Source organism: Sander lucioperca, chromosome 20 (genome assembly GCF_008315115.2).
Source record: "Sander lucioperca isolate FBNREF2018 chromosome 20, SLUC_FBN_1.2, whole genome shotgun sequence".
Taxonomy (NCBI): Eukaryota; Metazoa; Chordata; class Actinopteri; order Perciformes; family Percidae; genus Sander; species Sander lucioperca.
The window spans coordinates 4,351,894-4,423,982 of record NC_050192.1 but is presented as its reverse complement, the minus strand read 5'-3'; the positions used below and the strand labels follow the sequence as shown (position 1 = coordinate 4,423,982).

Here is a 72,089-nt window from a genome sequence, read left to right as displayed (position 1 = left end):
CAAACGGGTCTACCTTTTCTGAGGTGAGGAATGGAGTGCTCCAGGAACTCTATCCTCCTCTAGGCGCTCAAATAAAACTTTGCAACTTCTTCTGCTATGTTGTCTGGAGAAAAAAAAAATAGCAACTCACTCGTAGAAAAAAACAGCTACACGGAGTTAATTTATTAAAGAAAAAATGGCGTCGGAGGTGAAATTAATCGGGAACGAACTTTTGGAAGTTGACATATGCGACGGCGGCGTGTGTTCCGAGGACGAGAGCGGCGTTTTTGTCAACTCTGCCGCTCCCCTCCAGGATGATTTCTCCGGCTTTGAGCAGTGGACGAGCCCCGCCGAGTCATCTAATGACACATCATCACCTCCGGAACAGCAGGTCCCCACCAGCGAGAACGGAGCTCCGCCCGGCACTCACTGGGGCAACACGGCCGGTGACAGTGACTCTGAGTCCCAGGGAGATGGACTCAAATCTCTGAGGTCTTCCATAGTGGACTGTTTGCTGGTGGAGCTTTATGAGACGTACAGTGGAGGCAGCAGGAGGAATGTGGACAGCTGGGACAGCTCCACGGAGGCATCCGGATCGGATGCTTTTTTGGGCCGCAGTAACTCCGGGTCCAGCTTCCTCCAGGAGCTCCAGGAGAAGCACACCAGGAGGCACCAGATGAACTACCTGGCCCAGAAAGGTGAGGGGTGTGGGCATGGGTGTTTGTGTTCAGGGGCGTTGACAGGTCCTGTTGCTCCTTTGGCATACTGACAGCATCTGGCTAAGTCAAGTCAGTTTTATGTTTACATGGGTTAATGCTTTAATGTTCAAAAAGCATTATTTTTCTCATACTGTCGGTTTGAATATACCTGGATTCACTAGGGGTGTGCAAAAAAATCTATTCACATTTGAATCGCGATTCAAACTCTACCGATTCAAAATGGATTCATAGAATTCCAAAAATTGATTAAAATTGTATGAACTGTGAATCGTTTTTTTTTTGTTTTTTTATAGAGAATCGTTTTTTAATCGAAAATCGATTTTCAACCGAATCTTGAGCCTGAAAATCGATATTGAATTGAACATTTTCTGAATAGTGCACCCTCAGTATTCACCCTCTGTCTGTAAAGTTCTGTCTCTTTAAACCCACCTACCCAAAAAGCCCAGTCTGCTCTGATTAGTCCGCGTCTCCGGGTCATCTGTGCTCGTCATTGCAGCCGGGGAATGACTGCACTTACATATACAGTAGCATACTGTAGTTATAACATCACAACGGCTCATTTTAAGGCACAGTTTCTGAATATGGGCTTTGTGCATTTCTCTGTGGATTACAAGTTTTGATACTTTCACAGTATTTACATAGCAACTTGGCCTGCTTTATAATCGACAAGTCTTGGAAATCTCACTTTTATGTAAATATGGGACCTTTATATCATAAAAGTTGCTTTAAAGGGCTTTACAATCTGTACAACATACAAACACCCTCTGGCCTTAGACCCTCAGATCAGTAGAAAACAACTATTATATATAATTAAAAACAATTAAAATGAACAAGTGCATTTCATAAATGTAGCAGATTTTTACCAATCTTTTTAGGGCTGACATCTGGATATGATATTAGTGGACAATATATCAGCCAGCTAATGGGTATATGGCAATAATGGTATGTTATTTTTGATATTTAAAATATGCCTGTGAGCTTTATATTGGTCTAAAACATGAGGCATTCTTTAAAAAATATATTTGAATAATTTAATCTGAAACAGTGGCAATAGATATGATTACTTTTTTTAAATCAAGAATTTGTAAAAATGATATAGAGTAGGATAGACCTCTCATCTAGTTATGAGTATGAGATGAGCATCCACTATCCACTGACACTTATACAACTTCTGTAATACAATCCCCAGCACAGGGTATGTTTTTGCTACTAGTTCATTATATTGATTGAGCTTGATACAATGGGGCTTTGTAGATGATTTTGTTTGCCATCAATATTGGTAGCGGCTGAAGTTATCAAATGTCGGATCTCGCAACAAATGTTCATCATACAGATGGAATTGCTGTGGTGCTAAAAAGGGAGTCAGTGGCCAGCCATGACTCAATAGATGTAATGTCTAGCAGAAACACTGAATTTTATCATGACATCGACAAAGAAACTGTATTTAATGTGCATTGGTCACTTCATCCGCTTAATTAGGTCAATTTAGGGGCTGTTGCATCCCTAGAAAACATAATCAATGAATTGACAATAGCCCCGTGGTAGCCATGACTAGACGTAGCCTAATAAATGATCCATTCATTTCATTTACCACTACATATCAGCTAGTTGTAAATCAGAGACATTTTTTTTCTTTGCCTACAAGTCATCTTTGAGACAGACAGCAAACAGTAGGAGAGAAATGTAATACCATGAGACTCCAATGCACCATAGTTCATTTTGTTTATTCAATGAGATGAGTCTGTATTGAATGGTAAATATCTCTTTGTAAGTAGGCATGGGCCGGTATGAGATTCTGACGGTGCGATAACCTTCAGCAAAAATGTCACGGTTTCACGGTATTGCGGTATTACAATTACAGCTTTTAAAATGTTTTATTTTTTAAATGTCTGGGTAAAAAAAACAAAAACGTTTCATTGAACACAATGTATTTTATTTTTTAAACACACTGCACACTGGCAGAGAGAGGGATTACTAAACTGCATTTTCTGTCCTTGAAGACTCATCTAAAACAGCTCATACCTTAGGAGCGGTATGACAGAAAATGTTAGTGGTTTTAAGACTGTGACTTTTCACCTTGAAACCGGTAACCGGCCCATGCCTATTTGTAAGTTATTGGTTTAGTAAGATATGTAGCTGGGAAGTCTACAAGCGTTCACTGTTATCAGATATCAGGAGAAGCCAAACTGGCTGAAGAACAGACAACTGTTTAGTTTCACATGACTGACAGGTGTCCTCACAGTATATGCAGACCTTCACATACACAAACACAAACACTGAGACAGCTCATTTAGTACTCCTCAATGTGTAGATACGGTGTTGCCTCGGATCCATGTAAGGCATGTGGCTGTTGAGTGCCACGCTGTCATTGCTTCCTCCGTTAAAGTGGAATCCTACAGTAAACACAGCCAGGCCTGTGAGCTCAGTGTTTGCCCACCACACTCGTGAGGCTCGGTCAAGTTAAACAATGGCGAGGGCTGACACTCAGGAAGAGGAAACGCTCTGATAAAGCCTCAAAGAACAGCTAAAGCATGTGTGCATACGTCTTCTAATGTTCAGTCAGGGATTAAGCGCTCATTGTGAAGTTTAGGTCCCCTTTGGTAAACATGTAAATGTGGTGGATGGTCAGCAGTGTGGTATAATAAGTAAGGAAGCTTCTTAGTGCTCTTCCTAAGTGTCCTTGATTGAGACCTGCCGCTGCAGGTGATCATGACCTTTGACCTCCTAGTAGAGGAGTGGTAACATGAAAAGTCAACCTCCAAGCAAGGTGGAAATGAGGTTGAAAAGATTTTCATTACTGATATTGATATAGACAACTAGGACTATTTTTTATTATTGATTATGTCATTATTTTTGTCTTTTAAAGTATGAGAAATTTTGATGGATGCCCATGCAATGTGATTGCTTTTTTTTAATCTATGTAACAGTGATTTAAAGGTATTTAACCTGAAGGAGTGTCTGCTCACCTGGAAATGTGACAGATGGGTCGGAGGAAAGCGTAACTTGAATAAAACTCCTTCACACTGTCTTGATTACTGCTGGAATATTTATTAATTTACAACATTTTGGGTCTGTTCGATGTTCATTTTCCCAATTTAATTTAAAGATATAATAATGTAAAATGAAGCAATAAAAACGCACTTTTTCGAAGCTGTGATGAGCAAATACGTGGTATTTTCACTTGTTATAAAAGATTAACTAACTATAAAATCCATTGATTTCTGTGAGAGCAACAATATTGGGTCAAAATACAGAGTATAACTTTTGATTAAGATGTTTTTTATTATTATATATTTCCCATTATTAGTTAGTGTTTGAGCTGAGCTCAAAATGTAACCATCATTTGAACACAATTCACAACAGTAAGCCTATTTATTTTACAAGAAGTATGAAAAAAACAGTGATGATCTTTGTGCCTCAGATCTGTGTCACCTTCAGTTTAAAATCTGATTTTCTTCAGCCTAAACCATTTTGTTTCTCCATAAATGGGAGGAGAGTGTGTGTGTGTGTGTGTGTGTGTGTGTGTGTGTGTTTATGTGGGGCAGTGTTCTGGTTTTCATTCATCTTCGCCTGCAGCTGGGAAAACAGACAAATGGCTGTGATATTCTGATCTATAGTGGCGTGCAGAGACATAACATGCTATTTCAAACTATATTAAGTATCTTTATTTAGAATACATCATATTTTAGACAGACCTCAATAAATACATGTCTGTGCTGTGAGTCTGAAACAAAATAATATTTGATCAAGGAATCTAAATTCTGAGGAGATTTTTTTCACAATACTTTTGCACTCTTCCTGGGATAATATGGGAATCACAAATATTGTTTTGAATTGTACCTTTTTATAGAGATTAAAGTTGGCTCTCATATTTACATATCACATGGCACATGTGTAATCAGTTGCATGCGTTTGTGTATTTTTTATTTTAATATTCACTGGAAAAAAATAATCCTGTGAGCCCAAAAATGTGTGATGCGTTTATGTGCTGGTGAGAAAGTCCGACATCCTTTCTTTCTTTTTTTTAGCTTATTCATGTGGAATTTCTGAGGTGGAAAAGAGTGTTTATATCAGTTTTACAACATGTTTTAGACACTTATATTTCTGTGTTTGTATCTTTTTTAGCCCCGGAGGAGCTGCAGTCAATCATCCAGGAGGTCAAATATCGTACAGGCCTGCAGTCGGCCAAGCTGCTTCGCCAGCTGAAGAGACGGGACCGACTTTGCCACAAACTGCAGAAGAACTACGACATTATCACAGCTTGTCTTCAAGCTGTCTCACAAAAACGACGTAAGAATATACAGTTATTCTTGCTTTAAAAAAAAAAAAGTTGTTACAGGACCCGTGGTAACTTTCAGCAGGAGGTATTCTTAAGGCCCTGACACACCAACACGATTATGGGTATGAAGGCGGGCAGTCGGACTCAATGGCCAATCTGATTGGTGGAGGGCTAACCCGGAAATGACGAGTGGGATGAGCGTGACTAACGCCTCTCAAAATCTGACAAAAATCTTTCAAACTGACCTTTGTCGATCTGAAATGAAGACAGATTCAGCAACTGCACGGCCTATTTCTCGCTTAAAATGTTTTCAGAAACACGTTTCGGTGAACTATCTTCGTAAAATACGAGATCGTATACCGAATGAGCCGCTATTATGCCCGTTTGTAAAATCCGGGAGCAGCCAGACCCACGTGACGCGTTCGTCCAATTAGCTGCCAGTTTTCATTTTTTGGGCGACAATACAGATTAGCGCCGCCTGCTGTTATGGAGACGTATTACGTCTCGCGCACGCGCAGAACGTACACTCAAGTCGGCGTCGCTTCCGAGGCACTTTTTTGACCATCTCGGGGAGGCAGTCAGTCCGACTGCCTTTTCTGCCGAAGGTCGGCCGTCGGGTTGGTGTGTCAGAGCCTTTAGACACTCACGAGTGCTCTTGGAGGCCTGGAATTGTAGTCAAATTGATTGAAAGTGATTTATGAGCATCTAAAAGGCTTGAACTGCAGAGTCTATACTTGCATATCAGCCCATACTTTAATCAAGTAAGTTAACAACATATCAGTGCCTGAACATAGACATTTTATTACTCAGAAATATATTTGTCGTCGTAGGTTTTCCTCTTTTTCTATAACTAGTTTTGGTTGTCTGTGAAAAAACAACAACAGCAACTACACTTTACAAGACCTATTCATATTGTTTGTGGAAGCAAAATAATTTCATAAACAAAAAGTTAGTTTGGCCTAATCAAATTTTGTTCCCCTGAAATCCAAGTTTGAAGTCCAGTGCTGTGTAATACCATAAGGTAATTTAGAAAAGAATTGGAGACTAGATTCCTTTTTACGTCTTGGATTTTTATGCTTTCATGTGTTTCTACAAATCTTTGATAAGATCTACTAACCATAACAGGCTAAAAAAATCCAGAGTAAACAAATTTGGAAATAACTTTTAAAGTACAAAAGGCTGAATGCATTTGCAAGATAGAGTTACAGGTTTGCACACTATGTACAGTAAGACCCTATCCTAGCTGTCATATCACGTGCAGTATGAAAATAACTCACATTTACATAATCGCCTGTGACATACAGTAGACTCAAAGCACATGATGACTATGGGGGAATAATATGTTCATTTTCATATCTCCCGACGCTTCTACTCCAAAACAGCCTGTAAAATGATTTCATTTGACTGTTACATAAGAGATGTTGGAAACATGGTTTACAAAGGTAATATTTACAAGGAAGAGATTATGGATTAAGCCTCATTCTGTGAATGATTTACACACGATTAAATATCCAGACTAGACTTATTGGGAATTTGGAAGAATAACAATAGCGCTAAGTCCAGGATGTCAACATATTTGAGAATGATTTCATTTTACTGAAAACATTTACAGTAACTTGTCATCAAACACTTTCTTAGGAGTTGAAGAGCCGACATCTCTTCCCAAAATGTCGCCTTATAATCAGCCTTTTATTCTCATAATGAAAGTACAGAAAGGATTCTCTCTACAGGTGCTTGGAGTTTTTCAGTTTTTGTGGTTGATTGTTCTTAAACTCATTCCAGATATGAAGAAAAAAGAGCAGGGATTAAAAGGAGTTAAACATCATTGAAGGGATTTAGGTCTAATGTGGTTATTTTGCTTTGATTGTTAACTGTTATGTTTTGTTAACATGCAGAATGATGGCTCACAAGGAGGCAGAGTATATGATAATACATGGGTTTTTATTGTAATGAGGCATTTATACATGTGAGTTTATAGCCAGGTTATGCCAATATTTCCAGGATAGCCAGTAGAGCCAACATGGCTGCAGAGGCTACACTGCCTGTCACTGTTATTTTTGCATGTTGTAACAGCCTCCACCTGGCAAATGACATAGAAAATGCCAAGCTATAAACTCCAATCATTGAGATTATGATTAGCCAAGCAGCTGCCTGTATCAACATTTTATTACTTTCTAGTGCTGAATGACGTCGCCATTTTCACCTCATGATTATTACTTCACAAAATTGTTGCAATTTGTGATGTAATTGTCCCTAATTGGCTAGAGATTTGTTGACAAGTTGACAAGCCATCTGTTAAAGGTGCAGCAGGTAAGCCTTATAAAACTAACTTTTTGTCATATTTGCTGAAACTGACCCTATGTTCCAGTAGAACTACATGAAGCAGGTAACTTAAAAACAAATCTGGCTCCTCTGGCACCACCTACAGCCTGTAGTGTGATTTGCAAAAATCCACCGCTCCCTGATCAGATGCACCAATCAGGGCCAGCGGGGGTGTCTAACTGTGTGTCAATCACTGCTCATGCACACACATTCATTCTCCCTTGTGGGGGGAGGGGCTTAGGAGACTGTTTTGGCCTTTAGCAGAAAGGGGGGGAGGGACTGAGAACTTGTCGATGTTCACATTTTTTGGCTAAGTCCTGGATCTTCACAATCCTACAGCACCTTTAAATTCCCTCTGGAAAAGTACTTGACATTTGACAATGGCATGAATCAAAGTGGTTTTTCAGAATATATGTCAGAGCTTTGTGTGCAGGGAACATTAATACAAATTAGTTGCACTTATTTAATTCATGTTACATGTTTATATAAAATATATTGCCTATTGGAGTTTTAACAGTTCAATAAAACACAGGTCAGTATTTTTTTCACTTCAAGTACTGTTTGTTGTTTCTTGACAGGGGCATTAAATGATATCTATTATTGACCTCTATCGGAGTTGCAAAGGGACTCTGCATTTTACAGTAGCCTAAAGATGGAATAAGTATTTCTATATTGTCCCGATGGAAAACAAATGAGTTATTAGAGCAGTCATCCAGTTGAAACATCTACACACAAGATAATTTATTATGATGGTTATGGATTATCATCATCAAGGCTGTTTGCAGATATTGATTCTAAACGTCATTCAGACATCCACTCTTCCATTCAGGAAGCACTTACTGCACCTGTATGACTGAATCATAATGTCATGCATCATCGATTTAGTTTGCAAACATTATTTCTTTGCTCTCTCTTTTTAGTGAAGTGGTTACTAGGCAGAATCAGTGTTTCCTAAAGTTTCGGGTTTGTATAGTTTGCTGACTTGTGTCGGATAGCTTATAGATAAAGTATGGTGCGATGTTTTTGGGGTAACATTTCTTGTCTGAATCCCAGGCTGAGTTCTCTATCTAAAAACCGAGTTATTAGAATTAACCACCCTTAGGTGCATCACCTTGGCTGTGACTTTTCTGTAAATTATTCATACCCATGATTCATATTCTTTAACTAGTCCACGTCGCAGCTCTCTCTACTATTACTGTTTGGACGTTTCAATCATTTGTATGCCAGTGGATAAAACTCACCCAGTCAGTCATTTGGCTGTGACTCTACTTCATTTAAAAGAATAACCACATTTTGCAGATTTTATGCAGCCAGACTGTAGAGCTTTTATTTCGAGTAGATTCTTGTTTAAATAGAATAGAATATCTTCATTGTCATTGTAACAGATACAACGAAATTAAGTGCAGTCCTTGTCAAGTGCCAAACATCTATGAGGTAAAATATGCCTAAATAAATACATGAATAAAGAATGCTACTACTGCATACATATTAATGCTAAAAACACATAGGAGACACACCCATACAGGCATCCACGTTTTAAAATAAAATAAAAAATATCCCTGAATCCATTTAATCAGATTTTTCAGTTTTTCGATTAAGGAAACAAAAGCCCACCCCTGCTCTGTCTCATTTTTTCCTCCACCATTACCTCATCCCTCTCTATCTCCTCCCCACGCGTCTCTCCATCCCACCGCATCCCTCCATCCTCGCCCCTCCTCCCCGTGACGCCAAACCGGAGGAGGATGCGGAGGTGTGCAGTATCAGCAGCACTACCGAGCACAAGCAGCACAAACCGATACTTCCCCTTGAAATGATGGGCTATTTTTTTGACATTTCTAAGTCATATTTTATTTAGATATTTGAGTCGCTTGAACGAGGCTTTCTGGACGTTGCTGTGTCACTGAATGATGCGTGTAATGTCCGGGGTTTCTTCGGGCATAAGTCAGAAACAAGCTACCGCCTGAAAAATATTTAAAACACGGTGATCAGTTTAATCGATCGATTTTAAACGTCTTGGAGGAGGGCGTTTAGAGGGACAACTGTGTCTCTGGCTATCGGGATGAACTCTCCGTCGCCGAAGGAAGACGTAAAAAGGAAGGATTAATAAACCGGGACAAACCGATGATTGATTCCCGATGAGGCAGGGGCGACTCCCCGCCGCCGGCAGGAGGCCGAGGGCGGGCGCGAAGCTGCGGCAGCAGGGATCCGGAGGGGTCGGGAACATCATCAGCAACGTCCTGAAGAAACGGAACGGGATATCCAGGAGCGCGCCCCGGCTGCTCTGCACCTTAGAGCCAGGTGACACATCAATAGGTCTATGGGGAAAAGGCACTGCGTTGTTCAATGGCTTTTAACAATCAGGAAACTGAAGTGCCACACCGGAAATAATGCCAAGATATATTATTCAGGTCAATATGGTAAATTATATGTAAGCCCATGGTTTTTTATAGTGGCACAGTTTTGCCTACTGTGCTCCTACAAGTTGTTTCCTTTATACTCTCATTTCCCTTGTATTTACTGCTTTAACAGACCTGCTCTTATTTACAACAGGTTGCATCTTTAATGCTGCAATTTATGTGCCTAAAATTGGCAAGTTATTGTCATATTTGAGCAAATTATAATGCTTAAAAGTTATTATATTACATTATCAAAATGATGGCTGATATATGAAACCATAATGTATCTGTCATAATCCTAACACCAATAACATTTTAAAGAAGTTATGGCCTGATATACGTTGATAGATATTATATATCTATCAATATACTGTATATATATCTATACTGTATACTATATCCCCAGAAAGTGCATAATCGGCTGTTGAAATTTTCCGCTGGTAAATTACTTTCTTTTGCTATATATTACAAATAGTTTCATGAATGCATGCTATTGGCTTAAACCAATGATCCAAGTTTCCCAAAAGACCCAAAGGGTGTCACATGAGCTCATTGTAAACAATCTGACTGAGTAACTAATCTGAGCTCCAGTGTGTTCCAAATCAAATCATGAGAGCATACAAGGCAGTGAGGCTTGGTTTTTATACATCTGATAATGCATCACATTGGCCGCATAACTGAGGAGATATCAGTTTTCATGCATTCATTTCCTTCTTCTTATTTGTGGATGGACACTGCTGATGCACCAGACATCCAGATGTATCTATGCAGTGGAGTGTACAGTTTGACAAGTCATTTAAATACATAGATTTCTCATATGGAAATCCCAGATTTTAGAGACCCATCAGGCAGACACCCAGCGCTGTTTGTTAGTCTGGTGCTGAACTAATCGAGCACTGTTGATATATAGTTGCGGCAGTTGTGATTGACGTGTGTTTTGATTTATTTTGGTGAGAACTATAACACCCTTTATTTTTTTGTATTTATGCAAAGAACATACATACAATATATTTTTGGATACATGACAGCCATACATCTAGAATTCATAAATAAAGAAAAGAACACTGGGAATGGAGGGCACGTTGCATATAATGTTTTGTCAGGGGTGTGATTCTTCCGGATAAATCCGGAAATCCGGCTTTTCCGACCTGAAAATGAAGCTCTTGTAAATCATATGTCGTATCCGGCCCATGTCCCGGATGTGAAAGCCCCCTTACTGGACTACGGAATATAATAATATTCCATTATATTTTGTATTTTTAATTGTTACCTGCCACCAGAATTTTGTGATTTCCTTGCAATAAATATTGACTTTTTTACCATAAATTGGTGCCTAAAATGTATCAGAATGCAGGAATTGAAGTCTTTTACCCTCAAAACCCCAGACCACCTCCCCCCCTGCTTTGTGTGTTCCTGCAAAGACAAATTCGGAGCAAGGAAAAACCCTGAAGTATAATCACAGACAGCCATAAAAACATTTAAATTGCAGAGTTAGAGTTAAAACGGATGAAAAGATGGAGAACCAGACAGACAATATGTACAGTGTCAACAGAGAGAAACATGGACAATCGAACAGACAGTGACAACAAAGACCAACATACTGTAGAGAATGACAGTAACAGCATACAAACGGCATAAATAAAAAATTGTTATAAACGTGTGCTCTTTAAAAAGTAGGAAGCATTGTTTGCCAGTTACATTAAATGTTTAAAAATCTGTTACATAAGGTACTGCTTATATTATTTCACCATCTGTACACAAATGTAATTAGTGAATGCACATGTCCGTGGGTGGGGCTGCATGGGCGTGGTAATGTCGGCTGGTGTGGCTACAGTGCCAGGGCTGAATTTTTGTCCGTGGGTGTGTGTATGGGTGTGTGTCGTGTGAAGTGAGGATGGTGGACCCAAATGCAGAGAGCAGGCAAAGACCTGCAAAACGACCCCAGAATAAAAAAAAAAAAAAAAAATAATCAACCCCGGAGGGGCGAAAGAAAGTCTGGGGGAGGCAGAAAGCCACTGGGGAACCTGGGGACAGAAAGTCACTGGGGCAAAACGCCCTGGGTCTCAGGGAACAGAGAATCACTGGGGCACAGCGCCCTGGGGCACAGGGAACAGAAAGTCACTGGGGCACAGAGAGAGCTCGGCAACAGGGGCAGAGAGGCCTCGGCAACAGGGGGCAGAGAGGCCTCGGCAACAGGGGGCAGGGAGCAGAAACGAAGGCAGAAACCTTCAGGCGGTCTGCGACGAAGGCAGAACCCTTCTGGCCACCGGCGACGGAGGCAGAAGCCCTCTGGCGGCCGGCGAAGGCAGAACCCTTCTGGCCACCGGCGACGAAGGCAGAATCTCTCTGGTGGCCGTACTGGATGTCGAGGGCACCGAGATGACTGGCGGCGAAGGCGAATCCCCTCTGAAGGCCGGCGGCGAAGGCGAATCCCCTCTGAAGGCCGGCGGCGAAGGCGAATCCCCTCTGAAGGCCGGCGGCGAAGGTGAATCCCCTCTGAAGGCCGGCGGCGGAGGCGAATCCCTTCTGAAGGCCCGCGACGGAGGCGAATCCCTTCTGAAGGCCCGCGACGGAGGCGAATCCCTTCTGGAGGCCAGCGGTGGAGGCGAATCCCTTCTGGGGGCCAGCGGCGGAGGCGAATCCCTTCTGACGGCCAGCGTCGAAGGCGAAACCCCTCCGGATGACAGGCAGACCGAGCAGGAGAAGGGACAGCTGGGCAGAAGACTGGCGACCGGTCAGCTGGGTTGGGGTCCGCCAAACAGGCAACAGGAACTGAGGTCGACAGGGATGCCGACAGGGCACGAGAGGCAGGAGTGGGGTTGACCGAAAACCAGGGCAAAGTCACTAGGGAGGTCTCTGGGGCTCCGGAGACCAACAAAGCCTCAGGGGCAGTCACTGGGGAGGTCTCTGGGACGCCGGAGACCGGCAAAGCCTCAGGGGCAGTCTCTGGGGCGCCGGAGACCGGCAAGGCCTCTGGCTTGCCCGTAGACGTAGACTCTGGGAGGTCTGTCGACGTAGACTCTGGGAGGTCTGTCGACGTAGACTCTGGGAGGTCTGTCGACGTAGACTCTGGACGACTGCACGTCAGCGGCGGTTCTGGGCGGCTGCACGTCAGCGGAGGTTCTAGAAGGCTGCACGTCAGCGGAGGTTCTAGAAGGCTGCACGTCAGCGGAGGTTCTGAGAGGCTGCACGTCAGCGGAGATTCTGAGAGGCTGCACGTCAGCGGAGATTCTGGAAGGCTGCACGTCAGCGGAGGTTCTAGAAGGCTGCACGTCAGCGGAGATTCTGGGAGGCTGCACGTCAGCGGAGATTCTGGGAGGCTGCACGTCAGCGGAGATTCTGGAAGGCTGCACGTCAGCGGAGATTCTGGGAGGCTGCACGTCAGCGGAGATTCAGGGAGGCTGCACGTCAGCGGAGATTCAGGGAGGCTGCACGTCAGCGGAGATTCTGGGAGGCTGAACGTCAGCGGAGATTCTGGAAGGCTGCTAACCAGCAGGGGATCTATGAGGCTGCTAGCCAGCCGGGAATTAGGGATGCTGCGAACCAGCTGGGGATCTAAGAGGCTGCTAGCCAGCCGGAGTTCAGAGATGCTGCTAGCCAGCCGAAGCTCAGGGCGGCTGCTAGCCAGCCGGGACTCAGGGAAGCTGCTAGCCAGCCGGGAATCAGGGGTGCTGCTAACCAGCTGGGGATCAAAAAGGCTGCTAGCCAGTCGGGGTTCAGGGAAGCTGCTAGCCAGCCGGGGATCAAGGGAGCTGCTAGCCAGCCGGGGATCAGGGATGCTGCTAGTCAGCCGGGAATCAGGGATGCTGCTAGTCAGCCAGGGATCAAGGATAACGGACCGCCTAGGGACACTAGGAAACTCGGGAACTCTAGGAAACTCGGGGACACTAGGAAACTCGGGGACACTAGGAAACTCGGGGACACTAGGAAACTCTAGGAAACTCTCGGGAACGCTAGGAAGCTCGGGGACACTAGGAGGCTCGGGGAAGCTGGGCAGTGCTGGGACACTGGGCAGCTTGGGGACACTAGGAGGCTCGGGGACGCTGGGCAGTGCTGGGACACTGGGCAGCTTGGGGACACTAGGAAACTCGGGGACACTAGGAAGTGCTGGGACACTGGGCAGCTTGGGGACACTAGGAAGCTCGGGGACACTAGGAAGTGCTGGGACACTAGGAAGTGCTGGGACACTAGGCAACTCTAGGAAACTCTCGGGAACGCTAGGAAGCTCGGGGACACTAGGAGGCTCGGGGAAGCTGGGCAGTGCTGGGACACTGGGCAGCTTGGGGACACTAGGAAACTCGGGGACGCTGGGCAGTGCTGGGACAATAGGAAGGCTGCTAGCAAGCCTGGAGTCAGGGGGGTTACTAGGTGGCCTGGATTCAGGGGGGTTGCTAGCTAGCTGGGGCTCAGAGAGGTTGCTAGCTAGCCTGGATTCAGGGGGGCTGCTAGCTAGCTTGGGATCTGGGAGAGTGCTAGCTAGCCTGGACTCAGGGAGGTTGCTAACTAGCCTGGGCTCAGGAATGCTGCTAGCTAGCCTGGACTCAGGTGAGTAGCCAGCTAGCTGGGGCTCAGGGAGCTTGCTAACTAGCCGGGGCTCGGGAAGGCTGTTAGCTAGCCTGGATTCAGGGGGTTTGCTAGCTAGCCTGGATTCAGGGGGGCTGCTAGCTAGCTTGGGATCTGGGAGAGTGCTAGCTAGCCTGGACTCAGGGAGGTTGCTAACTAGCCTGGGCTCAGGAATGCTGCTAGCTAGCTGGGGCTCAAGGGGGCTGCTAGCCAGCCGGGGCTCAAGAAGGCTGCTAGCTAGCCTGGATACAGAGGGGCTGCTAACTAGCCTGGGCTCAGGAAGGCTGCTAGCTAGCTTGAGCTCAGAGAGGCTGTTAGCTAGCCGGGGGTCAAGAAAGCTGCTAGCTAGCCTGGACTCAGGGGAGTAGCCAGCTAGCTGGGGCTCAGGGAGCTTGCTAACTAGCCGGGGCTCGGGAAGGCTGTTAGCTAGCCTGGATTCAGGGGGTTTGCTAGCTAGCCTGGATTTAGGGAGGTTGCTAGCTAACCGAGGCTCGGGGAGGTTGCTAGCTAGCCCGGATTCAAGGGGGTTGCTAGCTAGCGGGGAAGTTGAGAGGCTGCTAGCTAGCCGGGAATCAGGAAGACTGCTAGCTAGCCTGGATTCTGGGGAAATGCTAGCTAGCATGGGCTCAAGGGGATCGCTAGCTAGTAGGGGCTCAGGGGGATCGCTAGCTAGCCTGGATTCAAGAGGGCTGCTAGCTAGCCGGGGCTCGGGAAGGCTACTAGCTAGCTCGGATTCAGGTGGGCTGCTAACTAGCTCGGGGTCAGGAGAGCTGCACGCCAGCTCGGAGTCAGGGGAGCTGCACGCCAGCTCGGAGTCAGGGGAGCTGCACGCCAGCTCGGAGTCAGGGGAGCTGCACGCCAGCTCGGAGTCAGGGGAGCTGCACGCCAGCTCGGAGTCAGGAGAGCTGCACGTCAGCCCGGGAACAGGAGAGCTGTCCGTCAGCTCGGGAACAGAAGGGGATGAGGACTCTGGGGTGAAGAGCGGGGCATTGCGACGGGAGCCATGTCTTCCTCTTCCCCGTCTGCGACCTCCGCGGGTCCCAGAGAAAACAGCCAGGCGGGTACCCTCATAGCTGCACGCCAGCTCGGGGTCATTGGTCTGCTCAGGAGAACTCACTGACCAAGTAGCAGGCTGGGTACCAACTGGCAGCTGGGGTAGCTGACTGCTAGCAGGCTTGGGAGATGATGGCCTGGTAGCATGTTGGGGTGTTGGCTCCCGGCTAGGAGTTTCCAAGAAGTCCTGAAGCCACTCCGGCAGGAAGCTCCTAAGCCAGGGTTGAGAGGAAACTCTCCAGCGAGCAGAGCGAAGAACTGCCTCCTTAGCCTCCCAACCTTGGGCAATTCTCCACTCCCCAACAGCACAGATAAGCCTGCAGGTGAGGTCACAAAGTTCGTCCTCGAATGACTCTGCTGGGTCCATGATGGTCAGATCATTCTGTCGTGTGAAGTGAGGATGGTGGACCCAAATGCAGAGAGCAGGCAAAGGAGTATTGAGCTCGAGGATTTATTAAACACAAAAAACAGGGAGCAAACCAAAGGCGGTCCAAAAATGGAGCAGGCAGAAACAACAGAACAGGCTACGACGTGCTGACAGGAACAAAACCAGACACAAACACTAACATACATACAAACTGACGGCACCAGGACACAAAATGATCTGACAAAAGACAAGGGGAAGACAAAGACTAAATACACAGGGTAACGAGGAAACAAGAGGCAGGTGACACAAGGGCTGGGAAACAGGTGGAAAACATCAGGTAATCACACAGGCGGGAAAACACAAAGTAAAGCTAAACAAGACAAGACAGAACAGATTATCAAAGTAAAACAGGAAACAAGCAAAATACAGAACAGACACGGACTACAAAAATAAAATACACACCACCCATAACAGTGTGTGTGTGTGGTAGTAAAGAGATAGAATGGGAGAAGGAAGTTTGTGTGAGGTGGACCTGGTCACCACAGACCCAAATCTTCTCAGCTGTTGCTACTGTCATATGCTGCACTGTCTCTTCATGTGGCACTATTATTTATATTATAACAAGGTAATGCAATGTGTAATCAAGTGATGACTGATTAACAGTAATGTAAATGCTAAATGCCCTAATACCTGTTGATACTACAATAATGCAAAGTATAGGCTCTTAACCTTGCAGTTTTGCACATATCATGTAAGACTCAATTTCTCCATTTCTTTGCACAAAACTCTCCAGAAAGTGCCATTTAATGATTTATTTTTCAAAAACGTTGTATGCAAGTAATATTAATGATTACTTTCATTGATTTTGGGGTGTTTCATTCAATTTTATAGCATTTGAAAAAAAAATTGGGTTCTGTCGCAGCGCCATGGGTGCGGCGTATATTTTCCTGCTTTTTTGTCCTTTGCCAATCACACCTATGTTTGTGACAATGACAACACAGCAAAAAGTCCATCTATGTCCCAGATATTTTTGTAGTTATGTGTGCATTATTTACTTAGTTACAGCCCAATGTGCACAGTATAGAGGTTATCCTTTATTTTAGCCGTAGTTTGTAACAGTGTTCTCGCTTGTTTCTGTCATCAAAGACTGAACATCTTGAGTGAAGAGTTTTCAGTCCCCTCTCTTCTTTTTCTCCCTTTCTTCTTACCTTCTGTCCTTGTTTCCTTGTTTCCCTCTGCCCTTCCTCCCTCGCATCCTTCTCCCCCTATCATTCTTTCTCCTCATCCCTTTTCCCTTTTTCCTTTTCTTTATACTCCTTCCTCCTCTCTTTCCCAGTAGTCTCTATACATCCTCTAGCTTGTGTAATTTCAATTAACTTCACCTCTGGAGAGATTAATAATAATAATAATAATAATAATAATACATTTTATTTATATAGCGCTTTACATGGTACTCAAAGACACTTTACAGTAAAACCAGCACATATAGCACATTAAAAACAGATCAGCAATAAAACCAACACATAAAACAAGCATATTAAAACAATAAAACCAGTAACTATCAGGTGAGAAATGTAAGACTATTGTATGTGGAAAGAGCTAATCTGAAGAGGTGTGTTTTGATTAGTGTATTGAATGTGTCCTGGTCAGTACAGTCACAGATGTGTATGGGTAGGGGGTTCAGAGGGAGGGGGCTGCAATGGTGAAAGCTCTGTCACCCCAGGTACGGTGCTTTAAACTATCACACATTATGCTGGACGGCAGCCTCCGGACGTCACTAATGGATCCAGCCTTAGCTAAATACACGTTTTTGTATCAGCTGCTTTGGTCTAATCTGTGACAGGGGAGTAGTAGGAGGGCTTTCCGTGTTAATCCTCTCCCAAAGCTCTGAGAGGAAACCGCAGAATAAGGCGACGTTCATGGCGCAGGGAATAAAGACAGAGGCGGACCAAGCAGGTTAAACACCCGTTTTGTCTTTTCGCGAGGGACTTTTATTGTAGTGGACATTAAATTGTTCGTAGGCTACTTGTTGTGCGATCGGCTGCCGTTTGACAGACAGACCAATCCTCCGGAGGCTCTTCATGGAGAGGGAAAGAGGAGAGAGAGAGAAATGGCCGCTGTTGGCCCAGAGCCGAAACATGTCAGGACCTTCCGTCTTAACTTCAGATCAAAGTCTCATTTCCGTTTGGTCTTCGGGGGGGGGGTTAGCCTACTACCCTCAAAATGTGTGTGTGTGTGTGTGTGTGTGTGTGTGTGTGTGTGTGTGTGTGTGTGTGTGTGTGGGTGGGTGGGTGGGTGCGTGCGCGCGCGCGCGCGCAAAGAGATTTTTAATCGATTTTCCAGTGAAGCGAGAGATTTAAACGCGGATTCAGCACCACGCGGAAATGGACAGCGACGACTCCGTGAAGTGTCTCACCAAACTCTGTTCATAAATCTAATGTTTTAATACAAAAACTATAGCCTTAAATCTATTGTTTTGTCTGATAACATCGTGGTTAAAGAGCTTCCGCTGGTTGGATCTTTTTTTTTTTTTTTTTTTTTTTTTATTTTGATTATGTGATAAACAGTTATGTCTGTTTACCGACATCAACTGTATATGTGTGAAAAAGGTGCTATCTGTGGTTACAGAAGCTGATACTTTGGCAGCGGATGGCTTCCTCGCCTTCTGAAACATGCAGACGCACAATTAAACACACAGACTGAGCTCAGACCAGTATGCCAGGCTGATATTTTAATTCCTATTAAAAGTCACATCTGGTCTGGTCAGTGTCATCCCTGTCTGATATGATGGCTATAATACCCTGTGTCTGTTCTGCAGGCTACAGAGGTGGAAGAAGTACTCCGATAATGAATTAATGTAAAATGAGCAATATTACAGTGTAAACATATTCTGTCGTGCATTCAAAGTCTTACTTAAGTAAAAGTACAAAGGTATTAATACAGAATGAATTTAATTTTGGTTTGAGACATAGGCCTATATTAAAAATGAACTTGGTGTCATACATTTCATTCTGTTATATTTAAAGATATTCTTTTGGGCATTTTAGGCCTTTAATTGACAGGACAGCTGAAGACATGAAAGGGGAGAGAGAGGGGGGGAATGACATGCAGCAAAGGGCCGCAGGTCGGAGTTGAACCCAGGCCCGCTGCGTCGAGGAGTAAGCCTCTGTATATGGGCGCCTGCTCTACCAACTGAGCTAACCGGGCGCCCTCCTTCTGTTATATTTAGTCTGCCTCATCATTCTGGTCAACCAAAAGCTGCTTGATGCCATTTGGTGTACAGACTGAGTCTGATTATCTCCTTAATATTCCCCTCTTCCACATTGAGATGCTTAGTATACATAGTGAATACTGTAGAATAACGTTAGGATCTTGTACAATGCTAGCTAACCCAGATCTGGCTCCAGACTAGTCTGACCCGGTGTCTCTTGTTTGTTTGTAGGAGTTGACACGAGGCTGAAGTTTACCATCGAACCATCGCTGGGAAAGAATGGATTCCAGCAGGTCGAAACATATGCTACAACCCCTCGGTTCAGTTTAGGATTCAACATGCTCCAATTTGTCTCTTACTGTTTTGTTATTGCTTTAAGCTGTTGATCTAATGTTGTGTGTTTATATGTGTTTTAGTGTGAGAATGAATGTGGTAATTGTTAAACACTGAAGATCTATTTTCCTCTTAACAACAGTAAATAATATAGTATTATACATTAATAATTAATATCACAGTGGCCTGAGTGCCATGCGCTGGTTAATAATACGGGTACATAAAACTATGTATATTTTCTTCCCCACAGTGGTACGACGCCCTTAAAGCGGTGGCTAGGCTCCCTACTGGGATACCAAAGGAATGGAGGAAGAGGGTATGTCACTTAAACTAAGTATAACATATGGCATTGTTGGCACTCTTTTTCCCAGTGGTGGCAATGCAGTGATTTGCTGTACTCGCTGAGCTATACATGGAATAAAATGTAAGTAGTATTTTGAAATAGTAAAACTAGCAGCCCTATTGCAGCCTTGTAATTGTTGCATGTTCAGTAAATGTCTGCATAAACTCTGAGCAACAACCCTTGTTCTGTTTGGGGCAGAAATATCTCCCATATCAAAAGACATTTTGATTAACTAAGACCTTATGTAGTTCTCTTCTTTGTTTGTGTCTGTTTTGAACCCAGAGGTTTTTTATTTTTCATTAAAGAAAGTGATGAGTCATGCTATTACAAGAAAAGTGTGTGTTTCTTTATTACTGCCAACCTCCAAGCAGTGTTACAGTCTTGAGAAAGGCCACATTGTCTACAGGAACAATATGCAGAGGCGCTTTGTCTACAATGCTCCATCCATCTCACATCATAATAACTTCATCTCTTGGGAGAAGAGAACAGGGAAATGGAAGTGATTACTTTCATCTTGTCAGGGGAGATGAACAATGAAATCTTGTCTTCTTTCCTGAACTTGCAAAACAAAATGAATCACTGTCAACAAGGGGCCTTTTACACAAGTGCTGGAGGAATATTGTGGAAGGTAAACTAGGAAAGTTTCAATATTTCTTTATATGACTCAGTAGGGACAGTGAATGGAAACCTGTCCTGATATATATAGGTGTAGTTCATCTGTTGATATTATTCTAGAAGTAATGTGGTTCTTTGTGTATCTGCGGCTGTTGTCTTTCTGCAGGTTTGGCTAACGTTAGCAGACCAGTACCTCCACAGTATCTCCATTGACTGGGAGAAGACGCTTCGTTTCGCATTTAACGAGCGGAGCAACCCTGACGATGACTCCCTCGGCATCCAAATCGTCAAGGTAACCAGATTGTATTGTTGTGTTGGGGGGGTTGGGGGTGAGATGAATGTGTATGTGTAGTGTGTGTGTATGCACGCACGGGGCTAGTGAGCATTTGAGTGTTAAAAGTGTGTGCCTTGAGTTAGCAGCACAGTGTTGACGCGTCAGCCTGTTCCCATAGCATGCAGATTGAGATGTAGAGATTGTTCAGGGTCACCAAAACATATTAATACTTTAGTACAATATTGGTACCGCAGCCTGTTTAGAATGATATTGGTCATTGGTGTGTATCGTACCCCGTTTTTTTGAAGATGTTTGTATTCAATCAAAATAGCCATTTTCCATATAGAAATACACATGAGAAAGACAAACAAAGAGACAAACAAAGAGCCCCTAAATTATTTCATATGTTGCTGGTTTCCTCCTCACACTATACAAGATCTTTTCAGGTGTATTGTACCTAGTTTTTAATGCATATGTACTAATGAACAATCTGCATTCATTATTGAAGACAGTAAGATTTGTATAAAAGCTCCAGAAAAGGCATTAAATTGACCTTGAGTTAAGATTATTTGGTCACACTTTTTGGTTTTAGTTTTTCCGAGGTAGCGAACACTGACCATCTAAAATTCAATTTTAATAGCCTTATATGATTCTGAAATATTGGGCAAAAAGTTCTGGCTACTATGTGCCATTGAGGTCCAGGAAAAAGAGGCTTTCATTTCAACTCAAGACAAACAAGCTATTTTACAAAGCAGTCTGAACTAGTGATGGGACGTTTGACACCGAGGCACCGAAGCTTGCATCACTCCCGCAAAGCACACTGGTTCGAAACAGTGTTGGAGCTTGTATCGAATTGAAATAAGCACGTGACTGATGACGTCTGAAGCTTCGAACGTCACTGAAACTCCGGAAGGGTTTGCTGGATTCATGTTACGCTGCGTGCTTACCAACGGCCCGTTAGAATTCACTAGAACATCACAGGAGTTATGAGTGTGGCTTGCAATTTATTCGATTAGCCTATTAATGGAAATTAGCCTTCTTACATACACCTGTCTGTAATTCTATGTAGCGGTAGAAGGTGGCATTGTTGCTGCAGTTTATTGAATCCATATTTAGCCTAATTAAACATACTTACATTCAAATCCTGATCACAGTAGTTTATATTATTATATTATGTTATATTCAAACATAGGCTTTATATTTTTAATTCCGTCATGTCATGTTCATGTCATTTAATTCAAGTTCAGTCATGTCATGCCATATGCATGTGTCCATTCTGTCTCTCCTATGTTCATGTTGTAACCTTCGTTTGGCTGTGTCGAGTTCATAGCCGCTGTCATTTCTGCTGACCACCAGATGTCACTGTGTTGTCTTCGACGCTTTGATGCTTCGGATCATTTTGATATACAATCAGGGAGAAGCTTCAGAGGCTTCACAAGGCTTCGTTCGCCCATCACTAGTCTGAACCTGTTGAACTATGCTAAACTATTTTGTTGACTATTATTGCCACTGTTCATCGCACCCCCAACCGGCCCCGTCAGACACCGCCTACCAAGAGCCCGGGTCTGTCCGAGGTTTCTTCCTGAGAGGGAGTTTTTCCTCGCCACTGTCGCTCTGAATGCTTGCTCTTGGGGGAATTACTGGAATTGTTGGGTCTTTGTAAATTATAGAGTGTGGTCTAGACCTACTCTATCTGTAAAGTGTCTTGAGATAACTCTTGTTATGAATTGATACTATAAATAAATTGAAGTGAATTTTGTTGACGAGTGATCTTCAGGAAGTGCACAGTAATGACTGCTTTCATCAATGATAGACACACAATATATTTTCCGATCAGTAGCCCTACTTGATGTTCTACTACTGAGTGTATATGAGCACATCCTACTAATAAGAGGAAGAGCAATGTCCGGTAGAGGAAGTTTACCAATGAATGTGCGTCAGAGAACGGGATGACTGCATCATGGAAACACCGCAGCTCTATTTCTCAGTGACTCAGAGATTCAACAGAGTAATGGCTGTTTCCATCAACAGGGCAAAGTTCGATCATCTTCTTCCCTGTGTTTGTCTTCTCGTTACCGTCTCTGTCCTAAATGCATAAAAGGATCATTCACTCATCCAGTTAATGCGCGGACTTATAATGAAATAATCCATACTGTACATCCTTCTTATGTCCAGGACCTGCACAGGACGGGCTGTAGTTCGTACTGTGGCCAGGAGGGGGAGCAGGACAGGGTGGTGCTGAAGAGGGTGCTGCTGGCGTACGCCCGCTGGAATAAAAGTGTGGGCTACTGCCAAGGATTCAACGTACTGGCTGCACTCATACTGGAAGTTACAGAGGGCCATGAGAGCGATGCACTAAAGGTACACACACACATGCACATGCACACACACGCACACGCACAGTAACAGTATTAACATGCTAAGACTGAGTGAAATGAATCAAGTCAAGTTACTTTATTTGTCCCCCAATGGGGCAATTTGTTGTGCAGCAGATAGTATAGTACAAATCACACACAATCACACACACACTACAGAGATTGCCTACCTTGCAGGCATATTTAAAAACAATAAAAAACAGTAAACAATCAACAAATAGGAAGTCAATAAGTTATGTATCTATGTTTCTTTATAGCATTAAGAAGTAGAATGGCTGCAGGTACAAAAGAGTGTTTATATCTGTTGGTTCTTAATTTGGGGAGTTTAAAGCGTGATCCAGAAGGCAACATCTGAAATTCAGCCTGTAAGGGATGAGAACTATCTGACAGGATAGATTCAACCCTTCTTAGCATCTGCTTCTGATAAAGTTCCCCCAGGCCTTTCTGCTTAGAACCCTGTGATGCAGCTGCTCACCTTAGACTGCAGACTTATGCTCAAAATGTAAGGTATGCTGTATGAAAAAGGGGGTGTCTTTATGTCATTTTGATATAAAGCACTAGAAGTCAATGGAATAAAACGGTTTCTTCCTAGTGGAGTTTCTACGTTGCTTTCTGCCCCCTTTGAATAATGATTTACTGTGTTTTTCCGCTCCTCTATATTCAGGTGATGATCTATCTGATTGACAAAGTGCTGCCTGAGAGTTATTTCGCCAACAACCTGCGAGCGTTGTCAGGTAAACACAATGACACACATACACGCTGATTCATTAATATTCATAAAACCGAAGACAATCCTGAAAAAGATGAAACAAAACAGACAGCACATACTATAACAACTTCAGCCCAGAATGAAACTACAAGTTCCATCATTTTGTATAAACAAAGTACAGAATTTGTTGTCTATTTTCAGTAAAAAATATGTCGTCTCTACATTGCAGATACATTAGAGACAGATCATTGTATTAGAATCCCTCTGATCTAGAGCTGAAAAGATTAATCAACTAATAGAAAATGAATCTGCAACAATTCTGATGATCAGTAACTGTTGAAGTCATTTTTAATCAGGAATGCAACACCATTTGCTCATTCAAGCTTCTCGTATGTGACTATTTGTTGGATTTCTAAATTTAATTGAATGCATTTGGGTTTTGGAGGGTTGGTTGGACAAAACAAGTAATTCAGTGATGTCAACTTGGGCTCTGGGAAGTTGTGATGGACGTTTTTCCCTATTTTCTGACATTTTGTAGACCAAAATATTAATCAAATAATCAAGAAAATAAGCTGGAGATTAATCAATGGATAAAATAATTGTTTTAGTTTAGGCAATAGTAGTTGTGATGTGGAAGGTATTGGTATCCGATGATGAAAAAGCTCATTCATCAAAGCAAACCATCGGACATTTACAGCGTCAATTACAATGACATGAAGAGACATCTACAGTACTTAGCGATTTGACACTGTCAGGTTATCGTCATGTTGAATCTTATACCAATGTAGTGTTTTAATGTGTAATCTGTCTCCTGTCAGTGGACATGGCGGTATTCAGAGACCTGCTGCGTCTGAAGCTGCCTAGACTGTCCCAGCATCTCTCCCACCTTCAGAAAGCTGCCAACAGAGAGGCTGGAGGTACAAATCTGTGTGTTTGTGTGTCAGTGTTTACAGAAATGCTGCTACCTGGTATATACAGTGGTGCTCATACATTTATTAACCCATGCTAAAGTTGAATAAAAAGAGGAATAAAAAAAAATAAATAATTGGAAATTGATCTTAATGCCTTAATTAAAAAAATTAAAATAGCCCCACATCATCACATAGCCTTCACCATACCTAGAGATTGGCATGGGGTACTTTCCATAAAATCATCTCTCAATGCAAATCAAATCAGCTATTAGGCTAACTGAAATAAAAACATGCCAATCTCTAGGTATGGTGAAGGGTATGTGATGATGTGGGGCTATTTTAATTCTAAAGGCCAAGGGAACTTTCTCAGGATGCATAGTATCCTGGATCCATGAAATAACTGGCCTTTAAAAATAAAAATCTGCCTGCCTCTATGGGAATTTAACATAGGGGTGTACTCACTTATGCCCCCTGTATTTTAAGGAAGAACATTTATTTATTTACGATACATTATTTATTAACAAAGAAAATTGGTGTCTTTCATTTTTCAAAAAAAAAATGTAATTAAAGCATTAAGATCAGTTTCCAAAAGATGATTTTTTTATTCCTCTTTTTAGTCAACTTCAGCATGGGTTCATACATTTATGAGCACCACTGTAAATCAGTGCCAACAGCATGCAAAGCTACCTGATTCTGCTTTAACTGTTAAATGATGCCGGAGAAAACAGCATCGTCTGTAAATCATTTACTTTTTATGCAAAGAGGCAACTGTTGTGTGTTCATGTCTCTGTGAATAAGTGTGTGTGTGTGTGTGTGTGTGTGTGTGTGTGTGTGTGTGTGCGTGTGCGTGTGCGCGCGCGTGTGTGTGTGTGTATAACTCCCCTACTATCCCAAATAACACACTGTTTTCTCTCAGGCAGCTACGAGCCTCCGTTGACCAACGTGTTCACTATGCAGTGGTTCCTCACCATGTTCGCCACCTGCCTGCCGGCGCCCACCGTGCTGAAGATCTGGGACTCGGTTTTCTTTGAGGGTTCAGAGGTGCTGTTTCGGGTCGCCCTCGCCATCTGGGAGAGACTGGGAGAGTGAGTGGACCATTACAAAAATAAGGATTTGACTTGTTCATCGTTAAAGCTATAGTGCGTAGTTTCTAAGTAAGCGTAAGTATTGACAACAACACTGTCGGCACGTCCACATGATACAAGCCATCCGTGACCGCGCACAGCCCCCACCCCTCCTCCACGCAGTTGCCAGTAGCCAAGGAGGACATGGAGGATTAAAAAAATATGATGAACTCTTCAGAAGAGGTCATTATCTTCACTCGAGTTTCTGCGCGCGAAAGTCCCCGGACAACACAATCTTCTGAACATAGCCACACTGAGAAATCCAGAGAGAGTTGTGTGGAGCTGATGGTCTTAATTAGCTTTGTAGCAACTCATTTGGCAACGGCTTGAATGTAACGTTCATTAATATTAAAAAGTTACGCACTAAAGCTTTAAATATTTGCCATTCAGTCTTGTTCTAGTCAGATTTTGAACCACGGAGCACTTAAAAATCCCACTGAAACCCAGAGTAATGCTAAACCTATAATGCTATCAACTATAATTACATTTAATAGCAATTATTACTAAACTGAAAACACTACTCCTTTAACTGATGATAATACTAAAGCAGTACATGCTAGAATGTACAGTAGAACTCGAAAATGTCTTCTTCTTCATCATCTTGAGCATCTAACAGCGTGTTCGTCTTCCTTCCTGTCGTCTCTGTCCAGGAGGATCGAGTACTGTCACACAGCAGACGAGTTTTACAGCACCATGGGCTGTCTCACTCAGGAGATGCTGGAGAACAACCTCATCGATCCTCCTGAACTCATGCAGGTACGGGTTAAATAAAACCGCTCACACCTCTTTAACCTCTTGAGTGATTTTTTTAAATTGATGTATGCGTTGTTAACCTTTTTTTTCAGGAGGTTTACTCCATGGCAGTTTTTCCTTTCCCTCAACTGGCTGAGCTGAGAGAGAAATACACCTACAACATCACTCCGTTCCCTACGTCAGTCAAATCCAGTGCAAGGTTTGTTCTGCACTCAGAAAGTATAATAAATAAACACTGGTGCTTTTCATTGGATTTCAACAACAGCTTACTGCCCTTAAAGGAACCCTGTGGAGTTTTTGACCACTAGTGGCACTTTGAAACAATGTTTCTTTTATACTGTGTATCACAGGCGCCAATACCGTGGGTGCTCCGAGCTCGAGCACCCACGGAAAATACTGAGCACCCACGTGTGCCAGACTGCCAGTAGGCTACATTCATTTAAAATTAAACATTGCAGTTGGTGCTAAGTGGAGCGTCTGTCATAGTGTAATTGGTTATGTCGCTGTCAGTCCCCTGCTCCATATCCTATCCACCAATCACAGCGTCAAACGCTTTAGTGACCCCCCTCAATCCTCCCACTATACAGTGAGTGCATGTGCATTAGCTAATCAGAGTGAGACTAAAATGGACAGATTTGTTATTAAAAAAGCAAAACCTAATGATGCAAGTGCATCGACGACATCCACCACCAGTGCAGAGAGTTCCTAGCCTGACAAGCCAGACCCACATCCATATGTTGGGTCTGGGAACTCACCATCGGCAGGGCTCAATGAGAGGGGCGGGATAAACGGTTGTCTTTCAAATTCCCTCTGCACTCATAGCCAAACAGAGCAACGCTAGTTGATAGATTAAACTTTTGCCGTATCCGGTCGGCAAAACTCCGAACACATCTTCCTCTTTTAAGAATGACTTCAGTGCCGTTCTTTGTTCTTTTCTCAAAGAAAAGCTTAACTCCAACTTCCAGAGTCGCAGCCAAAGCAGATTCGAAAGACCGCTGTTCCCAGCAGCAGCAGCCATCTTCTTTGTTTTCAAATAGCAGGGAATTCACACGGAACCGTTGCAACTCTGCCGTCATTATGTTAAGCCCGCTCACCGACTCTATACACGATGTGATTGGCCTCGGAAGCCAACGGAGAGTTGCTAGACTGACCCTGGCTGCAAATTACATTTGCTGCCGCTAGGGTGTGTCTAGATTTCTAGGCTAGAGAGTTCCACCAGTGCCCTGTCAGAAGCATTGATTCTTTATTTCCCACGAACCTATTCGCGGTTACGTGTCAGTTAAATTTTTCATCTCCAATCCTATCTATATTTGTGAGAAGTGGCGCTGTCCTGAGTTGAAAGATAGCCTACTTTACAGCTTTATTATTGAGTTAATAGGCATGTGTGTTCGTGTCGCTGTCCATTTCCCATGGTTCTGAAATACAAACATTTTTTGACTACTTTCTTTTTTAAAGGGTGTGCGCCCATGAGCACCCACGGAGGTAAACATAAATCGGCGCCTATGCTGTGTATCATGTTCTATTAGAAAGAGGCGGGTGACATGTTGCATGTTCCTGCTGAATGTAGGAGGTAATGCAAATGTATAGTGCATGCAAATCACTGCGGCGATGACAGTTAAGTTCAGGCACCAAAACGACTAGTTAAGTTTAGGAAAAAGATTGTGGTTTGGATTAAAACATTCCAGAGTAACGAACAAGCATTTCCTGGGCTGGGCGAAAGTATTTTGTTTTCGCCACGAAGTGAACTCCGCGCTCCGGCTTGAAAGCGCCACGTTTGATGTTGGCACCATGTTGTGCTATTTCATTTTGAGATTATTTAATTGAATTTCAATCCCCCCCCCCCCCCTCTGCTTTTTTCACAAATCCCACCCTGTGTATGTGCAAGATGGTGGTGATGGGAACATGTGGCAGTGATGATGACTTTAGTATCTTGTTGTAGTGGCGGTCTGGGCAGCTGGGAGAGCGATGACGATGCCGACATGGATGATGAAGACTCTGTGGTGACGGCACTCGGTTGCCTGGGTCCCCTGGGGGGCTTACTGGCCCCCGAGCTGCAGAGGTACCAGAAACATCTCAAAGGTCAGTGCAGCCACATGCATTACTACGCAGGATTTCAATGGCAGCCAGTGGAGAGTATACAGAGACAGCAGCCAAGTGGCTCAAGACAAACCGCTGCCCCAAATCCTCATGTTCTGCCCTCAATTTGACTCCAAGTACAAACTGTCTCTGATCTGTTTCCTCCAGACAAATCCCCACTTCCTCCTCCTTCAGCAGCTCTTCTAAAGATGGAAAAAAAGGCAAACAGCCTGAGGGAATTAGTTAAAAGAAATTGGTTAAGATCTGACGCAGTAGTTGTCGCTCTCCAGAGAGGTTTAAAAAAGACTTCAGATAGAAATCAGTGTTCCATTTCAGATCCCCTTACAACCGAGTTGACCTGGTTCAAAATGGAAACATGGCTTATTCTTACGAGCTAAGTGTAGCAACTGAACATCAATAAATCATTACCACAGTCATTCTGAGACAACAGTATAATTACGGTAAACAACCTAAACCGCCAAGCTACACAAGCTACACGTCAAGCTACACTGTGTGCTGCTGGGTCGGCTTTGGTGTTTGCAACACAAAAGGAGGAAGACAAAGTGATCGAAAAAATAACTTCCAACACGCTGACCTTTTCCTATAGAGCTGAAGACGAAAAACAAACAGAACTTCAGTTACGTGAATGTCAAACATATCTTGACAAAATGTCACAACATTGTACCTTCAGTGTTTTGATTTTGTCTTAAAGCATACTGTTGATGATGCCATTAGAGGGAAAAAAACAGGAAGGACTGACTTAGTTTGCTGGCATGTTTTCATCAGACCCAAAGTCTTTGAAAATTGTAACTTTAGACTGAATGCATTACTGTGGTCTGCAAAACTGTCAGTATGTAGTTTAAGAAGCATTTTGGTCTTTTAAATATAAAACAAAATTCCAAATTCTTTTGCCATCTTCCTCAGATAGCATCAAGATGCTTTTTTCTGTGGCACTTGATCCTGATTTAAGGGGATGAAAGCAAAGAAGTAAGAAAAGGAGCTTTTTTTGTGATTTGTGTGTTGTGCTGGAATGTTTCCTTAACTCTAATCTTTGAATCTCTTCATTTCTTTCTGCAAATCGTAGAGTCTGAAAGCCGAAATCCCAGTCATGAAATAAATCCCACAAAGCAGAAATAAGTGTAGGCACATAAGCAAAGTGGGAAAAGAGTTTAATGTTGGGAGAACATGACATCAGCGTTTCTTCTTCTTCTTGTTTCTACCTCCAGACCAGCGAGGAGAGCAGGGAAACATTGCTGAGCTGAGCCCAGGAGCGGTGGGAGCTGGAGGGGGAGGTGGAGGAGGTGCCAGGGCGGAGCATCAAGCAGCAATCAACAGCATGATGATGGAGAGAATGAGCACCGACATCTACGCCCTGAAGAAGCAATATACACGCATCAAAAGGCGGCAGCAGGAGCAGGCTATGCAACTCTACATACGCACAGGTAGGGGGGAAGAATAAAAATGATCATAATCAGTATATCAGTCAATTTCCGCTTTTTATTTTTCAGACCACAACTGCCTTTTCTGTTCATTGTTTTTGCATTAGTGACATTAGAAAACTGTCGCTTTAGGACAGTGGGGCCACTGATGGACTTATGTTTATTTCCATTTTTTATTATACATTTAATAATGCTTCACCACATGAAGAAATTAGACATCATTAACTGCATTTGTTTTTTGTAGGCGGTGCAGTGATCCATTGTTCATAAATACAAACAAAATTCTTATTTTAGAACAAAATAAGCTATTTAATTTAGAGATAATGTCCTTTATTGTTTAAACCCTATTAACAGGCATGATTTAAAAACAAAAATAATGAATAGCCCATAGAGTAAATGTCCAAGTCTTTATTAAAGTACAAAAAAAGCAAAGGTGGTGCTCCTTCTTTAATAACTGTGAGCATACGCTAAGAAACACAGACATGCAAAAACAAAGTACTTCCTGGGTAGAAGAAGAGAAACACATGCACACAGCAGAAAGTTACGATGTTTGATGATGATGTGTGGCTCATAGGACCGGGACCCAAAGTGGCCACAAGTGCAGGGGGACCTCAGGAGCATCCCAACAGACCCAGCGACAGTACCGACCACCACACTGACGGTACTGGTGTTGAACCAAAGGGTCGTCTCAAACTGGGTGTTCTGGGGCTGATTTGAGGGTCTCTAATGATTCATTCATCTTTGAATTAAAGTAATGAATGATTTCAAGAAGATGGTGTTGTACGCTGGTAAAATATTTTTGTAGACCACATCATAAGTTACGTCTACCATGGGTTCCCAAGCAGATTTCCAATTTAAAGGAACACGCCGACTTATTGGGACTTTAGCTTATTCACCATATCTCCCAGAGTTACATAAGTCCATACATACCCTTCTCATCTCCGTGCGTGTCGTAACTCTGTCTGATGCCCCCAGCGCTAGCAGAACTCCAGGCGAACTCTCTGCTCCTCTGCTTCTCAGGTGCAAATCACTCCGCCCAAGTAGCAGAAGTAGCAGTGCTTCGCCTTCTGAGAATATAGTTCCCAGTTTATATAGGGTTAGAAGATGGCTGTGTCTCATGTGACCTTGTTATTTGTACACGCTGTGACTATACAAATCACAACATGTAAATAGGAACATGTTGGTGTTATGTTGTCACTTATTGGGAGCAGTAGGCTAGATGGAGCCGGTTACCTCCAGCATCTGTGCTAAGCTAGGCTAGCGGTGGGTGCATCAGACAGAGTTACAACACACACAGAGATGAGAAGGGTATGTATGGACTTATCTAACTCTGGGAGATATGGTGAATAAGCTAAAGTCCCAATAAGTCGGCGTTTTCCTTTAATTTTTTTCATTGGGTTAAGGATAAATTGTAAACTGTTGCAATAACAAAAAAAGTTAATATTCTATACAAGTGCATAGTCAACTTTTAAAGTTAAAAAATTCACTTTCGAGATTTAAAGGTGTACAAATCCTCTCATGCTTATTTTAACCATTGGGAGTTTCCTCTTGATGCTCTCAAAATGCTGGAGGATGCATGTATATGTATGAGTCACTTTGTAAAACAGCAACGTGGCTGGAGTGTTCAGAACAATTTTAAATGTAGTATATTTAAAACGTAAGAATGTTTAGATGCATCTCTTTGACGGTTGTCAAATGAGAGGAGTACTGCAGACTGACTGGCATTTTGAGAGCATTTTTGAAACGGCTGCTGCACTCTCGTGCTTTAATTTGATCAGTTGATTTAACAGTTAGCTGGGACAACTGGTGATGGTGTTGTTCAATAAACCAGCTAAATTCTACAGTAAATATTTATTTGGAGACTCCTGTCACTGTACATAAGACAAGTCCACCAGATGCATAAATCAACTTAAACATGTGTTTCAGTGCTGGAAAATTACAGTTGGGTTAATGTTGTTAGCTACTGTATACAGTCCACTAACATTTTTATCATGCTTCACTTAATAATGACCAATCACTGTGTGCCTTTAATGCGCTTATAATTCTGGGAAGCATCAGTTAATGTATTATTTAACAAAACGCTGAGGATGTCTTCAGCAGTGACAGATGTCTCCAAATGTTTATGTTTTTTTGGCTGTATGCTGGAGTTTTTTTTCTGGTTTGGGGCGAACTCCTATCACTAACATTTTATCAGCAGCCTCTACTTCCTTCTATTTGTTTCTCCTCCAATCTCATGCTAACATATAATTTGTGAAGGTTGTATAACAGTATTGAATTGAGATTTGATTATTTTTTTCTCTTTCAGATTCAAACATCTGTGCACACACTCAAAAACACTCCCAACTATCTCGCCACACTAATCATCACTCATGTAAACGCACTTTGTAAAGCTCAGTAATCACATTTTTATAAAGACATGTTTACATTAACAAAGTTTACTGACATCGGGAAAAAGGGGCGAAAATATATGAGAGAAATCAATACGGTATAAACCTTGCTAGTGTAATTTCTGTCTCATTCTGGGAGAGCCATGATGATAAATCCTTCAGAGAAAAAAAACAAAACAAAAAACTTTGCACGCCCTCTGGTGTCTGATGGAGGTGCTCTGAACAGCTGGCTGTAACAGATATGGGAAATGTATGCAATGACTGTCATGCTGATACAGTTAGTATATGAATTAATCAAAAGGAAAGCGATCTGAAAATGTTGAAGTATAAATACATTGTTCTAGGATCATTTATTAAGTAAAATAACAATTCTTTGCTGGTTACACCTTCTCAAATTTGATGATTTGTTATTTTCACTTACATCACTATACATTTACCATGTTTTTTAATGTTAAAACACATTACATTACTTTGGCAACTTAGGATAGATTTTAGATTTCATAGGATAGCCAATTTGTTATAAAAGATCATTCTTTAAACAATTATATCTGAACAATTTGGCATTTATAAATGTACTTTAATTACAGTATACAGTTAACCATAGTAATTACCCAGTTACTGTACTGCTGTGATGCTTGCTCTGATTTACACAGTAACAGTAAAGAAGTTAGATTAAATGTAATATACAGTAAGATATCTTAATTGCTATTTAATTGGCTAACAAAAAAACAATAGATTCTTCAGGTTAACTGAACTGGTTGATAACACAATTCCCTTTCATAAGAAGCTTTATTGTCATTGCACCACTGTCTGACAGTATTACAATGAAATTACGTTGGTACTCCCTTCCTCCTTTTTTTAAAAACATTTTTTCAAAAGGCAGTTCAATAAGAGCAATAAGTGAAAAAGTCCCAAAAGTAGATAATGGACTTTACAGATAACAGAGTAGGTATTGCACATTCCTGATTAGTTAGCAGCCTCAGTAATAAATAAATAGATAAATAAATAAGTAACTTGGAGGTGTAAACAGAGGTGGTTTGATGAATTGTGATATGAGACTAGGAACCATTTAACAGTTTTACTGCATGGGAGAAGAAATGGTTTCTCAGTCTAGTAGTCCGGGCTTGTATGGTCCTGAATCTGAATCAGGGAGGTTGGGTCACGGGTGATGTTAGATGCCCTGCTTCGGCATCGGGCCTCAAAGATGTCGCTGACTGCTGGTAGTTGAGTTCTGATGATCTTTGTCACTGTAACCTCAGTTAAAGACAAATCTATCTTACTGTAGGTTAAAGATCCAGTTTACCAATTCACTTACACTCATAAAATTATTTTTAAAATGATATTTTCTGCCTGGTTTAATGTGTTCTGTGTCTTTCCCCTCACCTTTCACCTCCCCTCCAGACAAGTGCCCCGCCACCCGTGTCCTGGCCTCCCAACTCAACCCTTCCAGCTCAGTAATCAATCACCTCCTTCTGGGTCGGAAACCACGCGGAGATCCCTGGTGCTCCAGACCCACATCCACAAGCACATCAACACTACCAGGGTCCCGACCTGCTTCTCTGTACCAGAGTCAGGGCTCCCCAGCCAGGCAGCGCTGTGGCTCGCTGCTCTCCAACAGTACTGGTTCTCCAGGGAGCTCTGGAGGAGACGCAGGGTCGCCCTGGCGTGCTCACGTCCGGGTACATCGAAGGAATATAGCCAGGGCCCGAGCACAGCTGGGCTTTGGAGATTCAGAGGAAAGGGAAGATGATGAGGAGAGGGAGGAAGAAGGAGGATCAGTGAGATTTGAGGGTGAAGAGGAGAGGAGGATTGAGGAAAATGAGAGAAATGATGAGGAACAGAAAGAGGGGAGTGACTCCTCTCCTGATCCCTCTGGTACAGCATCAGTGTGTGAAGATGGTCTACAGGTGGCAGGTGGGACAGAAGAAGCAGAAGTTGCAGAGGTGGTATTGCAACTGGACTCCCTGGATCTAGAGGATGAATCAAATCTGACCTCCCCCAACAACGCAAACCCAAATACACAACCCCCAATATCAGAGTCTAAACCTGCACCCCAAGTCCCCCTTCTCCCTCCTCCACCATCCTCAAACAGACACAAAGAGTCTGATTCCTCAGGTTCAGAGAGTAGCACCGCCTCTGATAGACACTTCCCCTCCATCGCTTTACCTCCACCTCACCACTCCTTCAACTCCTCACCTTCCACCCTGAGTCCGTCCCCCTCTCCGGTCCCTACATTGGCTTCTCTCGGTCCGTCCTGCTCGTCCTCTCCTACACCACCCTCCACCACTGCGCCAAGCTCCACATCCTGCCTCCCATCATCCCCTTCAGCTGACGGCTTCTCCTCTCTCACTCTGTCCGCATCGTCCACATTTTACAAAACTTCCTCCCCCTCCACTCCTTCACTTTCCTCTATCTCTTCCTCGTCCAGATCTCGTTTATCCTCCTCCCCGTCAACCCCAGCGCTCTCGTCCTTTGGTGCCTCCACTCCTAAACAGCAGGTCTTTTCCCCGTTCCCTAGCGTGAAGCAGCCCAGGAAATCGGCAGCAGCCAGAAATCTCGGTCTCTACGGTCCAACATCCAGAACACCCACAGTACACTTCCCTCAGCTTAGCCGCAACCTTAATCGTAATAGTGCTGCCGGTACAACCGGGAGTCGATGAATACCTTTGCACTTCTGAACTGATGCTAGAAACACACAGTCATTACATGATATGAAAAATCATTCTATAGCTACACCGTGTTGCCTCCTGCATATCAAGAAAATAACCCATATCTTATTTGAAGTAGATTGAAAGTTGTAGAAATGTAAAGTTCAGATGTGTGCAGAAATCACTTGATTATTGATGTTGAAATGTGAAGATTGTGGTTCACCTAATAAAGGGGTCATCCTGAAATTCAAAAGCCATTACAGACAAACATTTAAGAACTAGTTGACTATGAATTATGAAGGAAATTTGTTGTGTTTATTGTTTCAACCGCATTGGTACTGTACAGCTAAGGAACACATCACTATCACAGTGTCTAGCCCGTAACAGTGGCCTATGAAGGTTTTTCTTGACCATAATGGATGCACAATAAAAAAACATAAGACATAAGATGTAGACTATGTTTTACGAACTTTCTAAAAAGGTACATTGCATTTGTGCTGGAGATCTGTGTCCCTAAATATTGGTTTATGAACTGAACCTTGAGAAAAGAATACTCCCTCCACTGAAACGTGAAGAGACTCTGACCTGAACAAATGCTCACTTCTGGACTCATAGACCATATGTGGCAACATGATGAAGTACGTTTTTTCCCATATTACACAATAGCCATCCAGTTGTTTCTATGCCAAGTATTTCAAAAAGTAACCCAAGAAACAAGAGATACCTAAGAATTCCTGTAAATGAAGAATAATAAAAAGATAGTGTGTGCCCCTAAACCCAATCTTAAAAGGTTTGATGTCCTGAAGCACTTTTCTTCTCAACTCTCTGTAACTTGGCTGTTGAACATGAGGCATGTAATATATCTGTCAATAATGAAGTAAGTATGAATGGGAATGCTACTCTTGAGACCAGCTTGGCCAAGTTTTATTTGACCGTTGCAGTGTGAATAAATATAAAGGCAGAATAATTACTATATTACATTTTATTAGTAGCTGTGTTTAAAATAATAATCTGCAAAAGAGACCTTAATGTTGAATCTAAGTATTTACAGTATAGTCCAACCACACTGAAAGCAGTCTTGCTTGAAAACTTGGCACAAAGCTGTTGCTTCTCACTGGGCTTTGAATGTCGTCCAGTCTGGCAAAAATCCCAGTGTGGACAGTGAAGTCATGGTCTGGATAAATAACATCAACATCCTGCTCCCATTGTTTTTACATTTGAGAGTTTTGCATTGATTTAATTTGACTCAACAGAAATCAATCTCAGGCATCATACTCAGTTTTTCTAAAAAACAAACATACCAGCCCAACTTTGACAGATTGCGTATGCTTTTGACAACATTTATTGCTGTTTTTAACATTTCCAGATCACACACAGACACTACCTAGCTGGGCTTCATCTGGCTGCACAAAGAAGACATTTTTTAACCTGTTTTCCAAATTGCTTAATTTGTGTTTCATCCAAACAAAGTTGACATATTGTTGCTTGCATTAATTCTGGAAAAAATATAAATTAAAAAATTAAATGTTTAAATATTATATTCATTTAAAACCAAAGTTAGTCTATAGTAGGTATATTTTTTTATTTAAATTTCCATGCATCATTTAATAAACTTTTTATTGTTTACTGCATTACGAGGGGGAAGAAAAACAAGTGCGCGCCGAGGTGACATGTCACTTCCGGTTGCCATCTTTGTTTATATTAATTAACAGCCGCATCTTGTGAAGCGAGTTAAATGGATAGGTGTAATATAAGAATGGTTAAACGTCTTTTGGTTAAACGTCTTTACTTGTCCAAAGGGCGGAATATGTTTGCCACAATAGTGTTTCAGGAGTGCAGGAATGTCTTTAAAACGGCGGTAAGTGTTGTCAGTTGACCTGCCGTTTTTTTCCTTTCAAACTTAATTGTGTTCAAGTTATCAATCTAGCAGTTAGCTAACGGTTAGCGTTACATGAATTCAAATGTAAAAACTGAGTAAAATTATATGAGAGGCACAAGCTGGGGCTGTGCTTGTGTCGGTTTCTGAATTTGTAAAAAAAAAATTGATGTATCATGATGTGGCAAGTGAAATGTGGTTAGTGAGAAGCTACAGAGAAGTAAACGGTTAACTTCTCTGTAGCTTCTCACTAACCCTGATTCAGGTTAAGTTAGCAGTGGCTACAGAAAGATACACATTCTCATGTTGTCACTTTTAAACCAATGCAGTTGCCTGAATGTTAATGGGAATTAGTTTTGCTAACAAATTCACAGAGAGACATACTACGTACTTACTACTCAACACAGTAGGCAACATGCTGGCTTTGGAATTCCCCCTATTGTTCTCCATAGTGATAATGTATGTCAAAGTGATCCAGTAATCCTCTAGGGCAGTGGTTCTCAAAGTGGGGTCTAGGAACCCCTAGTCTCGCATTGCCAGACCTACCTCCACAGCGCTGCAGAGGAGGGTCTGGGTAGTCCACACAGCATTTCGATGGGAGAAAAACGTGCTCTGGTGTATTGACATTTCTTTAAACCAATCACAATCGTCATTGGCGGTGCTAAGCTCCGCACGGAGCCCCTGCAAAATAGCCTCTGGAAGAAACTTGTTTTGGTTGAATGTGTACGTTCAAAATTTGTTTTAGTCGTGCGAGAGAAAACTCAGATTGGACAGATAGTCTAGCTAGCTGTCTGGATTTACCATGCAGAGATCGGAGGAGCAGTTAACCATAGTCCTCATAAATGCACCAGAGTTTAAAATTACAACACAAAGAAAGCGGAAGGAAATAGACATTTTTTTTCTACCAAAGATTTTTCGCGCTGGTTAGGGGGTACAATATTGAAAAAAGTTTGTGAAACACTGGACTAAGGGACCCCCAATTTGTGTCAGTTTCGGGGTCCTTGACGTGAAAAGGTTTAAAGGCCCGGACACACAGAGCCGACGGCCAAACGTCGGCAGAAAAGGCAGTTGGTCTGATCAGTCTCCCCAAATTGGTCAAAAAAGTGCCTCGGAACACACCAAAGCGACGAGGCGTAATACGTCTCCATAACAGCAGGCAGTGCTAATCTGTATTGTCGCCCAAAAATGAAAACCGGCAGCTGATTGGACAAACGCGTCACGTGGGTCTGGTTTCTCTGGAAAATTTAAAGCCAGACTGTCATGGCGGCTTGTTCAGAATACGATCTCATATTTTATTAAAATAGTTCACCGAAACCTGTTTCTGAAAACATTTTAAGTGAGAAATAGGCTGTGCAGTTGCTGAATCTGTCTTCATTTCAGATCAACAAAGGTCAGTTTAAAAGATTTTCGTCAGATTTTGAGAGACTCTAGTCACGCTCATTCCGCTCCCCGTTTTCGGGTTAGCACTCTACCAATCAGATTGGTCATTTGAGTCCGACTGCCACCAGTGCCCGCCCCGCCGATTCAACATGTCAAATCGGCCAAAATGAAGGCCGACAGCCCCTCGGACAGACGACGGCACGGAACACACCGAACAGACTTGAGTCACTGACCTCGCCAGACTGTCCAACGGCCGATAACACTGATCTAGGGGACACATGGATGGTTTAGGTTATTATTTTTGTATTATCCCCTTCCGCAAACCATTTTGTGCAGTTGTGCATGTTATTATTTTTATATATTTTACAACCTCATTAAAATGTTACCACCATGTTATCTTCAGTAGCCAAATGTCTATTCAAGAATGATACTCTGTGTGGTTCTTTCTAATTTTTTATTGGGAAAATGTCCTGAAAGAGCATTTGCTGTGGTTAAATATTGGCTGAGTCTTGGTTGTTGGAAAACTTCATTTTTGTTATTTCAACACATTTGTGTCATCTTATTCCTTATCCAGTTACTCACTAAACCACAGGAACACTGTAATTTAATGACGCCAACATGGTCACTGTTGTTCACCGAATTTAGTTTCACATAAAATAGCCGTCTTTGACTGACTGTGTGACTGAAGTCATGTTAAAGGGAAATGATACCACTTACACCAAATTATCCTTGATTACTAGAGATTTGATGTCAACTGAGGGCACTACTGCTCTCCAAATAAAGCAATACTTGGAAGGAAAAAGTGGCTCAAGTTGCCTGGTTTTCTGTTTAAATGCTGTGTAGTGCAGTACTATTAAATATGTGTAGTATTACTGATTATGAGGTGCTGCTGTAACCCACGTCCTCCAAGCTTTGTGGTTTGTCTGTTAGATGGGTAGGCAGTTTGTGGTGGCATTGGCTCTGTAGAAGCCCTGTTGCATTTAACATTTCCTTTAGAAGGCACTTCTTTGAGTTTTCTGAATTTTACTTTGGAAAATATATTTTAAAGGGCAATGTAAAGTGGAAAAACTGAGCTTTCTGTCTCCACCTCCGCTCTCTCAGTATATTTGATGAGGGATGCTACACATGAAGTAGTTAGAAACAAAACAGACAGCAGTCTAAAAAAACAGACATTTTATTGTACAGGATTCACAATGAAGAGAACAATAAAAACTACAGTATGTAGCTGATCTAAGTACCTGATCCAAATGATAGTATCTATAAAACTCCTGAGGTACAGAAAACGTAAACAAAAACCTGCTACACATCACCATCATAACAGATCTACATCCAACTGACAGTACCAGTATATAGACAGAATTACATTACATTTATTTACACGACCAAGGGTTGTTTAATTATATTTTAACATCTGTACCCAACATGGAGGTAAAAGACTCATTAAGCTATGGAATAGGGCAGGAAATAAAACAATGACAGGACAATAGCTCTAATTTGGTGTAACCAAATTTCTTAGTTTGCTTTGCTTGAAGAAGTGAACTTCATAAAGTATTATGAGGCACCATACGTTCATTACAACACATTGTCTATTAATAAACGCACCCTGATAAGCACAAAGGCAAGTTAAGCAGTCCCTCCAGGATTTCGCAATGTCGCAATCGCGCGAATTCACGCAAATTCCACCAATCACCCTGACTTTGGTGCGACTCGCAATTTTGACAAATCACAATGCAACTTTTACGCAAATTTGACCAATAACCAGAGTTTCCCGCGACTTCATCCAATCCCAGCAGTCCCACGTGCCAGACTTTACGTCAGTATAATGTGACTCTGAGTGCCACTGACCAAGCAGGAGTGAGAGAGAGCTGGTTTCCGATATGAAGACGAGACTCGAACATCTCACATTTACCAACAAAACGTACAGCGAAAGACATTTCAGACCGCCCTGCCAACCTGTATACATTTTAACACCAATGTACGGTGTAACGTTTTTTCACTCTAAAGTCAGCGGCTGCTATTTCAATCCTGTCGGCTGTCTGCAGCGGGCGGGGCTGCAATACAGTTCCCCCCCGCTACGCGCACACACACAAACACACATGGTAGATGCAGGAAAAAGCGCAGATGAGACGACACAATGACCTAAATTGATGACAGCTACTCTCGTTATTGTAAGTGCAATGATAAGTTAAAGTCCAATAAGTAACGTTACTTGTGTACGCCTGTGTGTCCCAGGCCAGGTTAGGAAATTAACTAACAATGTAAAGATCAACAAGCTACAGACACACATGTTCAAATTTGATTCATTCAATAAATTATTATTTTTTGTCTTAAATCCATCAGCCATTTTCATATTATACCAACATTTGCAGCATCCTGAGCCTTTTTGGTAAGGTTACTAGGAAAACTCAGCCCAGAGTAATTTTATTCTCCCTGAAACAAGTTTCCAAGAACTATACAAAAAAAAAAAATCGCAACTTTTTTTTGCAACTTTCACTGTCTCCCGCAATTTCATTGCAGCAAACATACAAAAGACATCGCAACTTTTATCGCAATTTTTAACAAAAGCTCCTGCGAAATCAGGCATTTTAGGCCGCAACAATCTCAAAAAAAGGCTGCGAAATCCTGGAGGGACTGGTTTAGGGGGTTTTTAATACTTTAATTCTATAGGTAATTATATGCCACTACTTAAGACGAATTATATCTCAGGCATTGTAATGGACTGTTCATTTTTATATCTTGGTATATGTTCTTTGCCTCTTTGTCTCAGCAGTTTTTGTTGTTTGTCTGTTTTTAAAAGATTTTTGTGGGTATCTTTTATATTTAAAATTTAGAGACAGAAAAGACATGCAACAAAGATCCCGTCACAGTTGTGTTGTATGTGCCTTACACCCAGGACACCCCCTTAGTGGTTATCATCATGTTTACGGATACAGTGAAGTTTTGTGACATTCATGGTCTAAAGTCTCTGCAGTTTGTTTTAGTTACAGTAAGTGCTGTTTGTGTCTGAGTGGCTTGCTTGTAAGGTAGTAAGTTGTTGGTCCCGTTGTCAGCGTGCTGCGTTGCGAGCCATCCCCGGGTTGACAAAGGAGAAGTTTCTGAACATCGTCTGGTCAACGCTGTTGATGAGCGTCCGGTCGGCACACGACAGCCGGGGCTTCTCGTTGATAAACTCTTTGTCAAAGTTACTGCAGTCACTGGGCGACGTCTGCGAGGGTGGAAGAGAAAATGTGTCAATACACACAACGATACGCACAATACACTACTGATTCAACAGTCTCACAATGTCTTGTGAAAGATTATTTTCCTCCACAATGAATAGAAGTATGTGGTCATACCATGAATTGAACTAAACATGTTCATCACAAGTAAAACAACTTTGGTGAACATGAGTCATTCAATTATGCAGGACTACCACTAGCAAGTATGTTCCGTATTGATTAACCTGCCAATTATTGTCTCAATCAATAGTTTTGGTCTTTAAAAGTGTTATTCAAGTGTCCATCATGATAACCCAGAAATCCAAGGTGACAACGTGGCATCATGACTTTGCGTAAACATACACGCCACTTTCCTAAAGCCAAATGGTGTGTTATCTGTACGCATTTTGAGCTATCCACGTGTATGTCTACGCTGTATACAGCGGATGTAAACATACACACCCCGTGGCATCGCCACGTGGCGTGTTATCGCGAGAAGGTGGCGTGCTATCGCGAGAACAACTTCACGCGTGTGAAAAAAAAAAAAGGTTGGGTTTAGGGAAAGAACATTGGAAAAGGCTTTAGTAACACTCAAAAACGACAAAAACACGACGGTGACTAACGTCACACGCTTAGGAAAACAATAAATGGTTGGGTTTAGGAAAAGAACATTGGGGAAGGCTTTATTAAAAAAAAATTAAACGGTTGATAAACGCCACACGCAGGACGCGATCCCGGCTCTCCTGGGGTAAAGTCCTGTGTAAGTCTGTGAAAATCTGGCCTTTTAAATTTGAATGAAAGAGTGAGCCCCTTAAACTGTGAATGTACTTACTAATGTTGGCCTGAAGGGCGGCGCCACCTTCCGTTGTTCCAGGGAGTTCCAGTCAGTGCTGCTGAAGAAACCGTGCTGTCTGATGTTTCCCTTCACTCCCAGGCGCTCCTCGGGCTCCCTCACAAACAACTGCAGCACAAACACAACTGAGGTTACACCCTTTACAAATAATGTATGCAGTCAAAGTAGAGTTAAAAAGTAAACAATCTTTTGGTGCTTCTTCTAAATGTTGTACTAGGGGCTTTCTGACCGGAGGGATTTTTTTAGTTCTTAGAACTAAATGTTCCTAGAACACTGTTTTTGTCGTGTTCCGACAGGAAAAATGTGGGGATTTTTAAGTTCCTCTGGCCTCAGTAGCGTACTTTTTTAGCTCCTACTTCAGAGCAGGGTCTTTTCCCTTTTCCTAGGTGTACTTGATTGGTCGAACTTATATAAGTCACGCCCACTGCCAACTCGGAACTTGCAGACAGAGTAACAACCAACAACGGGACATTTTTAACAATTTTGACCATCTTATTCATCGTTAAATTCACTTCTGACAACGTTTTAGGCGAGAAATTAACTGTTTAGAATATAGGCAGTCTTGTGAAAATTGATGCTGAATTGACAATTTGCTTAAAAGTTTTCGGAGTTGAGACGCTCCATGAAGTGAGGCGACAGCCAGCAAGCGCCTGCCCCGGCCTCTAGCTCGTTGCTCGGCCAGTCATGCTCAGACACCTCGCTGTAAGCTGGAGGTCTCTCAGACCGCTCTCATAAATAAGAGGCTTTTATTTTGCCGTTGACGGTTCGTTTGTTTAAATATCACAACACACGTCCATCATAAGATTAACGGGAACCTGTGGTTAACTGTCTTTACGGAGTTAAACTCCACAAGCGTGTCCTGCGGCTCGCCGGCCGTCACACACACACACACACACACACACACACACACACACACACGTCCACAGCGCTGCAGGCGAGACGGAGTCTGTTCCGAGTATAATAAAGCCCCGTCTGTGTTGAGCAAAACGTTACGTGAATTACTACGAGAATGGACGTGTGTTTAATATAGGAAAAGTGCACAAGTATTAGCATCATTTGTTGTTGTTGTATGTGGCGCTAAGGTCTAGTGACGATGCTATAAAGACCGTTGCCGTGCTTGCGTCACTCCCTTACCCCTCCTACCAGTCCCTATGGCCACTTGGCCAGTGGGAATGCAAACGGAAAAAAAGATTTTGGGGGAGAGTAGTTCTTAGAACTGCTTAGAAGTGTACTTTTACACTTAAAAGTACAAGTACTATCCGGTCGGAAAGCACCTATTATTATTTAGCCCACATCGTTGGAGCTAAACACGTATTGGTGTGCGTTTCACTGTCAAACGGTGTTGCTGGGACTGACGTGATGAAGTTCAAGTATTGTGTAGGCGGTAATTTCATTTTTCCGTGATAGCTTTAAAGAGTTACTGTTTGTAGTCGTTAAAACTTGAAGGTCAACCTGTACTTTGGAGCCATGGGATTCCTTCCGAGATTTTCTCTCTTTCCCTCTCATTTTTTTTGTTTCTTTATTTAACAGGGACAGTGCATATTGATGAACATTGCTGTAAATGTGCCAAAGTTTGCCAAGAGGCTTTTTTTTCAATGAAATGAGGGATGTTAAATAGACAAATTATTGATCAAAGGATCTGTGTGGTTAATGTCAATGTAAGCCTCACATTTTGTTGATCAATGTAAATAAGTTATTGAAATCTGCTACAGAAGTTTGTCTAGAAAAGAACAGCACCTAACTAACCAGTTCTTATTTAGTTTAAACCACAGCAACTGAATTTTCACAGAATGTCAGTCGCAGAATTTCTGCTTCTAGAGTTTAATTACTTTAGTACCCTCAATCAACCATTAAAACACACTCATACACACACCCAACACACACACAGTGTCAGACCTTGATCAGAATGTCCTTGGCGTCTTTGGTGAGCCAGCGGGGATAAACGGGGTTGTCAGTTCGTATGGATTGAAACAACTCCTCTTCATCGCGGCCGTGGAACGGAGACTGACCGATCAGCATCTCGTACAGCAGCACTCCAAACGACCACCAGTCCACTGAGCTGTTGTACTTCTGACCCAGCAGGATCTGATACACAATTACAACCCACATACTGTTAAAACATACAGTGTAGCTTTTCTAAATTTGCCTTTTGATAACAACATGCAGTCTGATACCCATTACTGTTTATCCTGATGAAGTTATATTAAAAGAATCTGTTCCAAGCTGGATAAAAGTTTTTTATTTTCTGAAGGTATCTTAAAAAAAGATCGCAATTTCAGGGAGTTTCACTGTTGGTTTAACCCTTTGGACCAAAGAGAAATATACCTCTATTTCATTGATTGGCCAGTTAGGTTTGATTAGACATAAAGGGAATTTGTGTTACTGTTTTGGTGCAAAATGGTAAAAAAAAAAACAGTAAGACAACTGCACATTAATATGAAATAGAATTTTACAATTACAAGTAAAATCTTGGTTTACACAACCTCTAAAGCTTCTAACTGAAATTCCAGCTGTAGATTGGGATTAATAATTATTATTTCTAGATTAGAAATAAAATATTGTGTAGAGGGAATGGTGATGGAGTGAACAAGGGAGTGATTTTGGACACAGCCTTTGTCACAACTTATGCTATCTATGGTTGAGATAAGTTACCGCTAAAGGTACAACATGGTGCGTGTGCTCACCTCTGGAGCGATGTAGTCGGGTGTCCCACAGAAGGTGGAGGTGCGTGACTCGTCCTGCATGTTCTCCTTACACATGCCAAAGTCTGCTATCTTGATATGACCCTCAGAGTCCAGCAGCACATTATCCAGCTTCAGATCCCTACAGAGGAACAGGAGCATGTGAGCACCAACAGTTCTTAGTTTTGGCCTCTTGTGTTTTGTTCATCAGTTTCAGTTCTGTTTTTGTCTTATGCTGAGACTCTACCTGTAAATGATTCCTTTAGAGTGCAGGAACTGGAGCCCACAGATGATCTCAGCTGCATAGAAGCTGCAGGGAGACAGAAAAAACACAGTGTGTTACTTTTGTCTTTCCTACCAACTGACTCCAACCAAGAAGTACAAGGAAAGTAAAGCATCCAACCCAGACAGTGCAAAGTTACAGTTGTGCATCTTAATAGACAGGTGTTCAGCATCTTAGATGTTGTGCCTTTTGACGGGATACATACGTGGCTCTGTGCAAGTCAAACTTGTGGCAGTTCTGGATGTGGAACATGAGATCCCCTCCATTTAGACACTCCATCACGAAGAACAGGTTCTCCTGGACATAAGAAATGCAGAGAGGTCAGCGCTGGAGTTGTAGCTGAGGATGGTTGGAACGAATATTCAAGTGTACATGGATTGTTGTTACCTTGGTCTGGAAGGTGCAGTAAAGGTGCGTGAGGAAAGGGTTTTCCCAGGCAAGAGAGAGGACCCTCCTCTCCACCATGGTGCACTCGACATCATCGTCCATCAGCACCACATCCTTTTTTAGAGCCTTCACCGCGTAAAAGTGCCCGCTTTTTTTCAGCTCGGCTAAAAACACCTGGAAACGCAGCAAGGAAATTTAAAAACTGCTGCGGCTGGACAGTTCATATTTTCTTTGCCACCAACTTCTAATGCCCCCATTTGTCATGCTGATGCATAATGCAAGAAGCCAGTGGTTTTCTGTGGAAACTGGCAGCAGAAAGAAGTGTTGACCACAAGAGTCATATTGTGCTGTGTGAAAACTCCGTTGACGAGAATAACTAGAATATCACTGGTGACTAATCTGGAAAAAGTCTTTGCCTAAATGTGTTGTCTGTTATTTCTAATAACTACAAAAAAAAGTCTTATAGCTCTAAAAACCTACATAAAGAATGTTGAAGTAATCTGCATGTATTTTCGTTTTTTGCAGGAACACTTTTGCTACATCCAATTTTCCCTTTGCTCTTTTCTTATGTGAATAACTAACATATTTGGACCTTTTTTGTGTTTTTCTTCTTTGAATCAGATAATCTCCTGTACCTTGCCAAAGCTGCCTTTCCCAAGCATCTTGTGCAGGATGAAGTCATCGACGGTGAATTTGGGTTGGTGCTCCTTCCTGGGAACAGCGTACAGAGGCTCTTCTGTCAGCGCCTCAGGGATCGACCTGCCGACGTCAGTCGGTCCATCCCATGACACACCCTGAATGTCTTCAGGTCAGGAAGCAGGAATGGGAAACGAATGCATGATAATGAAAAACTATCAAGAAGAAATGGCTTGATGAGAGTGGAGATTTGAGTGGTTGTGTACCTTTGTTTGCAGGTGTAGCTGTGGCTGGTACACCCGTTACTAACCCAGACGGAGCTCGGACCACGCCTGGCTGGCCAACACCTACTGGGCCTTCTCGACCAATGATCTCACTTTCTCGGGTGCTTCTGGCCTGACAAAAGGTAGGACCAGCATCGGCCTGAATTTCATTTTGTTGACAATTTAAAAGTCAAACACTTCAATGGAAAAACCTCTAAAAAACACATTCATACCATTTTGAGACATAATCAGCACAGGGAAACAGACGACCTTAACATCACACCTTAAAACCCTCAAACTTTTAATGCATGAACCAGTACATACCATACTTCAGTGAATATTAATAAAAAATATTTTAGGTGTCTTAGCAGCTTCTGGGCAGGTTTACTGAGGTGGGAGTTGATGGGGGAAAAAAACTCCTCAAAATGTACACATTGAAACATTTTGAAAGTATTGGTTTGTCTGACCTGCTGTTTACTCTCGATCATGGCCAGAGCTTCAGCCATCAGTTTTTGGTTGACCCCACAGAGGTTGGCTACTTTCTTCTGGCATTTATGATGGACATTCATGCTACATTCTGCACAGAAAACACTGCATTACCACCATGTTATAAACATGCATGACATGCCTTGGAGAACAGTTTTGTATCCATCTCCACATATTTCACACAATGTGTAATGCAACAATGCTTTGAAAAGGGGACGTTAAAGCTATAGTGCGTATTCCCCATGAGGAATTCTATGACAACAAAACTGTCGGCGCGTCCACATGATACAAGCCTTACGTGACTGAGCAGTTGCTGGTAGCCAAGGAGGACACGGAGGATTAAAAAAACACACTCTTAAGAAGAGGTAATTCTCTTAGAGAAATACAGAGAGTTGTGTGGAGAGAGTCTTTTTTTTAATTCATTTATTTATTTTTTTGGGACTTTTTCCCCTTAATTTAGAGTGAAAGTGGATAGACAGGAAAGGTGGGAGAGAGATGGGGGATGACACGCAGCAAAGAGCCGCAGGTCGGATTTGAACCCAGGCCGCTGCAAAGGTCGTGGGGCGCACGCTCTTACTGGGTGAGCTCGAGGTCACCCCGAGCTGAGAGTCTTAATTAGCTTTGTAGTAACTCATTTGGCAATGGCTTGAATGTAATGTACGTTCATTAATATCAAAAAGGTGTGTGTGTGTGTGTGTGTGTGTGTGTGTGTGTGTGTGTGTGTGTGTGTGAGAGAGATAAGGTTAGATAAAGAATATTCTCTTAGTTTACAGTTTCTTTTACATTTTCTCTCTTGTGGTACCCACTTTGTTGTTTAATTTTTTTAACATACCGAGTAGTACATACTAGAGCTGTAATCGGGCCTCAAAAGTCCGACAAGTACATTTTGATTGACAGCTTTTTAAAAGCCCAAACCCGTTTACAGCCCGACATTATTCAAATGTGCGCACGCACACAGCTCTTTTGCCTTTTGTCAAAAATGAATCATTTCTCATGGTCAAAAGTTTTCCACACCTCAGACTTTGCTTTCTTTGCTGAGGCAACTCAGCCATTTACTGTTTTAGTTCTCAGCCTCCGTTTCAACTCCTCAGCATCCATTTTCGCGTTAATTGTAACGCATCACCAGACCGCTCATTTACCGCGCAACCCGGAGCACAAACCCGAGCCCGTGTAAAATTATAGAAATTAAGACCGAACCCGTCGGGTCCCGTAGAGTTCGGGCAAAGATCTTCAGCTCTAGTACATACCGGCCAAATCACATTCGCCCAAATACGATACATAAAACAATATACTGTACCCATACCCCAACGTATGGTTCCTTTAAAATACATACATAAAAAGATGGAATGAGGATGGAAAGAGGACATGCTGTACAGATTGTAAAGCTGTGTGAGTTAAATTTGTGATTTGGGGTAATATGAATAGAATTGACTTGACTTTGCACCATCTTTGCACTTCAGTTCAAAAGTGTACAAAATCGTATTGTAGTATGCATAGTTTGCCTTACAACTATGACACATGTACATTTTACATTGTTATACACTGAAAAATTTCACAGGCCAACTACAGTTGGGCCAGTATACCCTTACCAGGTCAACCATACTTTATTCATGAACTTTTTATCTATTTGTTTTTTCTAATTCTTATTCTTACTCTAATCTTTTCAGCACAGCCACCTGCAGCTACCTTAAATTGTTAGTGGGTAAGCGCAACCATACTGTCATAGAACACAGCAACATACAGAAACAACATTTGTGAACTTGTGCTTCATGGAAAGTTTCTTTTAGGCTCGCTGCGTTGAAGTAGTGTCATCACTTGCGTTAAGACAGTGTGTACGAGGTGTAACGCTAGTCTACAAGTCCAGTTTTTAACCCAACAAGATGCATAAAACCACAGAAATCATAAAACTCCCGCCTCTCACCCTCACATTTGAGCCCCTGCTTGGCGAGCCCCCACAGCAGAGTACCGCAGTGTTCACAGAAAGTGGGACTTTTGTAGTTGTAGACCTTAAACCTGTGGGGCATGTCGATCTTGAAGCGCTCCTTGTGGATCTGCAGCACACATAACATCATACATTTTATCATGGAGGCCCTAGTACATGTTAAGCCTTGCAAACAGGCCTGCCAGACCTTGGGACAGAAGCAAACAAAGCCAAAAGCAGTAGTAGAAACACTTCCTGTATTCAAACAGTGGGTGGCAGATCTGTCTTTTATAATGCATTACAACATGAGGTTTTGCCTTCTCTTTTGGTTTCATGCAGGCATGCGGCTGAGGAGGAAGTGAAACGAGCAAGATAAAAGCAGCAAATGAGACGAGACAAGTCTAGTGTATTGATACCTCTGCACGAGGCGACTACTTGATTAGTAAGCAGTATAACCACAAGTTTACAAATCTCTTACACATACTGTATCGGCAGATTTAACAGTGACTGCTCAGAAGTAATGACGCGCTTTCGTAAAGCATTTATGCAGCACATTGAGTGACTGGAAATCAGTGTGAGGCAGATACTCACCATTGTTTCTTTGCTGTTAATGGCTGAACCCGTGCATTTAGCGATTACTTTGTCTATGCATTTTTTGTGAATGGCTGCATTGCACTCTAAAAGACACAAATATAACCAAGTTAGACACATGGCAGAGATGTAAAGCAGGCATCATTTAAACTTCCAGAAGGTCAGTGGAAAATCTGACACTCACGTCTGCACTGGTAACCCTGCTTGTTAAGACCCCTGTGGCGGATAAAAACGGATTAAAATGACTAATATGATAATGCAGCAAAATGGTAATTTGGTGGTCTGTGATATCCCAGTTTGTTGTGTACCAGACAAACTCTTTGCAGACGGAGCAGAAGGTCGGTTGAGGGAAGAACGTGGCGCTGAACTCGTGACATTTGACAATGTGAACTTTAGCCTGTTTGATGGCCCCTCGCCGCTGATGGAGGGCGAACAGACCCTCCCTCTCTGGTTCGGACTCTGGGTCTCCCTCAGTCTGACCTGCAGCGTCTGAAACACATCATACAACCTTTTTATTTAAAGAACAAAACATGAAAAAGACACCGTTGTCTTAATGCCAGGAGGATGTCACACTTAGAGTTCGCACCTTTTGTGGATCAACAAGTGTTTCTACATCAGAGTTTCATTTTGTCTCGATCAGCTCATATGGATGAGTCAGTCTTCTCTGTTGCAACACCACTTTGCGATCTAATTGTTGCAGTTTAACATAAAGACTTTGTCAAGTGCATCATTAGTACTTTTGTACTAAGCACCTTCCCCAAAATGTTGTACTATTCCTTTAAAAAAAAAAAAAAAAAAAATATATATAGAATATCTGTTTTGAAAGGAGTCTGTGTACTGCTGAATCAGTCGGTAAGACCATTTATTATGTGTTTGTATGTAGTTCAGGAGGAAGTTCCACAGATGAAATTGTCACAGTGCACCAGACGCTATGCCACCTGTTGTTTCCAACTTCTATATATAGAAACATTAGATAGCTTCTTCCTTTTGGTTCTCAGTGACTTTTCAGGCCTTGGCATGGTGTTAATGTCAGGAAAGCACCAGTGAAAGGGATCTAACACAAAACACACACACACACACACACACACACACACACACACACACACACACAAGGACTAGCAGTGGGCAGAGACCCAAAGGTCTTATTTTTAGCTTGAGAAAATGTAAATAGGTTGGGAGGATTTTGCCTCATTAAAACACACAAGAGTGCAAGTGATGCAAAGTTTTGAAGGACAATTTGGATTGATGGTCAGTATTTTATGATCACATTCACTATATGTATACAGTATTGGTTGTTTTCAAACCTAAAAATCTAAAATATTACCTCAAAAATCACCAAACTGTCACAGTTCACAAAGTAAAAAGTACTGCATAAATGTTTTGCTATTCTCTACCATGACATGGTATAATAGTGATTCAACATACTAACTAATGTTTTTTTTATGTAAAAATATACAAATTGGCAGTTTAAAATACCTGACTTTTGTCAAAGAATATTGTATGGGTCACAGGAAATGATTCACTTCCTTGTTTCTGGTGGCAGCAATAATTAGTTTTGAATAAATTAAAGAAAGGTATGCAAATGATTTCTGTGACCACAACAGTGCTAAGTATTTAAGATGAAGAAAATGTTTCCTTTTTGAGTAGACTTTACAACCTTATGTAACTTCAGATCATAAAGATAACTATCTCTAATTTTCACTTTCAGTTTTACAGATTTTGTTTTGGGCAATCAATATTGGTCTCAGTTTCAGTTAAGGACTTTTTTTTCCATTTGATGGCAAGAGCCTATGTGTTTCAGTATATTGTAGTTGTTGATGGAGGAGGAGCAGGTGGAGTTACATAGGTTTGTTCCACTCACCGCTCTTCTCCAGATAGTATTTGGCCTCCATCAGCAGGCGGCCCTGTGGCTTCAGCTCCAGCTGAGACAAAAAAACAGAAAGAAGAGAAATAATTTACAAAAGAAATTTGTGAGAAAAAAACATTGACAATGAAAAGGAAAGGACGTGGATTCAAAATATACCCAAAATATATTTGATTTGATCGTTTGATTCTTAATTTGGTATAAGAGGCAGTTGGCATGAAGCCTCTGGTGTCACCCAAAGCGAAGTCTTTCCAGGAAAAGAAATTATCTGGTGCACAAGAAGAGAACTGTCTAATTTCTGACCCAGGTAAAAATAACTTGAGGAAGAACTAGGTAATTGGCATGAGCACTGGTGGCCTTCATAACGTGGATATAATCTAGATGTAATTCAGGCTAAAGTGGGATGAAAAATATGACAAGATGTAAAACTGAACATCTGTATGGGGGTCCAGGGCCCTCCTTCTCCAAATATGTATTTTTGCTTTTATAATGGTGTACAATAGAGAGATGACAAGAAATGAGGGCAGAGATGGAGGGAGGGGGGGATCATGGAACAATGGAACCAATACACCCCACAATTCTTTACTATTTTAAAATGTAAATAAAGCATTCTGCTGTACTATGGGATGGAAACCGAGGGAGATGCATAGGACACATTTAATTTTAATTAAAGCTATTGTGGGTAACCTTTTACAAGAGGTCAAAGAAACATTATTGCTTAATGTTAATTAAATCTAAATATTAATAATAATATAATAATTAACAATTCCTGCTAATATTTTTCATTAAAAATAACAAATTTCACTCTGAAGGCAATGTGTTTTGATGTGCTGATAATTACTTTCACGACGTGTTTTGTTGTGTCTAAATATTAACGGATTATTGATTTTTGATATATCAGATGTGGATTTCTGGTTTTGGCATCTCAGAACACAACGAGCTTTGTTTTCTCTTGATCACGATAACATTATTTTATTGTGATTAGATAAAAACACACGATTCTGGAATACCGTGGCGTGAAGATTCTGTATTACAAGGCTGTCTGACCTTCTGAAAATGTACAGAAAAAAAAAATCTAAGACAATAAAATGCCATCGAAGATACAGTACAGACATTTTTCACTGCAGATTTTGACAGGTCGTCGCAGGAGAAGCACGGCTGTAGATAATCAGTGATGTTATGGTATGTTATTAATTAAACCTGTTATTTTCCTGCTATTACAAACTAAAATATCTCCAGGAAAAAAAAGCTTGTTGGTTTAATTTTTTTAATGACTAAAAGGAGGATTACCACTTTAAACATTTGCTCTTTTGACCCGAAAGTGAGTCAGCCCATCTGGATTTTTTCGCCGAAGTAGCCAAACAGCTGGTCCGAGAGTACAATCACACACACACACACACACACACACACACACACCCGTGACCCATCCCACTGCACTAACCCAGATCTCTAGCTTGCCGTTCTCCTTCTTGCATCGCGTTGCCAGCAAGTCAAGAGCCACCGTGGCCTCAGACTTCAGCTCTGCCGTGCGGTCCTTCACCATCACGTGCATGATGCGACCACGGTGGACGTGGGCGTCAAACGTGGTGCTCCATGGCGGGTACATGGTGGGCTTCTTCTGCTTGTGCACTTGGCCCTTTTCTGGAATAACAAAAAGCAATAAAGAGAAGAGACACTTCTTTATTGGCAGGCTCTTTACTCTGACCCTTTCTTAGCAACAGACAGGAAATAAGATAAAAACAAAAGCTACACTGTGATTTTCACTTTGACTTTGACTTCAATACCTTGAAATCCTGTGTGTCAGCAAATTCTATATCTTATTGCTACTGGCATGGTAGACACTGTGACAAGATGCAGTTCAAACATTTTCTTGACAGACACAGAATGAGTGTGTGTGTTCTATATTTCTACATTCTATTACGAGGAAGTGGGCGAAGGAAGTGCCAATGACAAAGGACCAAAGGCTGATAATCATTGAAGAAATCTTCCTAATGGAAAAAACTGACACATATCTTGAGACTACAAGAAGCACAACTGGAAGAAAAATCAACATAATGCAAGACTCAAAAAGATGACAACAGGACTTTAAATGATGAAAAATATGTTTATTTATTTAAGATTTTTTTTAGGGGTCGTCTTTTTTGGGGGGGTTTTCCCCCCTTTTTATTTGATAATAACAGTGAATAGACAGGAAAGCGGGGAGAGAAAGAGAGATAAATACACGCAGCAATGGGCCGCATTGCCCGGGCCGCTTCAAAGGACTCAGCCTAAATAGGGCGCACACTCTACTGGGTGAGCTAGAGGTCGCCCCCAGTTACTGACATTGTTTAATGCTGCAAATCTTTTGCCAATAAAGACTTAAGTGGAAAAACATCATCCTGCTGCCAGAATTACTTGAGAACTATAGAGAACTTAATGTGTATTAATCCACCACTGAAAATAGTCCCCGAAAAACAGTTTTTTAACGTAACCTTTCACCTACACGCAAACTGTGTTTTAGGTCACTGAAAACTGATCTTTTGGAAAAACTGCCAGTGTGAACATTTTCAGAAACTTTTCAGTGTTGTCGTGGGAAAACAGAGCTTTTGGCTTGTAACATCACAGTTTGTGCCATTATCTCCTTTTGTGAGGCGTCAGACGTGGCCCAAAAAGTGCTGGTTCTAACCGCTAACAGGACTTTGTACATGTTGACACATACATGTACAGTTACTCTTCCACTATGTTGAGGAACAGAGGCGTCCGAATGCGCTACTGAGCGATCAATGCAACATTGCAGCCTTTCTGTAAAAGCTTTTTTTCAGGCTTCTGATTGGCCAACATTTTCTTCTCTTTGCTTGACTGGCCAACATAGCTTTAGGGTTAGGGTTATATTGCCGCCTGTTGGTTTGGCATGCACTTGACAGCGCTTCAATGTATTTTTGTGTTTTCATTTGGACAGTTTTTTTTAAACAGTGTTTGTGTGGACGGGAACGGTTTTGGAAAACAAAGAAGGGAAAAGCCCCATTTACAAAAATACCCGTGTATGTGTGGACTAGACATAAGTACTGTCTTCTAAAAAGCTGATTTAGGAAACTATTAAGCATTCTTAAAGATGAAAATATGAATTAATTGCAGTTTTAAAAGATGTATGTCTTCAGAATTAACAGATTGGCTTCGGGCTGAGAGTCACAGGGTAAGAAAGCATTGAGAAACCTTTTCTGGGATTTGCTGACAATAGCAAAAGAATAGTCTATCACCAGCCTTATGCTTTAAGGATTTAATATCCATTTAACATGGAAGACGGAGGGAAGATTTCCTGTTAGTGAGGAAAACCGACACCAGGAATTAATCTGTGAAAAAAGGATGAATGTATAGTGTGTCACTCTCAGGGGATTAGATGCTCTATTACAGTCCCAACTATCATTTTTAAGGGTGAAATATGTGACTTCTTTACATCAAAATATGGTAATCTTATGTGCAGGTGTCGTTAGATGTTATAACTTTACAGTCCTGTTCTCCTCTGTTGCCATGGGTAGCACATTCATTTGCATTGCAGGATGTTTGATATACCGTCTCAACATTTCACCACCTGGCCAGAAGACCTTTATGATTATCGCCTCTCAGCGTTGAGAGATTTCCGATCGCACATGGATCGGAAAAATAAAAACACTCCTGGCCTTTTTATAATTGACATCTGCTGATGTTTCTCCGCAATAACATCCCATATATCCACTTACATAACAGCCACATGCCATGCTGCTGCCTCAATGCTAAAGCCCGCTAAGCTTTTTACTCTCAAAGTGATCTGCGGCCTACAGCAGCTACAGAGGTACTTTTAGCATAAAAAGACATCCCTTAATAACAACTTAAGCTGAGGCTTGTTGTAGTAAAACACTACTACTATGTTTGATACCTACAGTACATTTATAAATGGCATTTTATACTTATATTCTTTTATAAACTAAACATGAACTTGATAAATAAAAGCTTACTTTATATTAATCAAAAATGAGAAAGTAAAATATGTATAGCCCTAACAACTGTAACTTCATTGTACGACAGCATAGCAGGCATGCGGAGAGAAGTGAACTCGGCTTCCTACGAGATGAGCTGGTGCTTTTGGCCAATCATTAAGCTTACTTTATATTAGAAAACAGAAGGAGGGCCTTTTACTGCTGCAGTTCTGTATACCATTGGGGTTAGCTGAGTCGAAAAAAGACTGTTAGTGCCTAAACACTCAACTTTGTAGAGGACTTTAAAAGATGTTCATTGAAGCTTTCCATCACTTTTATGTGAAGATGAAATCAGCTGCAGTGAGCCAGAGTGCCTGATGGGAGCTTTTTTTTTTTTTGGCTAGCCTGGGAGTTTCTCATAATCAGCTCTTCATTTCACAAACTCAGTAAACGTGTCCTCCAAAAACAGTGAATCGAGCGGTGGAATGTAACTAAGTTCATTTACTCAAGTACTGCACTTAAATTTAACTTTGAAGTACTTGTACTTTTTAATTTTACTCCATTTTATGCAACTTCATATTTGTACTTTACTACATTTTGAAAGGCAAATATTGTACTTTTTATTCCACCTAAAGTTATTTAAGAGCTATAGTTTGCAGATTTAGATAATATGTACAAAATATATCCTCAACAATATATAGTTATTCAATAAAAGTAATTCAAATTACCCCCACCTTTACCAGCTACAACAGTATAGTGATATACACATTAATGCATCACTAACTATAATTTAGTAAGACCCTGTTAAAAATGCGTCTTAAAATGAGGGTGTTGTCTCCTGTAGGTGTTTTCTTGCTCAAGTCAGTGCCAGGCATGAAAAACGATTTTGATCTGAGGTAAAGTGAAATGAAACTAAAAGACATCGTCCCTCCAGTGAGTCAGTATAGTGTAAATGAAATGCACATGGCCTCTCTCTGCAGCTTCGTATAGGACCAGCCTTGTGGTTTTACAGGGGAAAAGAAACATCAGAGCCCTCCTCTTTCCTCTCAGTGACACACTGTTTTTAGCTCTATCCTGCACTCATATTCACCAGCGGTTAAAGATAGCCGAATGCAGAACCATGATATCTGCTTTGTGTCTGTTATCACACTGGGAAGTTTCCCAAAATTGTGACATTGAACGTGAATCAACAACTGCAATGAAGATCTTAGAAATGAAGGATATGCATGGTCCTGCCCGCATTTACAGTGCTACCTTTATCTATTATTGAATTCTTAAACACGTCTATCGTCGTCTAACTATATACAACTATATAGAGCCTGCCATACTATACCTCAGCTCTCCTAGTGTTACAGTATACAGTATATATACTTAGCCTTAGTCGCCCTATAAGCTACTACAACTATCTGATTCAAAAAATAAAGATAATCTCTAAGATTCCTGTTATACTTTACTTTTGACTACATTTTGCACTGTAATCTGTAGTCTAAAAATAAAGATACTACTTCTGCATTTCTATATTTATTCCAACCACGTTACTGGTAAACATAAAATGCATCACTTCCAGAGTGGCAGAGGAATAAATCATTTTCTCAGAAAAGAGCCAGTGAACAAATGGTGCTTACAGGAGCAAATGTTCTCAAAACAGACTAATTTTCTGTCAACCGACTGATTTATCGACAAAGCGCTTTAGCTGTAAATACTGTAGGCTCGACTAATTTTAGGTTTAAGTCTTCCCTTAGACAGCCAGAGGGCTACTGTATTGATCAATTCCACTATAAAAATCTAGGTAATCCATTATCAGCACATTACAATTAGAGGACTCTGACTAGACCACAACTGATTCTCAATAGAAGGTCTACAAATGCTGAGCTATTGGTCTAACTCTGGTCTTAAACAATTAGTCAATAAACCAATTAGTCTAAAAAACTAAATATAGTCCAAATATTCTCTGGTTTCCAGCTTCTCAAATGTGAGCATTTGCTGTTTTGTTTTTTTTGTTTTATACCATTGTAAACTGAATATCTTGGGCTCTGGCTAACAATTTTCACTTTTTTTCTAACATTTTATAGACCAAATCACAAGAACCCCTGATCTAACTACAGTCACTAACCTGTGTCGATGGCCTCCTTCATGTAAACAGCGCAGTATGGGTCCAGCACCTCTTCATGGTAAGCCAGACCGGGATCCATCTCAAAGCTGGAGAACCCAATCCGTAGGAACGGAGACATGGCTGCAGGTTTATACTCTCTGACCTCCGTGCAAATATCCAAACAATCTCCAGGAAACCTTTGCGACGATGCCGTCTAAGCAAAGCAGCTTCAAGAGATAAGATTTCTCAGATTTTGGGAGACAGCTTCGGTGTCGCCGTCAACCACCTTTCCTCCACCGCAGCACACGTCGACTGCCCCTTTTCCTCCAGAGGAAAGATAAGTCTGGCAGAGGGGGAGGCTTACTGTTTTCCACCCTTAGCGCTTTAAACGACCTGTGAGAGGAAGAGGCAGAGACAGAGACAGAGACAAAGAAAGCAAGAAAGAAAGAGAGAGAGAGAGATATTTCATCACCCTCACCCGTGACACCGTAACCACAAGAGCTGGCTGTGAGCAAGTTTCCCTGCAAAACTGTCTGCTCCAGCTGGCTGTCAAAGCAGGGTTTTAAACTAAATCAGCAACTAAACATCTCCTCACATGGAGACCCAAAACAAATCCAATCAACAATGTTTGTTGTTCACACCTAAAAGCCCAAAGTGAGACAACAAACCAGCCCTTTTAACCTGAATGCAGCTAAAATAAAACCACCCATACCTTCAGGACCTGTAAACAGCAACTGTCACACTCGGCAGAACCTTTGAGCATCTTTATAAAATAAAAATAAAAACAAATCTCTGTGTGTGATCAACCACAGAATTAACTACAGTAACCACTTGTGTTGCCACTACTGCAGCTGTTTTGATGGCAAAGTGTTCGACTTGGTGACGGTCAATGTGTTATTTGAGGCCTGCGCGTGTGTGTGTGTGTGTGTTGTGTGTCGGAGAGAAGGCTAGGAGGTGACTATTAATAGAGCTGAAATACTAAACGCAGATCAGGAATATGCGACCGCATGCGCCCGAGTCCCCAATTCTTGTTGTGATCGTCATCGTCAAAAGCAGCAAGTCACCTTCTTCTTGTAAACCTCACTGAACCTGAGTCAGTGGTGTCATGTGAATGAATAGAAGATATAAAGTACAGTAGGTGGATTTTGTGCCAACAATAAACATCTTAACATGGAGTATTTCAAATATGCTGGTTTTCCTGGGTAGTTAAAAGCTGCACTGATCAATATTTTTATATTGACAATGGATCAAATGACTGTGTGTACTATAAGAACGGTTGCTCATAAAGACGAACCCACAGAGAAGTTTCTCAAACTGGAAATATATATTTAGGAGATTACAGGGCTGGGCTGGGGTAAAAAGTCTGCCCTGGACTTTTGAGACCGAGACCAGCCCACCAAAATCGGCGGGACACCAACCATCCCTGCACTCCACTTCAACACATGTATGTACTGTATATACCAGCAGGGTTCAACAAAGGTAGAATGGTAGAGTTGCTTGACTCACCAGCCAAAAAAAACAGTACAATTTTAACATTCACTTGCCATTTGGATGGTGGACAAAAAGTTAATTTTGAACCCTGCATAGTAGCCCCTAATACTCTCACTTAGCGGAGTGGTAAGTAAGAGAGTGTGATAATGTTCTCACTGATACTAAAAGGCTGGCTGGCTGGCTGGCTGGCTGGCTGGCTCCTAATGGCAAGATGGCAAGATGGCTAAAGGTTGAGGGTGGAGTATGGCTATCATCAATATGTCATGTATAGTAAACAAGGGAAAAGTTTGTAAGTTAAGATAAAGCTGCATTTTGTACACAGTATGCAGCTTATGTTAGTGGAATGTGGATGAATCAGAAAGTTATAGTACTATGTTTGCAAGTGCCTTAGCTTGCTAAGACATAACTAACATTTGCTTACTAACAGCTAACTTTTCCTCTCTGGTAGACAAAGGGTGCTAAAATAATCGTTTGACATGCTTAAATCTCGTGTTTTTTAGCTAGCTACCGGCACTTTGTGGTGTTGTTTTCACCGCAGGTGGGGGCGGGACTTAAATGCGCTCTCTCTATGATAGGATGGAAGTGGGCCATAGTGGGATGTGACTGGCCAGTGTTCAGATGAGAAACAAACCAGTTGGGCAATCATGTGATCTCTCTCCTCTCTGTGGGCCGGTCAGTCAAAGACCAAAGATGTGAATGGCCAGTGTTCATATGAAAGACTCACAAGTGGGCCAATGATGTGATCTCTTTTCTCTTTATGGGTCAATTTAAAAAAAAAGAAAAGAAGTTTTCGACCGGAGTGTAGCATAAGCCCATTCAGCCCATACAAATAGACCGGCCACCGGTTTTTGGATAAGCATGACATTACATTACTTTTCTGGTAATCGATTAGTCGACTAATATTTGCAGCTTTATTTGACTAAATATTTCAGCTCTAGTAATTACAAATATTATAAGCCTTGCACCAGCAGACAGAAATATGATGGCACAATAGGATAGACTACTGACAATGAAAAAATATTTATCCAAAACGTTTGTTAGTCTTTTTGTTTGTTTTATTATTTAAGCCTTTGCCAGAGCAGCTGTATCACATTTTGTTTTCATTTTAACAGCTGTGAGAATCTCTTTCCTATCTGTAGTGTGTTGCACCAAATAAAAAAAAATCAAGCTGTTTAAGTGTGCATGCGAGCATGGTGAAGTATAGTTAATTTTGTCTTTTTTTCTGAAGTAATGTCCTACATATTCGTAACCAAATCGTTAAGAGTAACAGCATACGGTATGAAACTGAGACACAGCTGTAGACTTGTTTCAATAAACTGTTAAGAGACTTTGAACACCATTATGTCCCTTTTTAATTAAAACAATTATAATGTGAAGCTGATCATATCAACTAATGACTCAAATTAATTAGTACAAGGTACGAATACCTAGTACTTTTCTAGTACTGTTCTTAATTTTAGACCAGCCTTTTTGAATTATAATATCTTGTTTTTTCCCATTTAAATCTAACTTATACAAATGTCTTTATCTGCACATATAGTCACAGACTGATATTGATCCTGATATTGAAATTCTCTCGCCCACACACACACAAACATTTGAAATGTGCAGAGCTGCAGCCTCCTGTACAGTTTGAATCTGTTGTATAGGGCTGCGTTCATTGCACAGGAGAAGTACATCTTCCGGTGCCTAAGGTACGACGATGTAACCACACTTCCTGTCTTGCAGGCGGTTTTTATTTTTCATTTTGAAGCTTCACAGGTGGGGCTGTTGCAAACTCCAAATTGAAAAACAACACCAAACACTTCTCTAAATGTTGAGAAGGTGGGCAGAGAACAGCAAAAAGCTGAAAGTTATGTGTAGGTTGATGCATTGTGAGGAACTAAATAGAAACCAGTAGCTAACAAAATATGTACTCTATGTAAAAGAGTTAGTACATTGATTAGCATCATCCTTCCTGATTATCCTAATATATTTAAGATTTGATTTAAAGTTCCAGTACGTATTTTTGACACTTTTGAGAATTCACATACATAATGGAAGAGTTTCCTGTGTGTTTTCCTTAAAGAGCTATTTTACCGCTGTGTTTACAATGTTACTGATGCAACAAACCATTATCAGCGTCACAAAACATTAATAACTTGGATTTAGTTTAGTTTTTTAGGTCATGTGTACTGTTTGCTCCCTGTATTAAACAAAACGGTAATTTTACTTCACAGAACAGAGTTGCTGGTCTACCGCTGCCTTGATCGGTTAGCTTGTGTCATTGGGTGACTTTGGTGTTTTAAAGGGTTAGTTCAGATTCAACAAAGTCACACAATAACACAAACAAACTAATCGATCAAGGCAGCGGTAGACCAGCAACTACCGTGTTCTGCGAGATAAAATTATTGTTTTTGTCAAAGGATTCTGGTGGCTGTGAAGAGAGCAGAGATAGCAGCTTCAGTTCCCGGTCTTCAAGGTAAAGTGGTAAAAATATTCTAAATATAGCCTACACTTAAACTGATATAAATTGTTTTGGGTATCTAAAATCCGTGTAGCTGCTGCCCCCGTCCACAGCAGTACATTTATTGTAGCCATCTATTGTAGCTAACACACTGACTATGGAGAAGTAGCTCATACAACCCCACTTCAAAAGAACTATCCCTTTTAAGCGCTTGATTTATACTTGTTTTGGCTGTTAATGTTTCATGCACATATAGCACAGATTTGAAGCAGAGGGCCAATGTGATTGTCTGATGTGAAGTTTACATCATTTGTAATAAACAATATAAAGTAAAGTTATATAGCTGAGGAAAAGAGCTTTTGAGCTGATGTGATGTAAAGTATGGAGCCTGTGGTGACGTCCTAATGGGATTACACCATATATGTATGCCCTCTTTCTTCCTTATGAAGTAACTGTCCTCTTAATATAAGAGGATTTAGGCAGTACCAACACAGAGGTCATTGTTAAAACAAGCTGCTGATCTTTATTTTGTAAAACAGCAGCTCAAACGCAGTAAATCGGCTGCTGATGCTGTCTATTGTGCTTTTCTGTACATAAGGACATAAAGACAGGATTTTTGAAATAGTACAATTTTAGTTTTATGTATTTCTTTATGTAATTTGTGTTTTATGTTTTATTGTAGTGCGCCTGCTTTGTTGTTTAATATTGAAGCCTAAGAACAGAACAGGAGCTGTCAAATCTCTGTCTTCTCTTGTGGCTGATGTTTATCCTTTTCAGTAAAGCCATCAGAGAGAATAAACAGACTTTTATTATACTGTGTTTTTTCAGAGCACACTTTTATGTGTGCAGGCATCACGTTGCCATCTGAGGTGGTGGATTCACTTTACTGCAACCACCCATGGATGTTCAAATGCCACCCCCACCTATCCCCAAGCTCACAGATGGAGATACAGGGAAGGTCAAGTACCATTGAGACATTTCACAAAGCTTTCATGAGTGAGGACAAAGTCAAATGAGCCTCCCACCTGAGACTCTCTGTGCCCCCCACATCAAAGCGTGTGTGTGTGTGTGTGTGTGTGTGTGTGTGTGTGTGTGTGTGTGTGTGTGTGTGCGTGCGTGCGTTTGTGTGTGTGTGTGTGTCGGTGGGGGGGGGCTGTGTGCTTGTTGTTATTGACAGGAGGTCCTTGTGTCGGACAGAAGCCACCACTTTGACGCTCCAAGTGTCCCTGAAGTGGCCACTCATTCAAATTTTAGAACTAGTACACACAAAGGATATGACCCAGTCAACAGCCTTCATTAAATAATTCTCTTGCTAGTTAACACTGCATTAAAAAGATATTTCTTACAGTGAAAAGAGACCATTGAATGAAAAATGTGAAAAAAAACATGCACCTAAAAGTAAATACATTTTCTGAAGTACTTGTATATTACCTTAACCTTCTAATTCACAACTATTGAGAGGGAAATATTGAAATTTTTACTAAACTACATTTATATTACAGCTATAGTTACTAGTCACTTTGCAGACACATAAATCATATGATCAGTTTACAAGATATAGTTGTTTAATCGACTAAACTACCAACATTTGTTCCCTCTCAAACAGCTACAACATTAAATGCTGCTTACATGCTAGGTTTATTTGCAAGGCTGGAATGTTACTAATTACATCTACTGAAGTAGTACTTGCATGTCATTATGGTGTACTTTACTAGAGTATTTCCATTTTACGACACTTCACTTAATGTACAGTATTTGACAGCTTTTTACAAGTTACTTTGCACAGTCAGATTTTACACACAGATACCTAACCATGTTGTAAAACATAATACATTGTTATTGATTTAACTGTCAAAATGTATAAGAATTAGTTAAAATGATGTCCCTCTCAACCAGCTACAACATTAAAATGCTGCTAACATGCTAGGTTTATTTGCAAGACCGGAATGTAACTAATTACATTTACTCGACTACTATATTTTTGTTCAATTTTGGTATAAATTGGAAATACATGTACTTATGCTTCACTGTATTTGCGAGGGAAATATTGCACTTTTTACTCCACTACAGTACATTTATTTGTTACTTTACATATTTTAGGGGTCATTATGGTGCACATTGAGTACATTTAATACTTAAAGTTGCATGTCGCTGGTAATACCACCATTGTTAAAGTAAGATTTTGAATGCAGGACTTTTACATGTGGGTATTTGCATTGTGGTACTTTTACTTAAATATATCTGAATATGTTATCTCTCACAGAGACTGTAGAATAGTAAAGAATAAAAAAAGAGAATATAACAATGCACAACTTTAGAACACTATTAATACCAATGATTACCTTTCATTATGAATGCAGCGTCTTTTCCCGATCAAATCAGTGATTTTCAAGCCAGTCATGACTTCTATTTTTCTAAATTTAGCCAAACGGGCTAATAACAAGAAACCACTGACATAGCGACCACTTAGCCTATTAAGGCTAAATGTCAAAGAACCTTGCAGCTGCGTTGTTTTTAAGTTCTTAATACAGTGTGAAAGATATGAAATGCATGCCTATTGTACGTCACCCAAACTCAGCAGGTCATTAATTCGGCGCATAGCAAGAATAGTTCAGTTCAAATAAGTTAAAACTTTGTGAAAACATTGAAAAGCAGTCGTACTAACCTGTAAAAGACAACTGAAGTGTAGTATTCGCAGACAGACGCTGCTCTCCATCCGAGCACTTCTCTGACAGACCGGAGAGAGCAGAGACTGCACATTTACCTTAATATCAATGAGGCGTTCAATACTGTCGGAATATTGTCTATTCTTGGAACCTTTTGGTGTGGTTTTCTGCAGTTGCGGTTTTTTATTTATTTAGCAGTTACAATTTCCGAGGAGAGTTTAAACGCAACATTGACCTATCCGCCCACATACAAAGTGAAACCTATGAAACAACTAAACAAAGAAGTAGGACTTAAAGACACATTCAGTGAGCTTAGATGAGGCAAAATCATAACTTAAGTGGTTACAGTTCTCTATTTAATTTATTTTCGGTTGTTTTTTACTTATACAACTCAAATACACATAGACAATAATACATAAACAATAATAAGTCATTCATTTTGAAGTAGTGATAAATCAAAGCAAGTTTATGCTGACTGAAATGCTTAGGCTGTAGCTTTAACTTTAAGCCAATACATTTATATAAATTTATTATATTGTTTTATATTATGTATTAATTATTATACAGTTCTCTTTAGATTTATACACTGAAAATTTAAAAAAACAAAATGAATGTATATTATATATACCCAAAAATCAGCATACACTGAGTAGCTGAGTAAGTAGCACTCATTTTATTAGCACTATTTTACATTTAGAAGTGCTTTTCTTTTTCGTTGAATAAGTTGAAGGGTTAGTGAGTGATATGAGACAGACAACTCTGTAGACAACCTCTGTAGGTTTTTCCACTTAATATCAAGAAAATGACATTTAATTTAAGAAAGTGCTTGAATGAAGTTGATTTAAATTAAAAACAGGTGAAATAATGTCAACCACACTGCCATTTTTTTAAATACAAAAAAATAAGATTTAAGAATGACATGACTTACTAACATGTAGATTTTCTGCAGTAAAAAGTAAGATTACCAAATATTTTTAGATCACCACATAATAGATGACATATTTATCCCCACCAGGAGGTGCCAGTGTTCATGTAATGGCCTTTGTGTTGGCTTAAATACTTTAGGTGGATGCATGTGGGGAAAGCAATGCCAGTGATACCTGGGGAAAAGTACTAATGATTGAAATTCAATGTTCCAGATTAAAATATAGTTCAGAATAAAAATAATACATTTCATTTATGTTTATGACTTGTAACCAACATGTGACCATCATCTCGAGCATGATTGTAGGACCCTCTATCCATTTATTCATCCATCCATCCTGTTCAGAGGCAGAAAGAGCTGTCCGCCTGTGATTAGATACTCTTTAAGTGCAGATAACACAGCAGATGCCTGCCTGCCAACCACATTCACCCATACTCTTTTAAATTTGTGTCTGGACATCGCATCCATCATGTTTGTCATCCACTAAGTAACAGAGCTTGATTTACATTTTCTATTTTTAAATCTACAGCAAGACACAAAGGCGTGTCTCTATGTGTGTCTCTGTGTGTGAGTGTGTGTGTGTCTGTGTGCGCCTGTTAACATTTCCTCTTCCTATAACTGCTCAGTGTTGAGCACACACACAGAAAGAAACAGTAATGATTACTAGTTACAGTTAAAACACAGAGAATAATTATGATGCACTCGATATAAGCAGTCAGGAAAAGCCCAGACAGCTATGTCAGTCCTGTTAGTGTCAGAGATGGGGACTTGTGTTTGAGACTCGAACTCGAGTCGCACTTAAGTCGCACACACAGTGACTTCAGACCTGACTTGAGGCTCGTCCTCAAAAGACTTCAGACTGGACTCCGACTCGAGATGCAGGACTCGGGAACAATCTTTATTTTTAGGAAACGTCTGATGAACTGAATTTTATTCCCCTCCCTGCGTAACCTATAACCTATACCTACGTAATACGTAACATGTCTGCTAGGTGCTGCCACACGTGAGAAAGGACAACAAACATGTTGACCTCACCGGCAGCTGCTGTGCCATTCATCAGAAGCTTTGACTTTAAACACTTAAGACAACAGGGCCCAAACAAAAGAAGCGCTGAATGCAAAATATGTGCTATCAAGATAAAGGATTCTGGCTCAACCACATCTAATTTTATCAGACACCTGAAAACGTACCCTGATAGGTTAGCAAACGTGTTCAGCTCAGGATTGGCCATCTAACGTTAGCTTGCTTCATGCTTTAGCTACGACCTACGGGAGGTTAACTCCAACTTGAGACTTGACTTGGACTCTAGCTCAAAGACTTGAGACTTGACTTGGACTCTAGCTCAGAGACTTGTGAGCATCTCTGGTTATTGTGTGTGTGTAACATTGTTTTAACTGTTTACATGCTGATACTGCTGAACTGGTTTTCTGCTGTCCTGTACCAACATTAACTGTCTTTTACTAATGTCCTGAAATGTTATGTAATGTCCCCAACTCCTCTTGAATGTCCTATACTTTACTATAATGCCCTGTCCTGTCCCCTCCTGTCCTGTCATCTACTTTGCTGTACAAATGGGTATACAGCAGTGTTTCATGGGAGTTATATTTCCCTGTGCGGAACAGAACAGATAGTTCCTTTAACAGCCAAATATTATTCTTGGCTTGTAGCCCGTCTTGTACTACACTACTACATACAAACCTCAAATATGAGCTGAAAGAAAACTTCTTTTGGGATTTAAATAAATTTGAATAAATCTTAAATATTGGGTTTTTTTGTTAGTGGTTTTAGCCATATGCAGGATTATAGGAATAACCATCTGAATAATGTTGGCAGTGAATTTATTGCCGCTGCTGTACAATATGAAGGCTGATATGTTGAAGAAAAATCTATGTGCTGGCAACATTTCATTTCCCTAAAACTGAGAATTGCTAAATAGTTCATGCATATCTTCTTCTTTCTTGTCATTTGCAAGACATTCTGTTAACAGTAATGTTTTCCCAGCCTTTAAATCCTTCCAACTTAGACCAGGAAAATCTGCAGGTGTTTGTTTTGCTTGCAAAGATCAGCGCCCCCTTTTTTCCTCTCTTCTGCAACGTGAAGCAATCTATCAGATTTCCTGCCAAAAACAGCCTGCTACGTGCAGTGCAGAGGTAGCTCAAGGCTGACAGTCTCGTTCATTTACAAGTAACTGTTCAACCTTTAAACCTTTATTCTATTTATTCACTTTAAAGAAAGCTTTTGCATTCAGTCTGCTACCAGTTAATCATACAGAACACCAATTGCCATCCATCAGATTTGATGTAAAAAAAATATCCAAAATACATTTTAACCCCAACATCCTGTAATCTTTTTCAACCCGAATCTTTTTAGTGTTCACTCCAAATCTTTTACTAAGTACATTCGCATGAACAGTGATTGACACGTAGTTAGACACCCTCCCTGGCCCTGATTGGTGCATCTGAACAGGGAGCTGTAGGTTTTTGCAAATCACACTACAGGCTGTAGGTGGAGCCAGAGGAGCTGGATTCTTTTTTAATGACCTGCTTCATGTAGTTCTACTGGAACATAGGGTCAGTTTCAGCAAATATGACAGAAAGTTAGTTTTATAAGTCTTACCTACTGCACCTTTAAGAGCTTCCTCCACAAAGAGCCACTCCCAATTTAATTAAACTTCTTTGCATCATTTTGCACTTCAACTTCTAAAAATGTCTTATGTCGTATTTATGATTAAATAGTTTTTTTGTATTTTTTTATATTTGTATTGTACTTTTCTTATTCTATATTTATCCTCTTGACTGTTTCAATACTTGGCCTTTATAATTAAGTCCTTAATATGTGTAATGTATGCACCAAACACCAAGGCAAAAAGTGAAAACCTGCTTAGTAATAAACCTTATTCTGATTCTGAGTATCTTTGCAAGAGGTCGGATCTCTGCTAGAATTTAAATTCAGGTTCTGTGTTTTTGAACAAAGCTCGTCTGTGCAGCAGAGTTTTTAAAGCAGGACCCCCTCAAAGGGTCAGTTCAGTCTGAATAATAAAATCAATGATTTCAACACAAACCATCAAACTGTCTTTGCAGGCAGCAACGGTATTTCTGTGGCTGCAGGTCTGAGGTGATACCATTTCCTCTGTAGGTGGTTTTTCAAACCTATATGGACCTCTTTTTGTGAGCAGAACAGCAAGAGTCCTTTTGGTGGGTTTCCCCATGCATTGCACTAAATTAATCCTCCCGCTGAATATGAGCAGCAGCAAATCCAGAAAAAGGCTTTTACAAAAATCTAATCGGTTACAATTTCTGTGGAGAATATGAATTTGGATCAGAGCGGTCTAAAAAAAATCATATTCTCACACACTGATTTAGACTGATGATGAGAGTCTGCATATTGTCTATTAATAAAACCCATATTTTAATAACTGCCATTTTCAATTAGATCCTTTTTTTTTTTTTTTTTTTTTTAAAAGAAAGATAATCCGTTTGAGTGTTTGAGTTAAGAGAAGGATTAACGACGGACAGACCGAGACAGAGAAGAGTGGAGGCTATGTAATTGTAAAACGTTATTCTTTTGTACGGAGCATCAATATGGGACTGAGGGACGGAGCCTGTACTCTTTTTACACACGTTGCCATGGAAACCAGCCCAGCAGCCAACCAGCTGCTGCAACAACACACACACACACACACACACACACACACACATACATACACACACACACACACACACACACACACACACTCCTCCTCCACCCAGCCATCTTTTACACGCACGACCCCCTGTCTTCTCTGCACATTCACATTGCATACCAGCACAGTAAAAAATAAAGATGATACCAAGAACACACACACACCTTCTAAGTACAATACACACACACACACACACACACACACACACACACACACACACACACACACACCTATGCATACACTTGCTGTGCATAGAGCTGATGCATAACTAAACTGTGACATGGTTGTGCAGCAGTTGATGATACAGAATCAGGACACAACAGGAAATGAGTCAGCTTTTCAAGAGCGAAAAGATAACCGCAACATTTACTGAATTGAATTTACCTGCCTGGAGCAGGACACTTTTTTATTTTTATTTTTTAAAATTTGTCAGGTGAAAAACAGGCAAGTTTATCAGCACAAAGATATATGTGTACATTGAGCGCATATACTGTAAGCAATGCACACAAATAGAGCATGATAATTGCCTTATGTTAAACATATGTGCAGTCTTCCCTGTGTGGAATACAATACAATATATCTCAAGAGAACAACTGGTGGTATGAAGAGGAATGAGGATGTGTGAGGAACCGAAAAAAAACAAAAAACAATTTGAGTGAGAAAAGAGAGGGAGAGAAAAACTAAAGAATGAGATGCATAAATAACTTTTTCATTACAGGCAACATAAACCTCTCTGCATGCAGAGGTTGAAGCAGTTAGCTCCTTTACTCAAGTAAAATAAAATACCACTATGTAAAAATACTTGATAACAAATAAAAGTCCTGCATTCAAAAGTGTTATAAGCAAGTGTCCAAAAGTTCAGTGCTTGTACTTTGTACAGAGTAAATTTACTTGTTACTTTCTGCCATGTTACTTGTCTGTATGATATCTTTTAACTAACAAATATTATGTACTTCTCTACAGATGCCCTGTATCTCGTTTGGTTTCAATGTGACTTTAACACAAACCTAAGTCATCAAAAAATTAAAAATGTCACTTAAGTGCGTTGCAAGGATCAATCTGAAAAAATGTATTTCAGATTCAGCTCGGTTAAAACTCTGTAGGAACATAAAGAAAAAAATATCCTTATATATATCATATATATATTATACACATACATATTTTAGTAAAACTAATATTTTCAAGCAATAACTGTCAGTAGATACAATGTGCAAAAGAATAAAACATACTTGAATTTTATACTTTTAAGCTGAAAAATACTCCCAACTGTATTTAGATCATCACATTCGTAGTTACTTACTTAAGGTGTATGTAGTACCTCTGTTTTTATTTTTTGACTTTCATGCTTTACGGTGTCAATAATAGACACTCATGATGTATATAGTGTTCTAGTAGTGCTGAAACGATTTGTCGTTTGTCAGAAAATGAATCGTCAGCTCTTTTAATAATTTGTGTCATCTATTGGGAACAACGGCAGACATTTTGTGGTTCCAGCTTTGTGAGGATTTGCAGCTTTTTTTTCTGTTTCATATCATTTTGAATCAAATATTTTTGGTTTTTAGATTGTTGATTGGGGAAAAAAAACTAGTAATTTGAGTTAGTCCCCTCAGGCTCTGGGAACTTGTAATTGGCCCTTCCCATTATTTTCAGACATTTTAAAGACTAACATGGTGAATTGATAAAAAAAAAAAAAACGATATAACTGACAGATTAATTGTGAATGGAAAAGAATCATTAATTGCAGCCGAATTGTTTACATTTCTTTTTGCTGCTGTGACACCTCAAAATCTCAAGTTGTTAATTCCATTCAGCTTTTTATTTATAGTGGAGAGTTCAATCCCAAAGAAAATCTAGTGCAAAGAAGAAAAGTGACCTTTCTGCAGTTTTGTTCAGAAAGAAATGTACATCATATCAGAAGTTTATGATGCTGACAGTCCGACATTTGATATAAAATAAAAGGCCAGGATCAGCCAGATATGTCGGCCCAGTCTTAGTTTCTTCATTAGTTCTGCTAATGTGACGTCTGTGACTCCAGCGAGGGTTTGAATTTCCCTGACGCAGTAAGGAGGAGGAGAGCTGCGTTTCATCGACCTTCCAGAGATGGACCCCCCGACCATCAACACAGGCCCGGTCTCACATTACTGACAGCCCTGCCCCTAAGGGCTGAACATGCACGCATGCGCGCGCACACACACACACACACACACACACACACACACACACACACACACACACACACGCACAGTGTTAAACCTCCTTTATGGTGCAGTTAACTATGACAGGACAACATGAGATTACCATTTGTGATAATCCACTCATGTTCTTTACAAAGCGGTGAGGTGGCTGATTGGTCACACTGTGACTTTGTATTGGTTTGGTGATTGTTGAGGTACAGAGGTGTATTTACTCAGAACAGTTTGAGATACTTTACTCAAGCGTGGAGGGGAATTACTGCACCAATACGTTTTACTCCATTAGAGTTATCTGACTGCTGTAGTTACTGCTTACTTTGCTTTTAAAGATTGTATTCAGCTGGTTAAGCTCATATGATGTGTCTGTTGTCGGGTGAAAATCTAGATCTCCTTTCAGAAGCTCTGAGCTTGATGACACAATGCATTTCAAGCATTCTCTCAAGAGTTTTAGAGGATTTTCCCAACCTGTAGAGGAATACCAACCAATCTGAAAGCATGAAAATCCCCAAACCCGTATAAAAGATTAAAGTGAAGAACCTAAAATTTTCAATTTTGTGGATTTTTTTCATGATGTACCTGTGATTATGACAGGATTGTCTTGATATCATTAGGTCATTTCTCTGATTCTTCAATTTCCTTATTCATTAACCTGTACCAGGTGCTGAGATGCATGTTAACACATAAATTATGAATTTCTCACATTCTTATGTTATACTAATACTCCTTCTTTTCTTTTACTTAAGTACATTTTCAATTGTAATGTTTTTTTTTCTTCCATTTTGGCGTTATTTATTTTACAGTTTGAAAAAGGAGGTTAGATTCCGATGAGGGCGACGTCAATATCTGGGATCTATTTGGTCTTTGATTAAAAATCTGGTATAGTCAGTGTCACCCGCCTCTGATATGATGGATATGAGGCAGTTTGATTGATTACATGCTGTATGTTTTGTAAAGATCAATATTACACTGGAAGGAAAAAGAAAAAACGTGACCTGGAGTCAATTCCTTTAGAAATGTCAATGGGATTTCACCCAAAGTGTTCAGATACTATTACAGCATCAGGGCTGGCTTAAACATTACTGGGGCTCTAGATAAGATTTTGCATTCCTACATGTTAACAACCTAATAATCTCTCCACCTTTGTAAAACCACAGCTACAACTACAAATACAGGCAATGTTTTTTTTTCCATATTGTTTTAGAGAGAGCAAAATCTGCAGCACATCTACAACGATCTCCTTTAAATGTCAATGTTGATTAGGTCCGTGATAGAATTTTGCATCTACATCCTGATCATTTTTATGCACTTATTGCCTGTTACGAGTTGTCGATCCACAGTGGATTAAGATAATCGTTTCCCTGGCAACTTC

The 72,089-nt window shown here is 41.0% G+C and overlaps 2 protein-coding genes across 8 annotated transcripts in view; one reads left to right on the top strand and one right to left on the bottom strand.

The window, feature by feature from the left end:
• Positions 1-35,843, top strand: part of tbc1d30 (TBC1 domain family, member 30) — a 35,885-nt gene extending 42 nt beyond the window's left edge. Inside the window, exons 1-15 of one of the 5 annotated variants that reach the window (XM_031313700.2) lie at positions 1-677; positions 4,824-4,988; positions 19,121-19,182; positions 19,473-19,538; positions 20,347-20,472; positions 22,630-22,815; positions 23,494-23,563; positions 24,357-24,455; positions 25,366-25,534; positions 26,224-26,329; positions 26,419-26,525; positions 28,266-28,405; positions 29,629-29,844; positions 30,416-30,502; positions 33,630-35,843. The exon at positions 1-677 is cut by the window's left edge and continues 42 nt beyond it. In XM_031313700.2, coding sequence (XP_031169560.2) covers positions 176-677; positions 4,824-4,988; positions 19,121-19,182; positions 19,473-19,538; positions 20,347-20,472; positions 22,630-22,815; positions 23,494-23,563; positions 24,357-24,455; positions 25,366-25,534; positions 26,224-26,329; positions 26,419-26,525; positions 28,266-28,405; positions 29,629-29,844; positions 30,416-30,502; positions 33,630-34,888 — 3,360 coding nt within the window. In that variant the 5' untranslated portion in view covers positions 1-175 and the 3' untranslated portion in view covers positions 34,889-35,843. Of the gene's footprint in view, positions 678-4,823; positions 4,989-9,023; positions 9,598-17,385; positions 17,635-19,120; positions 19,183-19,472; positions 19,539-20,346; positions 20,473-22,629; positions 22,816-23,493; positions 23,564-24,356; positions 24,456-25,365; positions 25,535-26,223; positions 26,330-26,418; positions 26,526-28,265; positions 28,406-29,628; positions 29,845-30,415; positions 30,503-33,629 lie in introns of those variants that run through there. The other 4 variants (XM_035996131.1, XM_035996132.1, XM_035996133.1 and 1 more) reach the window with 4 other exon arrangements.
• A 4,911-nt stretch (positions 35,844-40,754) lies between these two features.
• Positions 40,755-64,006, bottom strand: prkcq (protein kinase C, theta). Of its 3 annotated transcripts, none has more exons than XM_031313701.2 (18): positions 63,921-64,006; positions 57,340-57,711; positions 52,736-52,935; positions 51,292-51,352; positions 49,739-49,919; positions 49,615-49,646; positions 49,431-49,516; positions 48,840-48,969; positions 46,900-47,009; positions 46,436-46,592; positions 46,169-46,335; positions 45,534-45,707; positions 45,352-45,443; positions 45,111-45,173; positions 44,867-45,005; positions 44,079-44,267; positions 42,162-42,290; positions 40,755-41,337 (listed from the first exon to the last, which is right to left on the bottom strand). In XM_031313701.2, exons 2-18 carry the CDS (start codon positions 57,455-57,457, stop codon positions 41,179-41,181), a joined length of 2,187 nt encoding a protein of 728 aa, XP_031169561.1. In that variant the 5' UTR covers positions 57,458-57,711; positions 63,921-64,006; the 3' UTR covers positions 40,755-41,178. The 3 variants fall into 3 exon arrangements, with proteins under 3 accessions (XP_031169561.1, XP_031169563.1, XP_031169562.1); XM_031313703.2 differs by having other exon boundaries at positions 46,436-46,565; XM_031313702.2 differs by lacking the exon at positions 63,921-64,006 and adding an exon at positions 58,031-58,151.
• Between the last annotated feature and the right edge of the window lie 8,083 nt (positions 64,007-72,089).

Excerpts from the sequence above, each read along its gene's own strand:
- prkcq (XM_031313701.2), bottom strand. The coding sequence starts at position 57,457 with ATGTCTCCGTTCCTACGGATTGGGTTCTCCAGCTTTGAGATGGATCCC. Across the intron at positions 51,353-52,735 it reads ACGGCAAGCTAGAGATCTGG|CTGGAGCTGAAGCCACAGGG; the intron begins GTTAGTGCAGTG and ends TTTTTGTCTCAG. Across the intron at positions 45,444-45,533 it reads ACTGCACCTTCCAGACCAAG|GAGAACCTGTTCTTCGTGAT; the intron begins GTAACAACAATC and ends TCTTATGTCCAG.